Source organism: Emys orbicularis, chromosome 12 (assembly GCF_028017835.1).
Source record: "Emys orbicularis isolate rEmyOrb1 chromosome 12, rEmyOrb1.hap1, whole genome shotgun sequence".
Taxonomy (NCBI): domain Eukaryota; kingdom Metazoa; phylum Chordata; order Testudines; family Emydidae; genus Emys; species Emys orbicularis.
Window position 1 is genome coordinate 29,788,322 of NC_088694.1, and position 71,623 is coordinate 29,859,944.

General features: G+C 47.1%; 1 protein-coding gene across 2 annotated transcripts; it reads left to right on the forward strand.

The window, feature by feature from the left end:
• The first annotated feature begins 21,573 nt into the window (after positions 1–21,573).
• Positions 21,574–32,845, forward strand: EDEM2 (ER degradation enhancing alpha-mannosidase like protein 2). 2 transcript variants are annotated; one of them, XM_065414387.1, is made up of 11 exons: positions 21,574–21,687; positions 22,136–22,246; positions 23,041–23,080; positions 24,487–24,592; positions 25,643–25,768; positions 26,739–26,950; positions 28,199–28,340; positions 28,858–28,982; positions 29,770–29,914; positions 31,214–31,335; positions 32,289–32,845. In XM_065414387.1, exons 1-11 carry the CDS (start codon positions 21,581–21,583, stop codon positions 32,787–32,789), a joined length of 1,737 nt encoding a protein of 578 aa, XP_065270459.1. In that variant the 5' UTR covers positions 21,574–21,580; the 3' UTR covers positions 32,790–32,845. The 2 variants fall into 2 exon arrangements, with proteins under 2 accessions (XP_065270459.1, XP_065270460.1); XM_065414388.1 differs by lacking the exons at positions 26,739–26,950; positions 28,199–28,340.
• The last annotated feature ends 38,778 nt before the right edge of the window (positions 32,846–71,623 follow it).

Genomic DNA, 71,623 nt, shown 5'->3' on the forward strand with positions numbered 1-71,623 from the left:
CCTGCTTTAAAAAACAACCCCCCCCCCTTTGTTCTGACTGTTAGCTAACAGCAGGAAATCCTGTTGGCAGGGGAATCCAAGGGCCACTGAGTTCATTTCACATGCCTACTCTTGTGGTCAAAGACCCCCACGCAGTCATTTTAGTTCAAAGACTCAAGCCTGACGCCAGTTTATTGACATACATACCAGTGCACTGGGGTGCAGTCCGAAGACTGACACCCCGAGCAACAGCTCGCAGGCTTCTTTATTTCGTCAAACCACAAGCAAAGTACAAACAATAGTCATGAGTTAAGAAATTAGGGTTGGGGTTAGTCCCTCCCCCAAACCGCAAGTTAAGAAAGTAGGGTCGGGGTCAGTCCCGTCCCGTCCCCCCCCCCCGTACCTTCCTTATTAATTTCCGAGAAGTGGTTTTCCCCAGGGGTGGTACTTGGCACCAGTTTGGGTACATTTCTCAAGACACGTTATTTTCCGGGGTCTTTTGGTTAAAGATTGGGGGGGGGGTTCCATGGGACGCCTAAAGAGGATCTATGATTGGCTATTTTTGCAGATAGCTGGAATCACGGAGTGGGTCACAGATGACCCAAAGGAGAAGCTGCATGAGTCAGTTTACATTCAGCTAAAGTTACATATTGCTTCACACAAGCGGTTATTATATTTCATCAGCCATGAACATATTTCATTAGTACTGCTGCTGGGGCTTTTTATTCTTTCCCCCCTCCCCCCTCCTCTGGACATGACACTTGACCGAGTTTGGCAGAAAACTGTGTTTTTTAGTCTAGTTCAGGCCCTGCCCTGGGCCCTGCTTTGTGTAAGGGTAGTTAGCATAACAGATCTTTGTTGGAGGGTTTATTTTGGGGCCTTCAGATTCACAGCTCTGGCTATTAAAAAGAAGCCCCCCCCCCTCTATTTCCCCACAATTTCCCTCCTCTGATGCCCTATAGGCATCACTACTATTATTAAACAAAGGGGCCATAGGACAGTATTCGGATTTAGAAATGACACTAAGGTGGTCGATTTCCGGATCTGAGGGACAATATAGTGTGGGGTGGGGAACATCTGTGAAAATAAAAAGGGCTTCCGGTGGTGGTCGGGGCTGAACCGGGAGCCGAGGCAAACGGCAAAATTTACAACATAGACAACAAGCAACAGACAACATTAATCCGCAACAAATTGCTAGAACAATCCAAAATAGAATGTGAAGGGCAGAAGAGGTTAGCCAACTGGGTGCAACTTGGGCAATTTCCTTAGAGGCAAAGCATGCAATGTCATGGGAGGAGCATAAGGTATGTACTCGATAAGCAGTTTGGAAGGCTTTGGCCTCTTTGTTGTATTTTGTTTCTATTACATGCATTTGGGTTTTGCAGGTGAGATAAGTTGGAGAGCAGAGGGAGTAGAGAAGTGAGGTTTAGGAAGCGGTTAGGGATAGGGGAAGTCCAATTAAATGTAAAAGGAACACTTGGATGGAGGGTTACATAAACCTGAGGATTAGCAGGCCATACAATAAAGCGGTTTCCTTGTGCAGTGGTTAAGTTAAGGTGAAAGGGGATAGGGATGGGGTCCTGATGGCAGGGCACATCCATGGCTTTTACTAAATAGTAATTTTCCCTCTGCATCTTTACCTATCGCTTCCCCTTCCCAACATGCCAAATCAAAACGTTAACCACTTCTTCAGGATGCAATTTGCGGAGGCAAAATAGCTGTGGGGGTTCCAAGGGCCATAATGACCACAAGGTTCCGATACCCACCCAGATATGTTGAGCAGCGAAATCATAGGGAGTGGTGATGAAACGGCTAGGTTTATGGGGTGGTTTAACTTCCCATACCCGCCGGTGGATAACCCAGTCCCATAGACAATTCGCCCAGGGTTTTGGCACAAGTAAGTGCACTGGAGCCCAGGTGCCATTTACCGGTTCCGAAGCTTGGAAGGTACATGCGACAGAGTCACAGCTTCATTTTGACAATGTCCACGTATTTCTCCACTTCCACAGCTTGGGTGGCACTCCCACAGTAGTGGTAAGGGTTTTAGGCCACCGCTGATTTAAAACATCGGTTTGCATTTCTGCCAAAAGGTTGTTAAAGAAACCTTGCATTTGGCTGCACGCTAAATCCCACCCAGTGTCTTTTCCTGTTAAAACGAGGGTGTTTATTAACCTTGATAGAAGGGTTTGGGTTGTGGTTCCCAGTCCTGACAGGGCGTGGAGGGCTTTTATATTGGTATAGGTGTTGGTTAGCCCTGCCTCAGTAAGGAGGCCTGATGCCCTTTCTAAATTTTCCAGGCGTTCTTTATGATTTTGGGCCTTGTCTATTGTCCAAATAGCGGCTGCTCCAGTTAGGTCATGCAAGGCCCCTTCTACTACGCCTCCCTTTCCCCAATAAAAACTTTCCCACTGCACAAGCTGGGCCAGTCGAATGGCCACTCTCTGAGAACAATCAGGGTACTGGGTAGTTATTTGGAAAGCAGAGAGGGAAATGAGAAAGTGGTGGTTTTCATAGTAGCATTTAGCACAATCCACCACTGGAAACAACAATTTCATCGGTAGGATGTGCTGTACCACATTTGTTGTTTTTAGACTTGAATTTCCCTGAGGCCACGGCCAGACAGATTTGTATGGGAATTGGAGAAGGTATGAGGGGGAGTAGCTGGGGAGCGGGGACTACAACAATGGGCAACCATGTAGAGCCAGGGTACACTGCAATATGACACAGGCCAAACCGGAGGTCACTGATTGGCCAAGATTTAGAAAAAAAATTACTTTTTCCCTCCCCACCCCAAGTTCGTTAAGGAGGAGAGGCTGAGGAATATTAAAAGTTTCATTTTCAGGTAGTTTTGGCTAGCTTCCGCAAGCTATTCTTCAAGATTTCGTAGTCTTAGTTCACTTAGCTGTCCGGCAATGAGGCTGCAAGGGAGGGGTTACCAGCACAATCACCTTGCTTGGTTGGAGGCTTTATTATGGCCTCAGGTGGAGAAGTTGTTTTCTTAGCAAGGTCCGAAGGCTTAATGGATTTGTCAGCGGACAACAGTCCCTTAGCATGGGGCCAGGGCAGTTCTTTGCTGATGGACCCCTACGCAGACCCAGTCTTTGGTTTCAGTGAGTGGCAGGACTGCTGTATATAAAAAGACCTAACACATTTCGTTAGTGCCTGACTATTGTGTAATTTATTAAATGACTGTTTATTTGAGCTAGGGCCAGCAGGGCACTGTTGGTAGCTGCATTGGATGCCCTGGTAAAAATTTTATGAGGGCTGAATTTGGTCTTTTGATTGGGAGTGGCCTTCAAAGGGTATTTGGCCATACTGGATTTGTGAAGCTGCACACATACTGGATCTGTGAAGCTGCACATAGCTCTTTTATAATTAGTTCAGATATGCCAGATTGTGACACAAAATCCTTAAGCAAAAGCTCTACAACAGCCCATGCATGACATATTTTACCAATGCAAAAACTGCCGCAAAACCTCCACCCAAGACTCTGCACCTGCCCCCCTCCACAAGAAAACACACCACCAAAACTAACACATAGTAATGTATTTTCCTGTAAAAAAAAGCAAATGCCTGCAACATTCAAACACCTGAATAAATCAATCCAAATATTTAGAAAGAGTTTTTAAAGAGGGACTAACACATACTTACAATTATAACATTTAAACATTTGAATAAAATTAATTCAAATATCTAGAAAAAGTTTTTAAAGAGGGAAAAGTGCTGCCTGCCCAATCATTACGTCGCTGGCAGTAGTGCTGGGCCACAGAGGAAAAGTTTTACTTAACTGCAGCAATTAACGGTGCACAGTCATCCGGTGATGCACGCGAGCAAATAGGGCCAGAGCACCTGAGGCACAACCATCCAGGGAGCGCCAAAGGTGATCAGGGTATAAGGTGTACCCAGCAACACTTTAAGATTTCTATTTGTGGCTTTTTAGTTGATATTAGCCTTTACTTGCTATTTGTTACCAAAACAGATTTAAAATTTTCCATTCTCCTGGCTTTGACTATCCTGCTGCAGCCACAACTTTGGTCTTTATTTTAAAACAATTTAAACTTTGTAAAGCATTAAGTTACTTTAAGGATCAAATGCTAAATACCAAAATTAAACAACACTAGAAAACATCTTAAACTTATAAACAAAAAATTATACACACCAGAAGCGTTTCTTAACAAATTTAACTAACTTTTTTATAGTCAAATGATTTTACCTTAATATCCTTTTGCCTGGATTATTTACAGACACTCCCAAAGGAATGGCTGCAAAGAAACCAAGAATTTCTTTTTTTTTACATTTATTTATAGTTTTACTGCTTATGCCATTTGTGACGGGTTGGATCACAGAAACCCCCTTGGGAGCTGCCACCCAATGTACCAAGACTACTTCTGCTCCTGTTTTCCCTGCCAGCTCAGGACTCCAGCACCCTGTCTTGCTGAGCCAGACACTCCAGTCTGCTCTAACACAGACCCAGGGTCTGAATCACTTGTCCCAAAGCTGCAAAGTTTACCTGAAAACAGCTCACAGTAGTGTGCTTGTCTCTAGCACTCAGATGGCCAACTCCCAATGGGGTCTAAACCCAAATAAATCCGTTTTACCCTGCATAAGCTTATGCAGGGCAAACTCATAAATTGTTCGCCCTCTATAACACTGATAGAGAGATACATTTTATATTTCTAGTTTTAGATACAAGAGTGGTACATTTATACAAATCAGATGATTATACTCAGTAGATTATAAACTCTGTAATGATACCTTACAAGAGACCTTTTGCATGAAGCATATCCCAGTTACGTTATATTCACTTATTACCATATTTTCTCTAAAACTATCCCAGTTACATTATATTGACTTATTATCAAGTTTTTATAAAACCATATAGACTGCACAACGTCACACCATTATTCAAGCAATTACTATTATTAAAGAAAGAAAGCAAGAAGCCAACTCTGCAATTACTTAATTTCCACCAGCAACTACAGAGTTAACCCCTCACCCCCCCCCCCCTTAACTTCCTTAAACTGCGGTTGCCTGCCCGTTTGGGCCCAATCCTTTTTTTCATGGGCACAGGCATTGTTTTACTATCAATTCAGCAAGGAGGGTGGGCTGTTTTTACCAACCCTCCTTGTAGAAGAGGATTAATTATTTAACAAAGCAATTACTATTATACTTAAAGAGTGGTTAAACAACACAACAACACTAAAACACTTGCTATCATGCTTGAAGAATAGTTAAACAACACTAAAAGGGGAAGACGCTTAAGGAAATCGAGGCTCAGATCATTTTCAGTGGGATTCTGCCTGTTCCTAGAGAAGGGCAGCAAAGGGCTGACAGGATTGTGATGATAAATAGTTGGCTAAGGGAGTGGTGCTATAAGGAGGGCTTTGGGATGTATGGCCACTGGGAGGCTTTCGGGGACAGGCAACTGTTCTCACGGGATGGACTTCACCTAAGTAGGGAAGGAAATAGACTTCTGGGAGGGAGGCTGGCTCATCTCATCAAGAGAGCTTTAAACTAGGAATTCAGGGGAGACGGTTGGGAGATGTCCAGTTAATCTCCACGCCAAATTACAACATTGAGAAGGAGGGTGACGAGAACAGACATAGCCGGGGGGAAGAGATTGGACATAAGGAAGACGGGGGGGATGGATACTAGACTAATAGGTCATACTGGCTGTACAGTGTCCGTACCAAATCGGATAACAAATGGGAGGGAGGCTAAACGGCATAAATTAAGATGTTTATACACCAATGCGAGAAGCCTAGGTAACAAAATGGAGGAATTGGAGCTCCTGGTCCGAGAAATGAGACCGGATATCGTAGGAATAACTGAAACGTGGTGGAACGGTAGTCATGACTGGAGTACAGGTATGGAAGGGTATGTGCTGTTTAGGAACGACCGGAACAAAGGTAAAGGTGGGGGAGTAGCATTGTATGTCAATAATGAGGTAAACTGTAAAGAAATAATAAGTGATGGAATGGATAAGACGGAGTCTATCTGGGCAATACTCACATTGGGTAAAAAAACTACTAGAGCCTCCCCTGGGATAGTGCTTGGGGTGTGCTATAGACCGCCGGGATCTAGCCTGGATATGGACAGGGAACTCTTTAATGTTTTTAGGGAAGTAAATACTAATAGGAACTGTGTAATCATGGGAGACTTTAACTTCCCGGATATAGATTGGGGAACAAATGCTAGTAACAATAATAGGGCTCAGATTTTCCTAGACGTGCTAGCTGATGAATTCCTTCATCAAGTAGTTGCTGAACCGACGAGGGGGGATGCCATTTTAGATTTGGTTTTGGTGAGTAGTGAGGACCTCGTTGAGGAAATGGTTGTAGGGGACAACCTTGGCTCGAGTGATCATGAGCTAATTCGGTTTAAACTAAATGGAAGGATTAACAAAATTAAATTGGAGACTAAGGTTTACAATTTCAAAAGGGCTAACTTTAATAAATTAAGGCGACTAGTTAGGGAAGTAGATTGGACTAACATATTTATGGATCTAAAGGCGGAAGGCGCCTGGGATTATTTCAAGTTGAAGTTGCAGGAGTTGTCGGAGGCCTGTATCCCGAGAAAGGGAAAACGGATCGTAGGCAGGAGATTTAGACCGAGCTGGATGAACGAGCGTCTCAGAGGGGTGATTAAGAAAAAGCAGAAAGCGGACAAAGAGTGGAAGAGGGGAGGGATCAGCAAAGAAACCTACCTTATTGAGGTCAGAGCATGTAGAGATGGAGTGAGAAAGGCCAAAAGCCGTGTAGAGTTGGACCTTGCGAGGGAAATTAAAACCAATAGTAAGAGGTTCTATAGCCATATAAATAGGAAGAAAACAAAGAAAGAAGAAGTGGGACCGCTGAAGACTGTAGATGGAGTGGAGATTAAGGATAATCTAGGCATGGCACAATGTTTAAACGAATATTTTGCATCGGTGTTTAATAAGGCTAATGAAGGGCTTAGGAATAGAGGGAGCGGGACAGAGGGGAATAAAGGAGGGGCGATTGCAATTACAGTATCAGAGGTGGAAGCCAAACTTGACCAGCTAAATGGGACTAAATCGGGCGGACCGGATGATCTCCATCCTAGAATATTGAAGGAGCTGGCGCGAGAAATTGCAAGCCCCTTGGCGATAATTTTTAATAAATCTGTAAACTCGGGGGTGGTACCGATGGACTGGAAAATAGCTAATGTGGTTCCTATTTTTAAGAAGGGGGAAAAAAGTGACCCGGGTAACTACAGGCCTCTTAGTTTAACTTCTGTAGTATGCAAGGTCTTGGAAAAAAATTTGAAGGAAAAAGTAGTTAAGGACCTTGAGGTGAATGGCAATTGGGACAAATTACAACATGGGTTTACGAAAGGCAGATCGTGCCAAACCAACTTGATCTCCTTCTTTGAGAAAGTAACAGACCTTCTAGATAAAGGAAATGCGGTGGATCTAATTTACCTCGATTTTAGTAAAGCGTTTGATACTGTGCCGCACAAGGAATTATTGGTTAAATTGGAAAAGATGGGGATCGATATGAAATTCCAGAGGTGGATAAAGAACTGGTTAAAGGGGAGACTGCAGCGGGTAGTACTGAAAGGTGAACTGTCGGGTTGGACGGAGGTCACCAGTGGGGTTCCTCAAGGTTCGGTTTTGGGTCCGATTTTATTCAATCTATTCGTTACTGACCTCGGAACCGAATGTAGGAGTGGGCTGATAAAGTTTGCGGATGACACAAAGTTGGGAGGTATTGCCAATTCGGAGAAGGATCGGGATATTCTGCAGGGAGACTTGGATGACCTTGTAAATTGGAGTAACAATAATAGGATGAGATTTAATAGTGAGAAGTGTAAGGTGATGCATTTAGGGATGACTAATAAGAATTTTAGTTATAAGTTAGGGACGCATAGGTTGGAAGTGACGGAGGAGGAGAAGGACCTCGGAGTCCTGGTTGATCGCAGGATGACTATGAGTCGGCAATGTGACGTGGCTGTGAAGAAAGCTAATGCGATTTTGGGATGCGTTAGGCGAGGTATTTCTAGTAGGGACAGGGAGGTGCTGCTTCCGTTATACAAGGCGCTGGTGAGACCCCATTTGGAGTACTGTGTGCAGTTCTGGTCTCCTATGTTTAAAAAGGATGAACTCAAACTGGAACGGGTACAGAGAAGGGCCACTAGGATGATCCGAGGAATGGAAAACCTTTCCTATGAAAGGAGACTCGAGGAGCTCGGTTTGTTTAGCCTAACCAAAAGAAGGCTGAGGGGGGATATGATTGCTCTCTTTAAATATATCAAAGGGATTAATACCAAGGAGGGAGAGGAATTATTTCAGCTCAGTAGTAATGTGGACACGAGAACGAATGGATATAAACTGGCCGTGGGGAAGTTTAGGCTTGAAATTAGAAGAAGGTTTCTAACCGTCAGAGGGGTGAAATTTTGGAACAGCCTTCCGAGGGAAACGGTGGGGGCGAAAGACCTTTCTGGCTTCAAGATTAGGCTTGATAAGTTTATGGAGGGAATGGTTTGAAAGGATAACGTGATTTTAGTCAATTAGGCATTAACGTGCCATCGCGGGTAAAATGAGGATCCGGCTGTAGAATCTTGCCTGTATGCTCGGGGTTCTGCTGATCGCCATATTTGGGGTCGGGAAGGAATTTTCCTCCAGGGTAGATTGGCAGAGGCCCTGGAGGTTTTTCGCCTTCCTCCGCAGCATAGGGCAGGGGTCGCAGGCTGGAAGATTCTGTTGTGGGTGGGTCAGCTTTTGTGGCCTGCATCATGCGGGAGGTCAGACTAGATGACCATATTGGTCCCTTCTGACCTTAAAGTCTATGAGTCTATGAGTCTAACTGGCGAGAGAAATTGCAAGCCCGTTAGCGATAATTTTTAATGAATCTGTAAACTCGGGGGTGGTACCGTTGGACTGGAGAATAGCTAATGTGGTTCCTATTTTCAAGAAGGGGAAAAAAAGTGACCCGGGTAACTACAGGCCTGTTAGTTTAACATCTGTAATAGGCAAGGTCTTGGAAAAAATTTTGAAGGAGAAAGTGGTTAAGGACCTTGAGGTCAATGGCAATTGGGACAAATTACAACATGGTTTTACGAAAGGCAGATCGTGCCAAACCAACCTGATCTCCTTCTTTGAGAAAGTAACAGATTTTTTAGATAAAGGAAATGCGGTGGATCTAATATACCTCGATTTCAGTAAAGCGTTTGATACGGTACCGCATGAGGAATTATTGGTTAAATTGGAAAAGATGGGGATCGACATGAAAATCCAGGGGTGGATAAAGAACTGGTTAAAGGGGAGACTGCAGCGGGTCGTACTGAAATGTGAACTGTCAGGTTGGAGGGAGGTGACCAGTGGAGTTCCTCAAGGTTCGGTTTTGGGTCCGATTTTATTTAATCTATTTATTACTGACCTTGGAACCGAATGTAGAAGTGGGCTGATAAAGTTTGCGGATGACACAAAGTTGGGAGGTATTGCCAATTCGGAGAAGGATCGGGATATCCTGCAGGGAGACTTGGATGACCTGGTAAACTGGAGTAATAGTAAAAGGATGAAATTTAATAGTGAGAAGTGTAAGGTGATGCATTTAGGGATGACTAACAAGAATTTTAGTTATAAGCTAGGGACGCATCGGTTGGAAGTAACGGAGGAGGAGAAGGACCTCGGAGTCCTGGTTGATCGCAGGATGACTATGAGTCGGCAATGCGACGTGGCCGTGAAAAAAGCTAATGCGGTCTTGGGATGCATTAGGCGAGGTATTTCTAGTAGGGATAAGGAGGTGCTGCTTCCGTTATACAAGGCGCTGGTGAGACCTCATTTGGAGTACTGTGTGCAGTTCTGGTCTCCCATGTTTAAGAAGGATGAACTCAAACTGGAACGGGTATAGAGAAGGGCTACTAGGATGATCCGAGGAATGGAAAACCTGTCGTATGAAAGGAGACTCGAGGAGCTCGGTTTGTTTACCCTAACCAAAAGGAGGCTGAGGGGGGATATGATTGCTCTCTTTAAATATATCAGAGGGATAAATACCAGGGAGGGAGAGGAATTATTTCAGCTTAGTACTAATGTGGACACGAGAACAAATGGATATAAACTGGCCGTCGGGAAGGTTAGGCTTGAAATTAGACGGTTTCTAACCGTCAGAGGGGTGAAGTTCTGGAATAGCCTTCCGAGGGAAACGGTGGGGGCGAAAGACCTCTCTGGCTTTAAGATTAAGCTTGATAAGTTTATGGAGGGGATGGTTTGATGGGATAATGTGATTTTAGTCAATAAGTCAATAACATGCCATCCCTGGTAATTAGTATCAATGGTCAATGTGGGTCTGGCTGGAGAATCTTGCCCGCATGCTCGGGGTTCTGCTGATCGCCATATTTGGGGTCGGGAAGGAATTTTCCTCCAGGGTAGATTGGCAGAGGCCCTGGTGGTTTTTCGCCTTCCTCCACAGCATGGGGCAGGGGTCGCTTGCTGGAGGATTCTCTGCGACTTAAAGTCCTTAAATCATGATTTGGGGACTTCAACAGCTGAGTCATGGGAGAGAATTATTCGAGGAGTGGGTGGGTCAGATTTTGTGGCCTGCATCATGCGGGAGGTCAGACTAGATGATCATAATGGTCCCTTCTGACCTTAAAGTCTACGAGTCTATGAGTCTAAAACACAGCAATAAGCCTTAGTCTCCTTTCCAGGCGAGACCAATTTTCCTAGCCTCCGTTTCCCAGGTGAGGCCAATTCCTCAACATTCACACCACTGGGGAGGGTTTATAAGGGAGGTTCTCGCATGCACCCTGTCCGGCAACAAGTTACCAATCCGTCTCTGAGAGGAACGGGGTAGGATGCCCGATTGCCCCAGGTTTTGGCAAGCGATTTCCAGGGGCTCCCCTTCAAACACAGCAAGGGGAGGGAGCTCACTCCATACGCGAGTCCATGCTCCCAAAGGAAGATTTGGGGAAGGGTTTCGGTCGTAGGCCAACCACACAGAGGATTAGGAAAGGCTTGGTCACCGTACACCCCTCCCCCAGTAGAGAGCACCGGCCCGCCTTCAAGAGAACGGGATGGGATACTCTACTACCTAGGAGTACGCGGGCGGATTCCCTGGGGCCTCCCCGCTCTCCGAGCAAGGAGGTGGTCCCCGTACACCCCTCCCCCAGCAGAGAGCACCGGCCCGCCTTCAGGAGAACGGGATAGGTTGCTCTACTGCCTAGGTTTCCCGGGGCCTCCCCGCTCTCCGAGCGAGGAGGGACACAATTGTCACTTAACGGGTAGAAAAGGGTGGGGACCTACTACTCACACAAAGCGGGGGTCTCTGCATTAATTCATGGTCCCTTACCCCGCCCGTAGCAGGTCCCGGAACCACCTTACGACTCACAATTACACCACACCTAAACCGGGATCTTTGCTATAACAGTCCTACTCGGCCACACAGCTTATTGCTGGTGGTGAGGGCTGCCAATCCCCGGGCCGCAGGTCTCATCAGTCCACACAGCCTATTGCTGGTGGGAGCCACCAGCCTATTGCTGGTGGGAGCCACTCCGGCCCCTTCGGCTGCTCCGGGACTTCCTGGATTACGCCCTACCTCCTTGTAGAGTCCAGGGAGTGGATTCCGCCCCCCCTCCACTATGGGGTCCACCTGGATTCCGCCCTACCTCCTGTAGGGTCCAGGGGATTACGCCCCTCCTTACTAAGGGGTCCACCTGCGTCCTGTAGGTTCAGGGGATTACGCCCCTACTCACTATGGGGTCCACTTTCCCGGGGTTCCTCAGCAGCCGGTCCTTCACTCCCCCCTGGGGAAACCACCTCCCAGAGGGCAAGAGCCACAGAGCTGACTAAGACAAAGTAGAAAGCTTAAAAAGGCAAAGCATAGGAGTTTGGCGTACTTCTTGTTCTTATCGAGATTAGAAACCTTAATTTACACTCTCTCATGCTGTTCGTGCACAGCCTCTCCCTTAATAGGATAGTGAGCTATGCCCGGACATAGGGAGAAGGCATTAAATGCCTCCCTCTCAGTTGTTTACCTCTAGTCCTCAGGCCACTCAGTTCTGGAGTCAGTGGTGGTTTCCTTTATGTCCCGGAGAGATCACCCAGCCTATTCAGCCTCTGTTCCTGCCTGAATAATCTCTTGTCATCCGAAACTTGTTTTTATTCTGGGCTGGCACTCTAAAAGTGTTTAACTGCCAGACGGATGTCCCAGTAATTTCACCGAGGCTGTTCCAAGGAAACCGTTGGGTCTAAGACCTCGTGTACACACCACAAAACAGACAGTCCCCTACGCCCCCCCCCTAGCTTATAGCCTAAGGAAACAATGATAGAGATAGCGCAGCATGATGCAATAATTTAAACAGACAAGTTACAGAACGGACACACACAAAACGAACAGGCGTCAGGCAAATGAGTCTAACCTTAAAAGGTTTGGATCACAGCGCGTTCTCACCTGAACCTAGAGCCCATGGGCAGCTCCTCACCGAAGCCCAAATAGAGACAAGGGTCTCTTACCTGGCGCCTGGGATCGGTGTGGGAGCGGTCCATGGTCCTCCGGGACGTCGAGTGATCCCGGACGAGCCCCCAAATTGTTGTGGTCAAAGACCCCCACGCAGTCATTTTAGTTCAAAGACTCAAGCCTGACGCCAGTTTATTGACATACATACCAGTGCACTGGGGTGCAGTCCGAAGACTGACACCCCGAGCAACAGCTCGCAGGCTTCTTTATTTCGTCAAACCACAAGCAAAGTACAAACAATAGTCATGAGTTAAGAAATTAGGGTTGGGGTTAGTCCCTCCCCCAAACCGCAAGTTAAGAAAGTAGGGTCGGGGTCAGTCCCCCCCCCCCCCCGTACCTTCCTTATTAATTTCCGAGAAGTGGTTTTCCCCAGGGGTGGTACTTGGCACCAGTTTGGGTACATTTCTCAAGACACGTTATTTTCCGGGGTCTTTTGGTTAAAGATTGGGGGGGGGTTCCATGGGACGCCTAAAGAGGATCTATGATTGGCTATTTTTGCAGATAGCTGGAATCACGGAGTGGGTCACAGATGACCCAAAGGAGAAGCTGCATGAGTCAGTTTGCATTTAGCTAAAGTTACCTATTGCTTCACACAAGCGGTTATTATATTTCATCAGTCATGAACATATTTCATTAGTACTGCTGCTGGGGCTTTTTATTCTTTCCCCCCTCCCCCCTCCCCCCTCCTCTGGACATGACACTTGACCGAGTTTGGCAGAAAACTGTGTTTTTTAGTCTAGTTCAGGCCCTGCCCTGGGCCCTGCTTTGTGTAAGGGTAGTTAGCATAACAGATCTTTGTTGGAGGGTTTATTTTGGGGGCTTCAGATTCACAGCTCTGGCTATTAAAAAGAAGGCCCCCCCCTCTATTTATCCACACTACCAACTCAAACCTCTCTGTATCCAAAGTGTGAGTTAAGGCAGCCAAGGGAGAAATAACTCAACACTTCTGCTCCACTTCCATGTTAAATTCAGGCCATTGCACCATCTTTCCACGTGGTCAGGAAAGGACATGCTAACAGGTGCAAAGCCTGTAAACATCTAGGATGCAATCGTGGCCCCATTGGAGCCAATGACAAAACTCCCATTGATTTCAATAGGGCCAGGATTTCACCCCTCATGACAGCTCTTCCCTAGCTCTCCTGTGCACAGCATTGATCAAGGTTAGAAAAGCCTGCACAGTCCAAGACTCTTCCATCTACTAAAAGGAGCTCCCCAAAGCATCCCTGGTTCAAAGACACTGGGATGGAGAAACCAGGTCTGCCCTGCAAACCTGCAAACAGCAGCAGCACCCCCTGGCTTGAAGTGGTTTCCATCATATACCGGGTTTACAGTTTGGTTCAATGGCTCTCAGCACCCCCCCCCCCACTATACAAATTGTTCCAGCCCCCCTGCCTACAAGGGGCACAGTTGTTAAATGTAGAAAGGCAAACAAGTAGTGCTGGGCAGGAGATGGTTTTCCTGTCCTGGGAAATATTTTCATGATTCCAAAAATTTTCCCATTCTGTATCGGAATGAAACCAGGACCTTTTGAACATTTTAATGAAAAACACAAGGATGTGGAAGATCTAGGTTCAAGTCCCTCTGTTCCCACATGAATATCCTACACATGGGCCATTGTTTCAGGCTGTCCGCAGACTCAGGAAGAGATCACTAGGCAGGTTTCACTCAGTCACATTTGGGATTAAGTTTGCAACCCTGAGAGGCTAAAAATGTACATAAAAAAAAAGCAAAAAGAAAAAAAGATGAGTTTCTGCAGAATTGGAATAATCCATGCAGGCCAGCTATGTGACCTTGGGACCTAGACTTTCCAAATCCAATACAAGACAACCCCCCCAGACATGATAGTGAAAGGGACTCCTGGCCCTCCAGTGGACTGCGGGAGGAGAGCTGGGAGGACTCTTAACCGATGGAAGCTCCAGTTCTCAACATTGAGTTCACAATTGAAACCTGCCGCCTAGGAGGGGAGGCAACTTGAGCTGCCCTGTTACCAACTCACAACAGGCTCATGGATGACAGTTTAGGATCTGGTCACAAGATGGAGCACACGGATAGGACAGAGAGACTGAACACGTCCTTTCATTCTAAAGCTCATCTACCCCATCTATGCACAAGCCAGCCAAAGATGGAGGGGCCAATCCTGGAACGTGCTGACACACTGCTGGAGCCACTGGGGGCTGAAGGTGCTCAGTGGCCCTCAGAAGGCACTCAGTGCCCCACGGGACTGGGTCTGACACTTGTACATCTGGCACCTCTCCTGGCCAATTGCAGAAATACCCTGCAATGGACATGGAGCCTGGCCTCTTGTCGATCTATCTTGGTACTCATATAGTGCCCATCTCCACAGCATCTAGTTCCTCCAAGTCTGCTTGGGTAAAGAAGACCAAAATCATAATCCCTTTGGGAAAACCCTAGTACTTGGCTAATGAAAACAAAACTCCATTCACAGAAGCGTGGCAGCCCTGGACTTCATTGAAGTCATTCAATGCGAGTACCAGCAATGCCCATCCTAAAAACCTAGACATGTTAACAATTAACTCTGGTTTCAAGTATCAGAGGGGTAGCCGTGTTAGTCTGAATCTGTAAAAAGCAACAGAGGGTCCTGTGGCACCTTTAAGACTAACAGAAGTAACTCTGGTTTATATTTCTAGCTCACCTGCCAAAACCATAGCACTAAACTGGACCTGCATAAAATATTCATATTCTATATAGATCCATAATTCTTTGTGTGATGCTCATAAACAGTCTTGCCATGACCTATTGCACTGTATCCTGCTATTTGTAAAGTACCTGCTCTTTGTAATCCTCACTGCGTTATTATAATGTAGGGAACATCCTTTTTTTTCTCTGGGTATTGTCTGTGGATGGATGATGAACTGCCCATGAAGAAAAGGAAAGAACTGTTTAACTCCACTGTTCTGCCAGCAATGATATACAGAGCAGAAAGCTGGTCAATGATGAAAGCGGAGAAAGACAAATTTGCTGTCACCCAGAGAGCAATGGAAAGGTGAATGTGTAAGATATCGCTCCGTGATCATATGCCGAATGAGGAGATCAGAAGGCGTACAGAGGTGACCGATGTAGTGCACGCAATGTACTACGCAAAGCGAAGATGGGCAGGTCATGTAGTCTGCAGGCAAGACAATAGGTGGACAACCCGCATCAGTGACTGGATCCCCAGAGACCACAAGCGACCACTGGGCAGACCGAAAACACGCTGGGCCGATCCCATAACAAAACTCTTTGGTCAGAAATGGAAAGAACATGCTCACAACAAAATAGAATGGTGTGCCGTTGACGTGCGTTCATGGAGGGATGGATGAGGACAAGCTGGACAAAGGTGAAAGGTGATTGTCTATGGACAATCTCTGAAAATCAATGTTTATTAAAAAGCAAAAGGAGATTTAAGGAGGCACAGTTGAAGCCTATGGAGTTGCATTTGTTTATGCCACCCTGGAATGCTGCTGAGACAGCTGCTGCCTCTCCCCACACATGCTTTCTGTCAGTTTCTGATCCTTTTTGAAGATATACACCCTTCCCCCTTGCTCCCCAAGCCCTACTTGATTTTGTAACGCAGTAATAGGATGTCCTGTCATTCATAAGTGAAGAGCTGTGTGCATGCTTCTTTCTTTTTAAGCTATGGGATGACATAATTTCATGGCACCCAAAAGAAGACAAGAAAACAGGGTACCACTGTATTTTCTGTACAGTCAGCCCTAGTGTTTGACTGTGCTTTGTTTTTTTCTTTCATTATTTTAGTCTCGTGCTAAGCAAATAAAATCTATTCTGAACGTATAAAAAGCAATTGAAAATGTCTAGTCTTTTATAGTGAAATCTCAACTCGGCAGCCCACAATACTTGGAGAAAAATCAATCATCGTTTCCATCCTGCTACGGGTGCTACTAAAATTAAGAATTGATGTGAGCCTGCAAGTGAAAATTATTCCAAGAGAACTACCTTTGCAACAATTTTTAGTGTTCATAAAACTCCTGTTTATGGTTTCTTCTTGTAACAAGCAAGCTCCTGCATTCCGGCATGAATTATAGATATTAATGGGGGATCCTGATTTACATACAGTTTCCATCTTAATGGGCATCAGATCTGCAGGCAGGGCAACAAAACTACTTATGGTAATAGTATGTAGTAAACAAGTCATCAGCTTAAGGATTTCATAAACCAAAGCATTAAACGCCCTCATAATAATTAAGGAGTACCCTCCCCCACAGCCAAACGAAACTTTTTATGACTTCACCAGTGGTCTTTTGATAAAGATTGAATGCCTGAGCAGTATAGTGAGATAGCTGAAGAAGCACTTAAGCCTGATGTGGCCTAAATATTTTAGTAATGTATGATGTCCATTTGAAAGCACTGTTCTCAACATTCCTTTTTGCATCCATTGGAGCCAGACGTATGTAACTAGCATGATCAAGGGGAATATATATGAGATATTCCACCACAGTCAGACCAATAGTTTGCATTTCTCCACAGTATTTCTGTTTGCACAGGGCACATTTGTGCTTATTAACATTAAGGCACTGGTTGTGCTACTATCTGGCATTCACTCTATATCCTAAAGGCAGGGGCTACGCAGGCTCCAGCAATTTCAGTTTCTCTAACCTGCTCTGGAAGCACGAGCTATTCAGAGCCAGACTCCTTCACCGCGACGCTGCCAAACTCCATGCGGCGGAGGGCGTGGCACTCCCCGCAAACTCATTTTGTTTCAATGGGATTTAGAGTAAATTGGCAGTTTGGTTCCCAAGTGTCTAACATGATTAAAAGGCAAAGCAGTCAGGGGATGAGGACTACCAGGAGTTCAGAAATCATGCGAAGTTCCAGCACTACTTCACCTCAGCTCATACAATACAGGATCCATCTGCCTCTCAAATGTTATATAGTGGGCCTGATCCTGCATGGTGATGCGCTGCTATTATAATAGAAGTCCAGGGTCTTAGCACTACACAGGATGGATCCTGTTACAAGCAAGACTCATTTTAGAACCAGCTATTTCTCCCACCTAAACAGTTCTGCTCTCCCATCATCACACCTTGAAGGAATGATTCAACATCATTGACAGCATACTCCTCTATTAGTGAGACAAGGTGGGTGAGGAATATCTTTAGCAGTGAGTAAGAGCTCTCTGGAGCTTGAAAGCTCGTCTCTCTCACCGAGGTTGGTCCAATAAATGATATTACCTCACCCACTTTGTCTCTAATATCCTGGGACCAACACAACTACAACACCACTGCGAACTCCTCTGTTAGTCTCGTTCTTGGTCTTGGACACACTCTGGCCTTAGCAGGTCGAAAGACAGGAAACACTTTTGTTTGGAACATTTTCATGCCACATTATAGGAAGGAGGAATGAGATGTTTTTCCACCATATTTCGCAGGTGCCCACTGGGGTACAATGTGCAATTTTCATGGTCCGATTGGTATTTGTGTAATTTCACCTGTGGAATCTGCCTTTTTCATATCCCGTTATTTGTACTCTCACTGTTGCTGTCCTGTGTCCCAGATTCCAGCATCTAGCTGTGTGAAAGACACTGGAGCATTTTACCGCTCTAGCATCTTGTCCTCCTGTTTTTCTTTCAAGTCACATACTGTATCTGTTTCAAAAATACGTTTGTCAACTTTTAGAATTTAATAACTGACTTTGATAGAGAAATGACTGTTCCGGTATATGGTAAATGAGAGTGGTCTAGAACACTGTTAAATTTAAGTCTGGAAAATGAACTTTAATAAAATGTGCTCCAATAATGTGCTGTGACAGCTTTTAGTGAAATCAACTCCAGTACTTTGATTCTCCCAGGAGCGTAGTGAGACATACTCTAGCAGCCTTCAGCCATGGAATAAGAAAGCAGACGGCTTTATGATAAATGGCCCTAGAAGCCTAAATTACAACTGCAGCAAATGAACAATATGTGGAAATTATTTGGTGGCTTTTTGTTTGTACACAAGCCTGCAATGACACCTAGTGGTCACACACCCAGGCAAGAAACCAACCCACCAGCACTGAAGCTGTCAGTCCATGAAACTTCTGCTTTTTTTAAAAGAACACCAGTTTGCAAAAGACTGCACCAAAATTAGCTGTCCCCCCCGCTCTGCCCACTGCTGTGGGTACTGCACACAGAGACCTTTGAATAAAGATGTGTCCCTTAAAGACTGAGAGTTAAAGCACCTTTCATTCTAACAAGTGACAGCTGGCAACAACATGACGCACCATAACTACACACAGCTGCTTTCAGGCTGACCATAGTCTTCCCTTTCCTGAGAGCAAATTGCTTGATATGTTTGGTTTCTACAGAGCACAGCATTGGCAGGCCAAGACCTAGATTGCCAAATGCCTTCACCTTCCTCCCATCCCTTCCTGCGCATATGCCTCGGTGGTGAAAATGAAAAGCTAGCTACATAGCATCACTTGGTCTGGAGGGAGCTTGCCCTCCAAAAGCTACATTGGTTCATGATCCAGCTAGGCTCATCACTGCCCAGCAGCACTACTAACCATCAGTTGGGGCTGTGTTAATAAGAAAATGTGTATCTGTATGTGATTATGAATTGAAAATGTGTTTCCCACTTTTAAAATCATGAGATTTTAAAATAAACATGTGGCTCTGCTTACTTCCCCTTTGGTGTTGGAGTAGCTCACATTTTCCAAGCTTTTCTCTGCAACCACAAGGATTAGAAACTTACAGTTTGTTTTAAACCAAAGCTAAGAGTCTCATGAAGTCACACGGCTCTGGGAGCTAGGGCTGAAACAAAAACAAACAAGCAAAGCAGCACAGCAGCCTGTGCACGACAAGCTGGGGCGGTTCACTAGGAAGAGGGGCAGCAGAGGGCCCCCAGAGAAAGGCCAGGGGGAAGGAGCAATTGACTGTTGAGGTGGATGTGTCCCCACTGCAGTAGATTCTGGGAGGGTTGTAGTGCCTCAGTGAATGACTTTAATTGACATGGGGAGGCGTGAATTGGTTTTGCACAGGGGCAGTTCAAGGGCAATAGAGGCCTAAGAGAGATTTTGGGTGGAGGGTGTATTACTGAGAGGCATGGAATGAAGAATAGATATTTGAAGATGAAGAGTCTTCATGGGAACTGGAAAGGGAGGTGGGCTGAGTTCCTGGGAGCTGGCTGGAAGGAGGCAAGGCTGAAGGTACCTGGAGAAGGAAACACATTTCCCTCAGGGATTGGACCAAGGGGAGTGGTTTCATAGGGTGGGAAGAAGGCAGAGACAGGTGTGTTTCTGAGGCACAGGGGCACTAAAACAAGGACTCAAAAAAGGAAGCTCACACATCCTGCCCCCTCCCCCCACAAGCCCAGCTGGTGCTCTGAAAAAACAGCTGAGCAGCTCTGAACCCAAAGTTTGGTGCCAGGACATATGTTGGGAGCTGCTGTTAGGCTCCCAATTGTTTCTCAAGAATTTAGGAGAGACGAGTGGGCAATGTAGTTAAGACAACTTACTTTTCTAGAGTTAACCAGGCCTTAGAGACAATAGGAATACAATTTACACAGAAGGCAAAAAGGACCATCAAGTCAACAAGGGGAGGAGATTGCAGGAAATGGATCACTTTGCATTTTAGCAAACAGCATTGGGGAGAGAAACCAGCATGAAACTTTCTTCACTACAAGACTCCATGTCTCCTTCCTCACAGCTCAAATGAACTTTACTTTGAGGGGTAGTCTTCAGAAGAAGCCATTTCAAAGGCTCACTGGACTATAAAGAAAGGGGCAAAGAACCGCAAGTTATCTTTCACCTGAGACAACAAAGGAACCATTTGGACTTTATGGGAGATCCTGACCAAAGGGGCTGGTCAGCTATCTTTCTGGAGCATATGTTGGTAAGGAAACTCCCTTGAACAAAGGCTGTGGCTTGTTTTGTTTGGTCTTAGCCTTTAGAAAGCATTTTTCACTTTAATTTGCTTGTAACCATTTCTAACTCTACCCTTTATACTTGAACTCACTTAAAATCTTATCACCTCTTGTTAATAAACTTGTTTTAATTTTAATCTATACCTTCCCAGTGCTGTGCTTGATGTAAAGTGAATGTTAACTCCAGCTAATGTGACAAGCTGCTGGGAAATAGATCTTTAAAGGAACAAACAAACCTTAGCCTCTCTCTGAATTGTCCAGGAAAGGGCTGGACATTGCAGAGCACATGGTTTGGGAAAATTCAGGACTGGAGGGCATTGCGTTCATCTTGCCAGGGATAAACAAGGCTGGTGAAGGCCAGAGTGGGGATGTGGTACAACAAGCAGGTTCCTAGAATCAGAAGACTGAACCAGGGCTGCTTAATACACAGTCACTCAGTGCATGCTTGTGTGATGGATGGAAGCCTCCAGACAGAAGAGCTCCAGGGGGAGGTATTTTGAGGCACTCAGGGTTACAGGGCAAACAGTGACACCACCACTCACTGGTCTGGAAGGCACCCCCAAAAAGATATTTGCTCTTTTCATCAACTTTGCAAACACATTTGATTCAGTTTGAAGAAGCATTATGGACAGCAGCAAAAGCATCGGGCATTCGAGATAAACCAACTGCAATAATAAAAGCTACGTACAAAGACTCCTGCAGTACCGTAAGAATTGGTGGGAAATTAAGCAACTGGTTCAACTCAAAATGGACAGGCCGGGGTTAAAACCCTTCCTCTCATTCACAGCCCTGGACTGCGCTTTCTCCCGAGGACATGCCCCGGGGCGACGCGAGGACGGTGACTAGTGCGCCAGGGAAGGCGGTGAGAAGAGCGTGGGGTGGGTTTGGTTGCGTGGCTGCACCCAGGCGCGAGGCCCGTCTCTGAGCCGGGCTGTAACGGGCCGGTGGCTGGGACACCTGCTTCCCCGCTAGGGGAACCAAACGTGGCTAAATCCCTGGACTGGCAACAGCTCCAGGTGCTGCCTATGCCCCGGAAGGGGAAACCGCAGCCTCGTCCTGAGACACGATACATTCCGGTGAGCCGCGACTAGGCCCAGTAGGTAGAGAAGCCGGAAGTGAAAGGTTCTTTTTGTGCGCAGGCGCAATAAGGCCTACCGCAAGGGGGGCCGATTAGTGGGACAGACGCGCGCGCAGGAGGGGCGTGGCTACCCCCGCGCGAGGGGCGGTACACGGAAGCGCCGGCGCGGCCGGGTTCCGCTGCCCCTTCCGATGCTCCGCTCCTGGTACCTGCTGTGCTGCCTCTGGGCCCTGCACCTGCCGGGCGCTGGGGAGGGGGCGGCGGCGGCGGAGCGCGAGATAGACACCGCCCACTACCGGTGAGCACAGGGCAGCTCGGTTCCCTCCCCCCACCTCGGCCGGGAGCGGCCCCCTCAGCCTGGCAGCGGCCGGCTCCGGTCCACGCCGGATCGGGTTCAGTCCGGCCCCGCTCTGGGCCGGGCTCGCGGCGGCGGCTGGGGGCAGGAGGCGAGTCCCGCCCAGGCTTGAGGAAGGGGCCGGGCCGCGCAGCTGGGCGCTTAGCGGAGACCTGGCTCCGCCCGCGCGCCTCTCCCAGCCGTTGCTAACCGCAGCCCCGACGTGCTGCTGACAAGCGGTCCGGGCAGTGCGGCCACACCGCTGCCGGTCCGGCCCGCGCGCAGCGACCCGGGCGGGGGGTCCGGTTAGCAGGGGAACCTAAGGGCCAGTTCGGCCAAGCCAGGCACAAACTCCTCGCGTGCCGATAGATCGGTAGGAATGTCAGTGCTCCAATGTCCCCTCTGTCCCCAGGGAGCGAGTCAAGTCCATGTTTTACCACGCCTACAACAATTACTTGGAAAACGCTTTTCCCTATGATGAACTGCGGCCTCTGACGTGTGATGGACAGGACACCTGGGGAAGGTACCTGAGAGGGTTAATGTTCCCTATGAGCTTGTTCGTCTGTTGTGTCCGGGGTGTTGGTGTTTCCTAACCTCTCACTAGACTTAAGAATGTAAAAGACCTTCATCTTTAGCTCTGATGACTCTGTGGGGCACTGTCATGGTCTCCGCTGTATCTGTGCCTAGCCATTTGGTAACGGTGGAGTCTCAAACTGCATTAACTTGAATCATATAAGTTGGAGAAGGAGAAAATCAATTGGATCATGCAAGCCAGGCACCTGCCAGTAAAAGAGAACTGTATAAGAGAGACTGGGTGGGTAAGGTAATTTATTTTGTGTCTCTAATATCCTGGGACCAATGCGGCTAAAACAACTCTGTAAATAAGAAAGAATAAGATGATTATGTCAAGAAATCTAATTGGGAGGTATTTTCCCGCTAAGGCTGCAGGTATTGCTGTTGGAATAAAGTATATTTTTGTTCTTAGCTCCTCCTGTTGCCTGGCCCTGCAGTAGAGTCATAATTTTGTGTTGATGGTATTAATGGCAATGGTTGTGCTCTGACAGATTCAGCAGGATGATTTTATGCCTATCTCAAACAGATAGATGCCATGTGGGTAGAATTCCCAATCTTCTCTATACACAGTTTAGGGGTCTCAGGTTGGCTCACGCTGTTGCCTCTCAGTAGCTGGAGTTGTAGTTAGACTTTTTATTTGTTTTTGCTGTTCAATATCCAAGCGTTATATTTGTTCCTGTCTGTCACCCTGGCTGCTACTTATCTCATTGGCATTTCCTCACACTGCCTTCTGTTCTCTTTCAGTTTTTCTCTCACATTGATTGATGCTTTGGACACTCTACTAGTAAGTACCTCACTCAATTACAGCCTTTTCTTGTTAATTTCCCTCTGTTTTATTCAGGGCTTTGGAGCTGAGCCCGGAGCTGGAGCGCGAAGCAGCTCCAGAGCAGTGGCGCTGCAGGTTTTTGCCTGGAGCTGGAGCGGAGCCGGAGCACAGCTCCAAAGCCCTGGTTTTATTTCGTACAATGTTACTTTCTTCACTTCTTAAACATCCTGCATTAGAGGCCTAGATTTACCTCTGCTCCTCTCAGGTGCTCTTCACCTACTTGTGAGAGTAACTTATTAACTAAGCGAGGGAGAGCCTGCACTGACTTCACTCCACTGAGATACAGGTGCCTGGAGTTCCCAGCCTCTGACACCTTCTAAATATGGCATAAGGACCCAGAATGAGGGCGGAAAGTTTTGAAGTCAAGTAGGAATCATTCTTAGTGTCTTCCTTAACCGCCGTTTCATGAGTCAGCAGCTTGAGCTCCCAGCTAGTCACTGGCAGCGAGTTGTATGGGCCTGTGGTTCCTGGGCTCCAGCAAATTCAGGGCCCGGGAAGCCTGGCTCCACTAATGTTTGGGACCAGGTCTGTCCCCCGGCCCCACTTGCCGCCCCCACGCACCTCCCTTGAGCGGCCCTGCCTGCCCTGGGCAGCGGGCGGCTGCCCCCTGCAGCTCCGCACTGTGCTCCCTCGGCCGCTGCCAGCTACAAGGGAGCGGCACTGAGGGCAAGCTGAGGCAGCTGCTATGCCGGAGGAGGGCAGAGGTGCATGGCCGTCCCCCACCCCCTGCAGGAAACTCCAAGGTGGGTGGGAAGGCTATTCTAGCTGGACCTCCTGAGCAGCAACCTGGGGGGGCTTGGGTGAATGTTGGGCCGGGGAAGGCCCCCCCCTCCCCTGGAGCTCCCTGCTGCTGGCAGGGAGAGGGCTGGGTGGAGTCCTCTCTGGCCCCCAGCCCTGGAGAAGCCTGCCTGATGCACCCCAAACTCCTCATCCCCAGCCCAGCACCCAAACCCCCTCCTGCACCCCACCCCCCTGTCCCAGCTCAGAGCCTGCACCCAGCACCCCAAACACCCTCCCACACCACCTCCTGCACCCAAACTCACTGTCCTCTCAGAGCCTACATCCCAACCCCCTGCCCCAGCCCAGAGCCTGCACCCCTCCTGCACCCAAACTTCCTCCCAGAGCCTTAGGCGGGGGGGGGGGGGGGGGGGGCGGGACTTGAACCTATTTGGCACCACCAAAAATTATACAAACCTGCGTCCCTGCAGCTAGGGTCAAGTGAAAAAGGTTTAAAACAGCATCTAACCCTACAGTGAAGCTGCTGAGAAGTCTGTTACGTCATGTGTTCCTTGTCATTGATCCTTTGTTTTCCTGAGTGTAGTCATTTGCTGCCTCCCTCTCATTTATCCTGATTTCTTTTCCAGATTTTGGGAAATGTTTCAGAGTTCCAGAGGGTTGTCAATGTGCTGCAGGAGGGGGTGGATTTTGATATTGACGTAAATGCGTCTGTCTTTGAAACCAACATCCGAGGTGAGCTGGGTGCTGGAGTAGGGCTTAACTTGGAAGTCGTTTGTGTGTCACAATCAGTCTCTGAATTCATAATTTATATATAGTGCAGAGGGGTAATGCAGAACAACAGTGGGAATTGAATTCTGCTGCATACAAACTAAACAAGGAAAAATACACCTCCCTTCCTTCATTGCGCATTACCTCCCAGCCCCCTTTTGAGTGGTTCCAGATGTAAACTATACATACTACAGTTTATGTTCTTGTTCAAGGTTAGTTTTGAGTTTCAGAATTAGAGGTTTCATGCTGAAGTCATAACGTTACACATCAAATCTGCTGTTGCTTCTAGAATAAGTTTCTTGTGTCCCTTGAGGCAGACGGTGTTCTGGAATGGAGAGTAATTAGTCTATTTAAGAAACTACGATTAAAATCCTCTTTCTCTTGAAAAAATCATGAGGACCTCTGCCTTCAGTGCTACTTGCGTGTTTTACGCCTTCAATTCCCTCCACCTAAATGACACTTTCAGTGAAGAAAACTGTGTACTATGCTTATTCTCATTCTCCTGCCCAGCACTGTTCTACTAGTTTCTGCACCCTGGGACAGTTTCTGCTAAAATATTTTACACATTAATAGTTTTTGACCTACGCTTGCTGTGTTACACAGTTCTAAACTCATTTAAAATACAAAACAACCTCACCTACTCTTTTCCCTTTCAATTGCTCAGACTTTGTTCTCCTGATGTCATAATCCCAGTAGTTATTCAGTTGTCTATAGAGTAGTACAGATAAATGGGCATAGGTAAGATCTGCTGTTTCTAATGCAATGAAGTAGAAGTGCTTCCAGTTCTTTTTGACAGTTTACTAAGAAGCAAGACTACAACTTTTTTTTCTTTGCAAAACATCTTTGATTAGCACCTTTTTAGATACTAGAGATGAGCCATCTGTCTTCCCCTGCCCACCCACAACTTCCTAGTTACGCAATCAAATGCTGCTGATTTGGGTGTTTTGTGGGCAAAACTATCAGTTCATTCCTCCCTGTACTTCCGAATGAGCCCCTCGCTTTGCACTGTTCCAGTGGTCGGTGGTCTCCTGTCTGCTCACTTGCTGTCTAAGAAGGCTGGTGTTGAAGTGGAAGCAGGATGGCCCTGCTCGGGGCCTCTTCTGAGGATGGCAAAAGAAGCTGCTCGTAAACTCCTACCAGGTGAGAACCTTTCCAGAGCTGCAGATCTAACTTCTCTCTGCACTCTTCTGCGTAGTACATGCTGAGTTAACTGGCCAGTAGTAATACAAGTGGCATCACTTCAGCATCTACAATAGTCCCCAGATCACTGGAATCCTAGGGGAAGCCTAATTAGCTGTATTTAACAGTCATATTTTTGTCAGTGTTGCACTGATGTACAGGTATTTTGGTGTTACTGAAGTCTGGGGAATGAGTCTAGGCTCAAATACATCCTTTACAATTCACATGGAAACCTCTGAAGCTTCCAAAGCAGCTGTGGGATGGTTGTTGGAAGCAGAATGCAGGACTCTGGGTCACTTGAGACAAAATATCGTAGGAGATGTGTGTTAGGTATATGTAATGCCTGCAGGAAACACCGAGAACGTGGCGTTATCAGTCACATGAGCGTACACCATCATGTATATTAGTTACTTCAAGCAAAAAAAGTTAAAAGAACATTAAGGTGGTCAAGTGATGGTCTCGAGAGGCAGAAAATGTGCAAACTCAACTCTGCCCCATTTTGGGCTTCCATTAGGATACACAGTCAAAGTATGTGAGTAGTTGTGTTGTTTTTATGTGCCTCATCCAGGGCACAGGTTGGACTGCGCTCAGTTAATGAGGCAGCTGTTCAGTGTTTGCATCCTCACAGAGATCCTCCCACTTGTGCAATGAGGCAGGCGTGCCCTCAAACATTGAATGCTAAGTGCTAGGTCTCCACAATCGATGTCCAGCATTTCTTGTCTAGCCTTCTGGGTTCTCCCTCTCTCCCCCATACTGGGCTATGGTGCCACCTCCCATTTATTTCAGTGCACTTGGGACTATTCCAAACCCTGGTCTCTTGCTGGCGTCCATGCTTGAATGAGAGGCACAGGCAGTAACAGTCAGCCTGTTAAATGTTGTCTGGTGATGGATGCCGAACATTCTCCTGTGAATCACGATTGTGATGTTTCAGCTTTTCAGACCCCAACTGGGATGCCATATGGGACAGTGAACTTGCTGCATGGAGTAAACCCTGGAGAGACCCCGGTTACCTGTACTGCTGGTATTGGTACATTCATAATGGAATTTGCCACGTTAAGTCATCTTACAGGTGACCTAGTGTTTGAGGATGTGGCCAGAAAAGCCCTTAAGGCCCTGTGGAAAAATCGCTCAGATATTGGATTGGTGAGTGGGGGAAAATGCCCTTCATGTTATGCTTACATCCTTTTTGTAAACAGTGTATGGTACTAGGTAAGCCAGGATACATAGAGGACATGTGTTAGCTTTAAATTAGTGATTCCTTATAGTACTACATGAGTATAACTGCAATACCAATAATCATGCAGTAGGTGGCACATAGCCTACTGTTCCAGAACACCGGTAACTTCAGTTAAAGACCATATCCACCTCAGATACATTACACAGTTCTTGTATTCCACCCAGAAGAGGCTGGTGGGCAAATATGTTTTGGTTTTCACAGTTTTATATTTTTTATAACTCAGCTTTCTTTATGATCCCCTGTCATTATTGACTCACAGCCACCTTAAAATGCTGTTTAGTGCCGCAACTCCAAGTTTAGTCTCTGTCGAAGGGTGATAATTTTATTTTTTTTAAACGAGACCAGTCAATTCAGATGTTTATGGTTTAGGCTTTGGAGAGGAGGGTTGGAACACAATTTCCCCATACTTTATAAATATAAATATAAATATTTTCTCTTGACACTAACATTTTGTACACAAAACTTGGACGTTTCTGAAGTTTAAAAATGTCTGTCTCCACGTGTGGCTAGACCTCAATGAGGAACTTGGCAAATTTAATGAAAAAAATTATGAACAACTACAAATCTGGTTCTACACATGCACTGTAACAGAGAAAAATCTTTAAGCATATAGTTATGGTCTTGCCCAGCTCACACAATGCCACGCTGTAGAACTCGAGTGCCATAAATAGGTTTTTTCCTTGTATCTAAAGAGTTTTCTAGCTTAAAACCCTCTGGAATTTCAGAAAAATGCAGTTACTCTATTTTGTAGTCCTAGAGTTCCGGTCAGATAATACCTAACAAAGCTGCACTTTATGGCATTGTAATTAATAAAATCCTAGGTAAAATTTTATACCAATAAGGCATTAATGTTGCAAATTAAAAATGCAAAGTAATGGTTCCCATAGCATTGTTCATGTCTGCCTATTGACAAACCAGGTGTAGATGTGAAATGCAGAAAACAGTTAATTCAACTTGAAGGTTGCAAATTCATAATAAAATCAGGACAGCAATGCTAATGTTGTATTGCTGTATGTGTCTGTATTTTATAAAGTTTGCCAAGTGTTTTGGAATCCGTTTCTTTGAAAACCATTATAGAAAGAGAAGATAGTCCTTGGAATCTAGTATTAACAGGCAAGCTTTGGCTTGTCTTTAAAATCTTCCTTTTCCCACAGGTGGGTAACCACATTGATGTGGTAACTGCCAAATGGGTAGCCCAAGATGCTGGCATCGGGGCAGGGGTAGATTCCTACTTTGAATACCTTGTTAAAGGAGCCATTCTGCTGCATGATGAAGAGCTGATGTCCATGTTCATAGGTGAGAGCTTTTTTTTCCCCTGGATGACTGGGCCTTTTTTCACCAGATTGTCCCAAGAGTGTCTCCTTAAGTGCACCCGCTGATATCTGTATGTGCAGAGAGAGGCCCCTGGAAATGTGATCTTAAGCATCTCCATGGTGCAGACTCACTTCTGAGGCATCTTCAGCTCTGTGGGTGAAATTCTGGCCTCCCATTGATCTCAGTAGAGCCAGGCTATTACCTGTGTCTTTTTGGAGCTAAATTTCTTTTTCCAACATTTGGTGTGTTCGACTCCTTCTTTTAGCAAGAGGATGCTAAAAGTCTGACAAAACTCCTTTCTAGACTGTTTCTTGTTGTGATGGTTTTTGTTACCAATAAGACCTTGTCAGATTTGTGAGTGTTCTGTATGACAGTTAGTGGTCTGGGAGGAATGAATGTTCTTAGTGTTAATTTGACTAAACCACAGTGGAAAAGGGGCTTCTCTTCTGCTATTTAAAAATTCGGTTGTGTTAAATTATTCTTCTCTGCTTCTTTTTAGAATATAACAAAGCCATTGGGAACTACACAAAATTTGATGACTGGTACCTGTGGGTTCAGATGTACAAAGGGACAGTGTCTATGCCTGTCTTTCAGTCCCTGGAGGCCTACTGGCCAGGCTTACAGGTAGGAAGAGAAATAACATACACTAATCTTGTTCCTCCCTGTCTTGAATCCATCTGCACCACAAATACTGTGCCAGGGCATATGATGATAACTTTATCTTCTGTCCTGGTTAAAGCCTGGCTCTGCTCCGTAGTGTAGATGGACTTCATCTCCTGCAGCCTTTGGCAGAGCAGAATTAGACTCCAGTAGTGCTACATACAGAACCATATATTAAGTGTGAATGGGGACAGTCATATTGTAACCTGCTTTCCTAACATAGTTGTTCTTATGTAAGGGGGGGGCTAAGAAAAGAGACCAAATCCCTTCCCCATCTCATCCTAAACACTTTTCACGTTTGAGTTTATTTCTTGCAATGAGAATTGCTTATTGAGTAGTTCCCACTCCCTAGTGTCCTGTAGTTGACTACTCAGTAGCAGCCCCTCTGCTGCTGAAATGAAAGGAACAGTGTCTTGTAGATGAGTCAGGGAAGCTCTAGAATGAATACTCTGAGACCCACATCAGTCAGAAGGGATTAGAAAACTTGGTATGACTTCAGAGATCACGTGGAATAGGATCTAACAGAAAAGTGTCACCTGCTTCCTCTTTAGCTCCAGCTATTCTTAAGGTACCCTGTCTGAATATGACTAGTTATATTATTCAAACTCTGGGAGCAGTCCATTGGCTTCTCATTTAATGACTGTACGAGAAAGGGTTTTTTGTTTGTTGGGGTTTTTTTGTAGTTAAGTCCTGTGTAGTTTGTTCTTTCCCAACTGAATGTTGCTTCACTAGGTGTGTTTTCTTTCCCCAGAGTCTGATAGGGGACATCAGTAATGCCATGCGAACATTCCTCAATTATTACACTGTTTGGAAACAGTTTGGTGGGCTGCCCGAGTTTTACAACATTCCCCAGGGCTATACTGTGGAGAAGCGAGAAGGATACCCACTTAGACCTGGTAAACAGAAGCAACAAATAACAAACATGTTGATACTGAATCCTGCTTTTACTCTGGTGTAGTAATTAATGTTACCTAACCTCTAACCTGCAAGGTCTACGCTAGTGCAATAGTAACTTCATTGCCAGTGCACTCCCATTTTCCATTTCCGGCAAGACACACATTGTAGAGTCTGACTTTCACTCTAGGTAGAATTAAATTTTAAAGGAGCCTAACCATTGTGCCACTTCTTAAAGGGGCCCTGTCAAATGGATTAGGTCCAAAATGTAGGATTTGTGCTGTTGAAAAAGATGCATCAGGTGTAGTATTAAGTGTTCTCAAAGTCTGTCAGTAAAAGGCTTTTTAATGTGAATGTTCACTTGCGCACACGAATTCTGTACTAGTGTAACTAGAAAGTGAAATTGACTATAAACAGACCAGTCTCGTTTTGCTGAATGAAGTGCATAGAGTAAAGCAGACTTTTGCTATTCCTCCAGTTTTATTAACCTTATTGCAGTTGAGTAACACAAATAAATAATCCCGTGATGTAAGATCCTCTCTGAAACTGGAAAATAACATTTCTCCCCTGTTCCTTTGTCCTTTTCTGTTCCACAACCATTGACTTCCCTTTTCCCTGTTTCTTACAACACACGTGGTTCTACTTGGTTTACTTGTGCACCTGCATCATGTAGGTCTGTGAATGGGTTTGTTAATTTGAGTTCCCTGAACAGCTGTTACAGCAGCATAACAACGTTCTCCATGTGGCATGTAAACTGGACTCTTTTACCAAAAATTCTAAGCAATGCTCATTTTCTTAGCATGTATTATAGCATCACAGTAGCAATGTTTCTAGAGTAAGGAAGAGAGAAGGTGCGCCTGATATCTGCTGTGGGTGTTTCCATATTGCCCATCACTGTATCTAAACATCAGGAAACCCTATCTTTCAGTAGCTTATAAAATAATATACAACTTTTTTTTATGGGGCTGAAATTTCTGAGGCAGAATTGCAGTCTAAAAGCAATTTTCTAAATTTAGGTTTTTTTTAGGGAAGGTTTAATTTTAAAATATTTTTTAACTTCACTTCATTCCCATCCCCCAAATGTGAGGCAGGGAATGCATAGTTAACATGTCATCTCAGTTCAAACTATTTAATTTCAGATTTGGCTTGTCCTCTGGGAAGATGGGTGCCTATGGTGTGAGCCAGAGGCAATATATAGAGCTAACTGATCTGATCCTCTTGAATTGTATTGGTGAATCTATGCAAATTGCAGTGGTGTCTTCTGTGCACTGTAACAAGGTCTTTGCTGCTGGATTTTGCAGAGCTGATCGAGAGTGCCATGTATCTGTACCGTGCCACACGAGATCCCACCCTCTTAGAACTGGGGAGAGATGCTGTGGAGTCCATAGAGAAAATCAGTAAGGTGGAGTGTGGATTTGCAACAGTAAGTGTCTGCTGAAAACCAGCTTTCAACCAGCAAGTGTTGGTCTCTTGATCGTTTGCCAAAGAGGGTGATGTTTGTAGGCTGTCTGATCACTTGAGGGGAGGGGAGGTTTTCTTGTTTTTTAAAGACAAAACAAACAGTTCCTTGTAAAACTCAATTTTGTAACCCTGGTCATGCTTCAGGGAGTAACTCCACTGCCAGAGCAGTAAGGGAGTTAGGGCCATGTTGTGCCCTGCTACTGTGTGGGTACCCAGAGCTGGGGATCGCACAAAAAGCCTCAGCACAGGGACTGCTTCCTCCTAGTGCCTCTGTGGGTGCAAGGGGTTGGGGAGAAGGCAGGGCCAGGGCATGTTCCCGCTGCATGCTATGGACCTGTAGGGCACTGCACGTCTCAGCGATCTGCTGGAATGGTGCAGCTCTGCATTGCCCCGACACGGGCCTGTGCTGATCAGATACAACTGAGCCTGTACGAGTGATTTCTTTACACTTCTCGAACACCTGCCATTCAAGGATCTCGCACTGTCGCAATGAATCGTTAATGCACAAACACTGAGAATTCAACCTCACAACTCTGACATAGATAAGTCCCCATTTTATAGTTTGGGAAATGGTGGGTAAGTCGCTTCATGTCACTAAGTGACATAGGAAATCCTTAGCATAGAACTCCTCTCTCCTGATTCCCAGTCACTTGCTCTAACTGCTAGACAGTTCAGCTGGATAAAACAGCCAAAAAGAAACTGTTAGAAGTAATTAATCTTACATGTCGTGCACCATCAAGCCAAGTGGCAACTCCTCTGGGTAAGGATCAGCAGTGGACTGGTGAGTCCATGTATTGCTTAGCTGTAAGGAGGAATTCCAAACTTACTGTTTTCCCAAGTTCATGACATCTAGGAGCACTCCGTGAGGTTCTGGGTTCAGGATAGATGTAATCCACTTGATCTGCTCTCTTACAGATCAAAGACCTGAGGGATCACCGACTGGATAATCGCATGGAATCCTTCTTCTTGGCTGAAACAGTGAAATACTTGTATCTGCTGTTTGACCCAGATAACTTCATTCACAATGATGGGTCAGCCTTTGATGTGGTGCCCATGCCTTATGGGGAATGCATCCTTGGTGCTGGTGGATACGTCTTCAATACCGAAGCTCACCCCATAGACCCTGCTGCCCTGCACTGTTGTAGGAAACAGAAGGAAGAGCAGTGGGAAGTGGAAGACTTAATGAGAGAGTTTTACTTTCTGAAGAGAAGCAAAAAGTCCACGTTCAAGAGAACTGCAGACCATAGTGGGAGGGAAAGCCAGACAGCCTCTGCAGATGCTTCCTCAGAGAGCAGCAGGGGGGAAACGAATCCGGAGAAGAACACCAAAAGGAGACTCCCTCTCCTGAGCTGCCCTAATCAGCCCTTTACCTCCAAACTTTCAGTTCTGGGACAGGTCTTTCTAGATGACACGTGACTCCACTTCACTACGAGTCCAAGTTGTTGAAGTTAATAAATCCGCTTGGAGTTGCACTCTGTGGACCTTTTTATTCTGTGGGAAATATTTTTCAGTGGTGGAAAAAAGTGCACAACAGAATTTCCATTGTTATGTAAAATATCCTTCTATTAGATCCCCTTGCACTCTCGCCTTCTGTATTGTGTGAATCGGGGCTACTGTTACATTTGTTAACACAGCTCAAAGGTTATACCAGAATGAGTCGCCAGTTTGGAAAGCAGAAATCTCTGAGAAGGAAGAGCCTGCAGCCTGTGACTTTTGCTGTTTCATTTGTGGCTGTATTAAATGTTCCGAGGCCATTTAAAGTCTCGACCATAGGCAGAGTTTACAGTGCCTCCTGCTTAAGAAAAGAAGGAAATTGAGTTACCTGGCTGTAGCAACATGAGAACAGAAGCTAACTACTAGCAGTGACTTCTCTTACTCCATAAATTGCAGATTTGCTCTTTGATTAGCCTCAAATTTTACTGCTGGTCCCAGGGAATCATGTGGGCACAGGCTTGAACACCCCGAGCTCCCAGAGGGGGAATAGTTCATGGGCAACCTCTATTCCAAGTAACAGGTTTTCAGTTCCATGCTTGGCTGTTGGACAAATGAACTGTACATCTGGCAGTGGGGAGGAACCCAACATGGAAGGGTCTGTCAAGTGTCAGGAAACGAATTCATTTGTGTCATGGAATGTGTGATGAGAAATTTTCTCTTACATCTAGCACTAGTGCTGGTTGGTACCCTATGAGTGACACTGTCCCTTAGGAGGCTGGCTGGCTGATTGCTGGGTGGATGTCGCCTGGAAGCTGATTACATTTCTGTAGTTTTCTGGGGCCTGTGATGTGGGGAAGGAGGGACTTTGTGCTGGGGATTAGAAACCCTTCTAACCCCAAGGGGTGAGGCTTGACTGACTCCCCAAGCGTTCTGCCTGCCTCTACTCTGAAAAATCCTTCCTCCTTCCCTGCCTTCAATGCCTAAGGTGACCCATCTCCCTCTAACTGCTGCATGGACCTTCTTGTTGGGAGCTAATGGGGCAGTCAGCAGGAATCCACGCAGCATGAGGTAGCCAGCCCAGTGGTAGGGCAGGGGTAGTGTGGGGTGGGGAGATAGGACCAAAGCCAGGGAAAGACACCGATTTTGTTCAGAGTGAGGTATAGAATACTCCAGCCCCTCAATACAGAGGAGAGGCTGAATGGACATGTAACTCCTCTAAAAGTGGGGGAGGATGGGTTCCTAATGGCCCCATTCTTTTAAAGTGAAGTCGAACCATGATGGTTCCTTTTTTAATAGTGAAAAGCCTTGCTCCTGAATGAACAGGCCGTTGGCGGGATCTGATAACACCCGCCACTCTGTGAGAGTTACAGGAGTTATAAAGAACCCTGACCCTTCTGCTTCAGCAGGGGAGATGATCTTCGAAGGCCCCCTGGGGAATCTGTCCCCACTTCTATCAGGGCAGCCAGGAGCATTGCAAAAGTTTCATTTTGTAGCAGGAACCAAACTGCCCAAGGCTGGAGATGGCATAGCCTGATGGTTTGATTCCATATAGCCATTCCTAGCTTCCCTTCTCCCTCTCTTTGCATGTGCAATACATCTGTTCTTGCTTAGGGTAGCAGAAGCTGACCAAGCAGGGGCTTTCTACGCCCATTTTTATGCCAATAGTGCCCCAAGGTGTTAAGTAGAATGGGGGCCTCAGTGTGGCAATTAGTCTATAACTTTTGCCTGTTTTAGAAATTGACCACGGAAAGTAGGCCAAGTTATTTTCAATAAAGAACATTGTACAGCTGCAAGAGAACCAGACAACCTAGATTAGTTTAAACCAAAAAGGCCACAATTGATATAATCCAAAATGATGTGGAGCCAGAAGTTAATTAACTGAAATTGGCATGTTGCATATTAGGCCAAATTGGTGGATTAAAACCATGAGAAGAGGATGGGCTATTCCACCCACCAGTCCCTTTTTTTGGTCCTTGAAGAAAGACATGTTGGCGGAGGGGAGATGCAGGAAGAACTCTCAAAAGCTACTGGAGGAGCTTCACCATCATGGCTGCCATCCCCACCATCTCCTGGGACCCTGGGCCTTCAGCATCCTGATCCTGAGGGATGTTCTGACCAGACTGGACCAGAGAGAGGGACCCCAATGACATTGCCACCTGTACTGGCTCCAGCTGAATCCCAGCCACCAGCTAGGATGAAATGGGATCGGACTTTAACCACATCGACAGCTCCAGCTCATCTCAACTAACTTCTTCTCTTTCCCCAAAAGGACAGTTATTACCATCTGATACCATTTAAGAGACTGTCAGACAAGAGTGTTTTCCTTCTGAAAACTCTCCAGTTTAAGGCAAAGGGATGTTGTTAAAATGAAAGGCTTACTTAATGCTTTACATTCCAAATACTGTAACTGTTTGTCCTCCTTTATCTTTAAGGTTCAAATGATTTTTACTGGCATGTTTACCATGATACTAGGCAGGCTAAGGTCTCTGTACACTAAGCCCCAAGCCTTGTTTAATGTTGGACAGTAACTAGATTATGTTAACATAGGAGTTTCTAAACTTTTTGCCAGCATAACCCCATTTTGAGACTTACTGTCTCCTGTGCCCCCAGATGACATCATAGCAACCAAGGAATTTACACAAGTACATTATTTAATGCTCTCTAATGTGAAACATGGGCTTGTGTGTTACAACACAGCTTCCCGAAGTCTGGCGGCGTGGTAGAAATTGCACATCTAATCTTCAGTTGTGACATCCACAGTAGCTCAACCCTGAGACTTGATGGACACAAGCACTAAACCCAGCTTCACACAAATAGAGGCTTGCGAATGGCACCATCAGTTTGAAAGTGCAGGATATTCATTCTTGTGACAGTGAGCCAAACTCCCGGAGAGAAAGTTGAGCATATGTTCCTTGCAAGAATCTATCATAGGAAATTTCAGTGAGCTGTTCAATTTCAGCTGCTGGCAACTCCCTGGCATCAGACTTGCACTGAAAAGGGTTTGTCATGTCCAGGTCAGGGGGGAAAGGATGTAAACTGTTCCTCTGGCCGGCTGAGATGCTCAGCCGTCACCTGAATAATTTCATTGTCAGCCAGGAACTTGCAAAGCTGAAGGAAGGATTCATAGTTTGTCTTCAATAGATTATACTTCCAGAAAACAATTCATGAATCCTGTGATTTTGATTGACTCAGCTGAAGGATGGGGGGAGGGGAGTTCTTTCCTTGCAGCCCTGTATTCAGTTCATTCAGATTCCCAAATACATCTGTGACCTAAGCAAGAAGGCACCTCTTCCTCTGGGCACACAGAAAATCAACACATTCACTCTGTTAGCAGTCCATTGCACCGGCACGCAGCTCATCTCTCCGTTCAGAAAATCGGCCCAGCACTTTTCATGTTGAGAGTTAACAAGCTTCAGTGTGGAACAGCAACACAGCATGATTGGACCCCAGGTCTTCACAGAGTTTTGCAGAGACCATGCAGGGAGACAGAACAGAATGTCTTCGAGAACTGCACCGTACGTGTGAGGTCGCACTGCATGTGCAAGGTCACACTGCGAGAAGGCTATTTTAGTCTACAGCCTGGTGGCCAGATTACGCTGGGTGGGGGCTACCATTTTGTAGGTCAAACTGGCAGCCTCCTGGTGTGGCATTTGTGGAGCAGATCTGGACATGGGGGGGACGGGGGACAGGTGCCATCATTTTGCAGGCCAAATCTGGCCCATTGGACCCATGACCCCATCTGCTGGTGACACAACCCCATTTGGGGTCACACCCCACAGTTTGGGAACTGCTTGTTAACACCTTTGTCCCATATATTCCATCAAACTCCATGTCACAGCCCCCAGGGTGGGGTACAAATGCATATGAAGATATATTCTCTGTCCTGAGGAGCTTGCTTTGATGCCTTGAGTGTGAGGTTGCACCTGCTGACTCACTCTGCAAACACAAAGGCATTCTTTTCTCTGCTATAAAGTTTCTCCACTCATTGGTGTGTTGTAGCTTAGTCAATTCTCTGCCCTCTTTGGTGACTGTACAAAGTGCTCTTACCAGAACCACTGATAAAGAGTAAAAAAGGAGACTTATGAATAGAGAGCAAAGGAATTGCATGTGATCTGCCGTCACACCAAGCCAGATGGAACAGGTATAAACAAAACTGTAATCAATGGGGGAGGCTCCAAATTGGTTTTTGTCGTGCTAATTTTCATCCCAGCAAGCCTGCCTGGCTGCAGCCCAGGAGGAGTGGGGCTTGTATGGGAACATCTCTGAGCTATATACTGGATTACACGAATCAGACATCGTATGGAGGAAACTCAGATCTTCCCATGCATGTCAAGCCACTGATTGCACCATGGCTACTTCCTGTGCCTCCCATAATGCTCCTTTTCCTGGAGTCATTCCAGAATGCAGCGTGTGCAGCCCAGGTGTGGGAGAAGGGCATGTGGGCTTTGGTTTTTCAGTCTTTGCTTCCACTAACATCCTCTTTTCCAGCTGCTAAAGCACCAGCCATGGCTCTAGCACATGGTGCAGTGAATGCTGTTACCACCTTGGCGGCCTCTGTGGGTAGGCCTTATGATACAGTCTGTGACTGCATGATTATGTACAGTTTTTTCCACAGGACCCCTGCCTCATGTAGTGGGCTGTTCTCAGGGAATGAGGCTATTGTTCAATATTTCTGCGTGTTCTTGACATTCAAGCTCTGGCCCCAGGTCTTATTTACTGCACACTGTTCAAACCCTGCACTGACTAGGGAATATTAATTGCCTCATGATCTTTTCTGTCCCACCCATCACCATGTCTCATCTTCACAAGTATTCATACCTGGCTCTTATGTAGTGTTTTTTGTCAGTAGATTTCAAAGCACGTCACACACTTTAGTTTATTTCTCCTCACAGCCCCACTGTGTTATTATCCCCATTGAACAGATGGGGAACTGAGGCACAGTGAGGCCAAGTAACGTGCCCAAGGTCACAAGGGAAGTCTGTGGCAGAGCAGGGAATAAACGTGGGTCTCCCAAGACCTAATGCTCTAACCACTAGGCCAGGATTGCTTTGCATTTCTCTTCACTTCTCCCCTGTGAGACAGAGTGTTCTCTTCATGTTACAGCTGGAGAACTGTGGCACAAAGAAATTAAGGCCAAAATTTGCAAACGTCTCCACTAATCTTGGATGCTTGAGTGATTGCAGCACACCAAGCTTGATTTTTTCAGAGTACCTTTCTATGTCCCGAGCACTGTGTCAAGGGGATCCAGCTGATCCTCAGCCACCCTGGGAAGTAGGAGAGGAGTATTCCCATTTTACAGATGGGGAAACTGAGAAAAACAGCAAGGTGCACAGTGAAGCAGTAGCAAAACATGCCTTAGAATTCATAACCTCTTAATTCCCACCACTGCTCAGTCCACCAGGCCCCACTGCCAGAAATATTGAGCAGTCCCAGCTTCTCTTCACTTCAGTTGCAGATATGAGCACTTGGCATTTCTGAAATTCAGGCCACAGGTGGCTCAAGTTGGGCATCCAGAAACTGAAGCATACACAATGCCTCCTGCAAGAGCTTTGGCAAAGATAGGGAGATAATTGAGTTTTCCTGGGTAGCAATCATTTGCTGTAACTCCAAGAGCATCCTTTCTTTTCCTGCCACCCTTGCCTCGTTTGCTGTACACCTGCTAACTTTTGGAACACACGAAGCAGGGCTATCTTACAAACAGGAACCTCATTCCCTGTACATCCCTGACTCATTCCCTGAGCGCCGTCCATCCTGTGCACTGAATGAGATAGAGCGGGGGGGGGCCACAGCCGGCCCACAGGACCGTCCTGCATGGCCCCTGAGCTCCTGGCCCAGGAGGCTCGACCCCGGCCCCTCCTTTTCTGTCCCCCCTCCCCCGCAGCCTCAGGTCACTCGCTCCGCCACCGGTGCAATTCTCTGGGTGCGGGTGCAGCTGCAGAGCCCGGCCTGACCCGGTGTTCTGTGCTACGTGGCGGTGGCGTGGCCCAGCTCCAGCCGGGCGGCGCGGCTGGAGCGCCGGCAGCCACCAGTGCTCCAGGCAGTGCGCTAAGGGGGCACAGAATAGGGGGGTGGATAGAGAGCAGGGGAGTTTGGGGTGGTGGTCAGGGGGTGGGGGGGTGGATAGGGGTCAGGGTGGTCGGGGGGAATAGGGGGTTGAATGAGGGCAGGGGTCCTGGGGGGGAAGTCAGGAAGGAGGGGGATTGGATAGGGGGGCAGGGGTTCTGGGGGCAGTCAGGGGACAGGGAGAAGGGGTGGTTGGATGGGGCAAGGTTCCCGGGGGGGCCATCAGGAATGAGAGGAGGGGTTGGATGGGGCGGCGGGGGTCCGGGGGCAGTCAGGGGACAGGGAGCGGGGGGGGTGGATGGGGCAGAGGTCACGGGGGGCATCAGGGAACAGGGGGGGTTGGATGGGGCAGGAGTCCCGGGAGGGCAGATAGGAGGTGGGGGCCGGGCCACGACCCCCTCCCCTAACTGGCCCTCCGTACAATTTCCGAAACCCGATGCGGCCCTCAGGCCAAAAAGTTTGCCCGCCCCTGAGATAGCGGGATTGTGGAAACTATAGTATAAAATCTTGCAATTATAGCCTGTGTAAACCTTCTGTAACCTTTCTGTGAAATGTTCCCAATTAATATTAAGTTGTTAAAATGAGGTTGCATTAAAACCCTACTGAGTGTTCCGATTTGAGCCTCTAGGTTGGTTACAGAAAATTTATTTAGTGGAGGACCACTAGGCGATACTTTGAATTATACAATGAAACTTTATTAAAAAGAAAAATGATTAGTTAAGCTAACAGGGATGCAGTTACTACTTACACAATACAATACTACAATTATATTTACCTGTACACTCGAAGATGAAATAGTGTATCAATGTGTGATCAGTCCACCAACAACAGAGGGTATGTCTACACTACGAAATTAGGTCGATTTTATAGAAGTCGATTTTTAGAAACTGATTTTATACAGTCGATTGCGTATGTCCACACTAAGTGCATTAAGTCGGCGGAGTGCGTCCTCACTACCGTGGCTAGCATCGACTTACAGAGCGGTGCAGTGTGGGTAGCTATCCCACAGTTCCCGCAGTCTCCGCTGCCCTTCGGAATTCTGGGTTAAACTCCCAATGCCTGATGGGGTAAAAACATTGTTGCGGGTGGTTTTGGGTACATATCCCTCCTTCCATGAAAGCAGCGGCAGACAATTGTTTCGCGCCTTTTTTCCTGGGTTACCCATGCAGACGCCATACCATGGCAAGCATGGAGCCCACTCAGCTCACCGTCACCATATGTCTCCTGGGTGCTGCTGGCAGACGCGGTACTGCATTGCTACACAGCAGCAGCTCCTTGCCTTCGCGGCAGACGGTGCAGTAGGACTGATAGCCGTTGTACGTTTTCTGGGAGCTCCTGACAGACCTCGGTGAGGTTGATCAGGGGCACCTGGACAGTCATGGCTATCCTCCTCTTAGAGCACCGAATGGGAGCCAGAGACTCCAGGTCATTCTCTTCTTTAAGTTTCATCTCATGGATATTCAGTCCTGCCTGGAATATCATGCGAGCTGGAGGCTTCTGCCTCAGGCTGCTCTCCCAGCCGGCAGCACCGCGCGGTCGCACCTACCCCAGCCTGCCCCTTGCTCCCATGGCTCATGAAGCCTGGACAGTAGTAAGGAGCAGTTCAACTATAGGCTGAGCAAGTGCAGAATGGTGGTAGAATGTGCCTTTGGAAGTTTAAAAGCTCGCTGGCACTGTTTGCTGACTAGGGCAGACCTCAGCGCAACCAACATTCCCATTGTTATTGCTGCTTGCTGTGTGCTCCATAATATCTGTGAGGATAAGGAGAAGACGTTTATGGCTGGATGGGAGGTTGAGGCAAATCGCCTGGCGTCCGATTTTGAGCAGCCAGACACCAGGGTGATTAGAAGAGCACAGCAAGGCACGCTGCACATCAGAGAGGCTTGGAAAACCAGTTTAATGACTGGCCAGGCTTTGGTGTGACAGTTGTGTGTGTTTCTCCTTGATGCAAACCCGCCCCCTTTGTTGATTTTAATTCCCTGTAAGCCAACCACCCTTCCCCCTTCAAAATAAAGTAACTATTTTTTTGAAACCATGCATTCTTTCTTTATTAATTAAAAAAAAAAAGAGATAATGGACAAGGTAGCCCGGGTGGGGTGGGGGAGGAGGTAAGGACAAGGCCACATTACTTATTGTAGCCACACTGAAAATCAAACTGTTTGAATGACAGCCTGCTGTTGCTTGGGCCATCCTCTGGAGTGGAGTGACTGGGTGCCCGGAGCTTCCCCTCCCTCCCCCTGCGTTCTTGGGCGTCTGGGTGAGGAGGCTATGGAACATGAGGAGGATGGTAGGCGGTTATACAGTGGATGCAGCGGGGGTCTGTGCTCTTGTTGGCTTTCCTGCAGCTCCAACAGATGCTTTATCATGTCCGTTTGCTCCCCCAACAGATGCTTTATCATGTCCGTTTGCTCCCCCATTCGCCTCAGCATCGCATCCTGCCTCCACTCTTCGCGCTCACTTAATTCTTTCCTGGCCTCTGCCACTGAATGCCTCCATGCATTAAGCTGTGCCCTATCAGTGCGGGAGGACTGCATGAGCTCGGAAAACATGTCATCGCGAGTGCATTTTTTTCACCTTCTAATCTGCGATAACCTCAGGACGGAGATGATAGGGGGAGCATAGAAACATTCTATGCTCTACAATTCTGAGGGAACTGCATGGTCACCTGTGCTGCTGAGTTTGCCATGCTGACCAAACAGGAAATGAAATTCAAAAGGTCCCAGGGCTTTTCCTGTATACCTGGCTAGTGCATCGGAGTTCAAAGTGCTGTCCAGAGCGGTCACAATGGAGCACTCTGGGATAGCTCCCGGAGGCCAATACCATCAATTTGCGTCCACACTACCCCAAATTCAACCCAGCAAGGTCGATTTTAGCGCTACTCCCCTCATTGGGGAGGAGTACAGAAGTCGATTTTAAGAGCCCTTTAAGTCGATGGAATGGGCTTGGTTGTGTGGACGCATTCATTTTAAAATTGACCTAACGCAGCTAAATTTGACCTAACCCTGTAGTGTAGACCAGGGCAGAGTGAAGTACTGCTTTATAATCCTGGACCCAAACGGTACCTTTCTGATGTTAATTGGAGCTCTCCTGCAAAAGCGCTCTCATTAAAAACCTTGCTTAACCCAGTTATAACCACAACATAAGAGTAACATAACCCTGGGTTCATGGCCTTGCTAACTCCTACTCTCCCATAACACTCTGACTCCAACATCTCACACTGGCAGCTTCAGTTTCCCAGACTCCTCTACACTTTGGCTAACTTAGGTCCCAAACCTGACTTCTACTTATTTCTTAACCTAAGCCATCCTACAGGCTACAATTGTATTGTGTAATCTAACATGGAAGGGGGCAACTTAATTTTGGCATTTCCTAACTTTTGAGTGTTTGACTTTGCAGCCTTAATAACACTGTTTTAACTGGGGAGGGGGGAGTGAGTAATTTCCTAGGTTCTTTTAAAAAGAAAGAAAACAGAAACAGCAAATTATACTATGTGCAACTCTAACAGTCACCCCTTCAATACATCAGCATCACTGTGTGAACTGTAAACTTTCGGCACTACAGCAGAGACTTGAGTTAAAAGGTAGCTGCACTAGCAGTAGGCTAATATTATCCTCTGTGGACTAGCCACTAGAGGAAGACATGTAACACATTTAAACTGTGGGGTTACCTATGCATGAGTAGCACCATTTTACAGACAGCTTAGGCAAGGACCAGTATTTGGGAGGCTCTTTCAGAGGGACAATTAGATTAAGTGGCTGATGCTTGGTTCTGCCATATTAGCGGTCTGGTTCCATTCCCAGGTCGTATAACCCATGAGGCCTTCTTCATAACAAGGGTTGTGATGGGTACAGAGTTATTAACACAAGTTAGTTGAAAAAGTGAATCTAGATCTCCTGGTTCCCAGTGCAGTACATCTTCCCCTAGGTCAGAGGCTGTGGGAATGGGGGACAGCACCATCAAGAGGAGGATCTGTTTTGTCTGTGTCCCACCTGGAGGTTTGGCTCTGTGCATAGACTGCTGAAGTGAGGCAAGAGGGCGGAGTATGTGCCGCGTTAATAGAATCTTGAGGGGTAGTGGCAGCAAGCCAAACCCAAGCTATGCGGTGTGAAACACAGGTGGGCAATGGTGATTTTCAGTGGTTTGCAACTCAGCCAAACCTGACTTGATTTTCATGAGGTCCTACTTTGCCCCCAGGCTATGCGCAGAGTCCTGGTGCAAATTGTGGAGTTGGCAGAGCGCTTCACAGAAAGTTCGCAGGAACTGTTTTCAGGAACAGTGACAGACAAACTAAATATAGGGGCCAGGGCTACACCCACTGTAATGTCGTTACTTCTCTTCTTCCCCACAAGCAGGAAACCCAAAGCAAAGACATTATTGTAATATTTCAGGAGCAGCTTGCCGGGACATGTTTGCACAGTGCCAGATTTACAACTGGTTGAACTATTTGCTGTGAACAGTTTACTGAGCACATTGTCTATCAGCAGATCATGACTGTTACAAATTCGAAACAGTTTGGTTAATAGATTTCATGAGCATGTTGGAGCCTGTGGATTGTTCACGAACAGCACGTAATGGGAGATATACCGGAGATATGCCACAGTGTCAGTAAGAGAGCAATCTTTTGTTTCCTGGCTAGTCACATGACATGGGCCAGGGATACAAAAGGTTAGACGGCCCTGCCACATCCATCTCCATGGACTCCAGTGGCTGCTCTTTCAACTTCCCTCTTTTCTTTTGCACGTCAACTGAAAATAAAACAAAATATTGTTACCCCAAGTGGCGAGCCAAAAATTCAGGGTCTTGTAGGTGGTTCCAGTTAGGAGGTCAGAGTCAGCAGGTATTTCTTTGATGCAAGTGTGTTTATTTACAAAGAATGTAGAAAACCTTGTTTCCCTGAACACGGGAGGAACTCAATGTGACGGGTTGGATCACAGAAACCCCTTGGGAACTGCCAGCTGATGTGCTGAGACTACCTCTGAGACCACTTTCCCTGCCAGCTTGGGACTTCAGTGCCCTGCCTGGTTTGAGCCAGACATGCTTGCCCGCTACAAACACAGACCCAGGTCTGAACCACATCCCCAAAACACTGCAGTCTTAACTGAAAACAGCTTAAGAAGTGTTCCTGTCTCCAACACTCAGTTACCCAGCTCCCAATGGGGTCCAAACCCCCCAAAAATCCACTCATAAATTGTTCACCGTCTATAACACTGATAGAGAGATATGCACAGCTGTCTGCACCCCCCACCACCACCACCACCTCCAGGTATTAATACATACTCTGGGTTAATTAATAAGTAAAAGATGATTTTATTAAATTCCAAAAGTAAGATTTAAGTGGTTCCAAGTAATAACGGACAGAACAAAGTGAATTACCAAGCAAAATAAAATAAAACATGCAAGTCTAAACCTAAGAAAGTGATTACAGATGAAATACACTCAGAGATGTTCCAATAAGTTTCTTTTATAGACTAGCCTCCTTCTAGTCTGGGTCCAGCAATCACTCACACTCCTGTGGTTACTGTCCTTTGTTCCAGTTTCTTTCAGGTATCCTTTGGGGGGTGGAGAGGCCAACTTTTTGAGCCAGCTGAAGACAAAATGGAGGGGTCTCCCAGGACTTTATATAGTTCCTTTCTTGTGGGTGGACACCCCTCCCTCCCCCTGTTTAGAAACCCAGCTACAAGATGGAGTTTTGAAGTCACACGGGCAAGTCACATGCCCATGCATGAGTCAGAACTTTACAGGTGGCAGCCAGGTGGCAGCCATTGTTCACATGCTACCTTGAACGTCCTCAGGTAGACTTCTTATGTGGATTGGAGTCCTTCAAGGTCCATTGTCCGTTAAGTGTTTCTTGATTGGGCACTTAACTTGCAAATTCCTTTCTAAAGAAGATGACCAAATGCCTTACTAAGGCTAGTTAAAATCAAACAAGTACACAGCCAATATTCATAACTTTGAATACAAAAATGATACATGCATACAAATAGGATGAATATATTCAGTAGATCATAACCTTTGCAGAGATATGTTACATGGCATATGTAGCATAAAACATATTCCAGTTATGTCATATTTACATTCATAAGCATATTTCCATAAAGCATTATGGGGTGCAACATCACACTCAACAACAGAAGACAGTTTCCTTGCTCACAGGTCCAAGCTTCTTTCCACACAGCACTTTGACCCAAAGCCATAGATGACCTGCGCCTACCGACAGTGGGGGGGGCAGAGTGAGGGCAGCGGGCTTCAGCAGTGTTAGTGAGCATGCTCAATCCATGTGAGCAGCATGCTCACTACAAGCCGCAAATCTGGAAGGGGAGGCCTGTGACCCCACAGGCTCCCCCCAACGTGTCGCCTCGGCCAAAAGCCTCTCTCCAGGATTCTCCTAGGGCCATGCACCAGGCAGCCAGGCTGTGTCTGCTTGACGTTCCTTTTGCTTCTGAGGAGTGCAAGCTTGGGCTGTGTGTCTCACACACGGAGACAAAAATCGTTCTACCAACCCAAACACTAGCCCCTGCATTTGAAACCCCTTGGCCACATGGTTCAGCTTCTTCTCAGGCTTTTTCCAGGTGCCCACGTTTTGGGCGCTACTGCTTTGGTTTCAGTCAGGTTCTTATTTTTATCCTGAATGTAAGTCAGGAGTTACCCCTGACCCATAACAACAAGGTTTAACCCAACCCAGAGCAACATAAACCAAAACCCACAGACACAAACAAATAGAGCCCATGAATTTATGTCTGGCATGGAGGTCGGGGAGATAACCTGACCCTTCCGACAAAGGAGAGCCGTGTTCACTCTGTTAATGCATGTATTACTTCAAGGGCCTTCTTATCATGAAGCTGTGACTGGTTGGATCACACAAACCCCCTTGAGAATCACCAACTGATGTGCCAAGACTACTTCTGCTTCTGCTTTCCTGACCTGGCAGCTTAGGACTCCAGCACCCTGTCTTGTTGAGCCAGACACGCCAGTCTGCTCCAACACAGACTCAGGGTCTGAACCACATGCCCCAAAGCTGCAGACTTAACTGAAAGCAACTTACAGAAGTGTTCCTGTCTTTAACACTCAGATGCCCAACTCCCAATGGGGTCTAAACCCCAAATAAATCCATTTTACCTAATAATAAATTGTTCGCCCTCCATAACACTGATAGAGAGATATGCCCAGCTGTTTGCCGCCCTCCCCCAGGTATTAATACATACTCTGGATTAATTAATAAGTAAAAAGTGATTTTATTAAATACAGAAAGTAGGATTTAAGTGGTTCCAAGTAGTAACAGACAGAACAAAGTGAATGACCAAGTAAAATAAAATAGAACCTGCAAGTCTATTTCTAAGAAAACTGAATACAGATAAAACCTCACCAGTTCCAGTAAGCTTCCTTTTACAGACTAGTCTCCTTCTAGTCTGGGTCCAGCAATCACTCACATCCCCTGTAGTTACTGTCCTTTGTTCCAGTTTCTTTCAGGTATCCTTGTGGGTGGAGAGGCTATCTCTTTAGCCAGCTGAAGACAAAATGGAGGGGTCTCCCACAGGCTTAAATAGACTTCCTCTTGTGGGGGGGGAGACCCCCTCCTCTCTTCTATGCAAAGTCCAGCTCCAAGATAGAGTTTTGGAGTCACATGGGCAAGTCACATGTCCATACATGACTGAGTTTCTTACCAGCCAAGCCACATTCCTGGGAAAGCTCTGATGTGGATTGGCATCTTCGAGTTCATTGTTGGCTTAAGTGGTTCTTGATTGGGCATTTAATTTGCACATTCCTTTCTCAATAGAAATCAAGCAAGTACAAAGCCAATATTCCTAACTTCAAGTACAAAAATGATACATGCATATAAATAGAAGGAATGTATTCAGTAGATCATAACCTTTACATAGATATGTTACATGACATATGTAGCATAAAACATATTCCAGTTATATCATATATATATTGTGACATACCCAGACCAGTGGGGTACAGGAGTCTGGTAGAGGGCAAATATAGTGGTCACTGGATGAGTAGTTTTCTGTTCCCTGAGTGACCAGAGCAGGGGCTGCACTAGAGTAATCAGGAACCTGCTAGAACCAGTTAAGGCAGGCAGGCTAATTAGAACACCTGGAGCCAATTAAGAAGAAGCTGCTAGAATCAATTAAGGCAGGCTAATCAGGGCACCTGGGTTTTAAAAGGAGCTCACTTCAGTTTGTGGTGAGAGTGTGAGGAGCTGGGAGCAAGAGGCGCAAAGAGCTGAGAGTGAGAGGGTGTGCTGCCTGAGGACTGAGGAGCACAAGCATTATCAGACACCAGGAGGAAGGTCCTGTGGTGAGAATAAGGAAGGTGTTTGGAGGAGGCCATGGGGAAGTAGCCCAGGGAGTTGTAGCTGTCATACAGCTGTTACAGGAGGCACTATAGACAGCTGCAGTCCACAGGGCCCTGGGCTGGAACCTGGAGTAGAGGGCGGGCCCGGGTTCCCCCCAAACCTCCCAATTGACCTGGACTGTGGGTTCTCCCAGAGGGGAAGGTCTCTGGGCTGTTCCCCAACCCATATGGTGAATCTCTGAGGCAAGAAAATCCGCCAATAAGCGCAGGACCCACCAAGATAGAGGAGGAACTTTGTCACACTGGTGTCAGCAGTGGGATCTTGGGGTGCACAGCGTGGCGGAAGAAGGAGGGTGATTTAAACAAAAAACAAAAAACAAAAAAAAGGGAGAGGGTTTATTTTTTTTCACCACAATGGATGACGTAGTGCGGGCACTGATACAAGCTACGGCGGCCCAGAAGGCTACCCGTGTCCAGGCAGCCGCCCAACAGGAGGCAGTGCGGCTGCAGCAAGAGACTAATCGCCTGCTGATGGACCAGGCTGCTCAAGACCGAGCTATGTTGCGGGAACTGATAAACCAGGTAAATTCCCTTACAGAGCTGAATCGCGGCCATGATGGGACGCGGCTCATACGGGCCAGCCATTGGCTGCAGAAAATGACACGGGAGGACGATGTAGAGGCATACCTTCTGGCCTTTGAGAGGACAGTCCTACGGGAGGCCTGGCCTCAAGATCAGTGGTCTGGCATCCTTGCCCCATTCCTGTGTGGGGAGGCCCAGAAGGCCTACCATGATCTGCCTGAAGAGGTTGCGGCAGACTACCCCCAGCTGAAAGCAGAGATCCTGGCCAGATCTGGGGTAATGACAGCAGTGCCGGCCCAGCAGTATCACGGTTGGAGGTATCAGGAAGACAAAACCCCGCGGTCCCAATTGTATGACCTCATCCATCTCGCACGAAAGTGGTTGCAAACAGAGTCCCGGAGTCCGGAAGAGAGACTAGCGGTTCTGGTCATTGACCGATACATGAGGGGACTACCACCAGACCTTCGTGCCTGGGTAAGCCAGAACGAATCCTCCACCTATGACGAGGTTGTTGCCCTGGTAGAGAGGCGAAGGACAGCGAGGAAGCTGACCCGACCAGTTAAGGAAGAGGCACCCCGGGTTAAACTAGCAGCACCAAGCCCTAAAGTTCGGGTGACTGGGCCACCAGGAGGGCCCAGGTGGAAAAAGAGAGAGGCTGAAGGCCCATTAGAGGCCACAAAGAGTCGGAGCACTGAGGGAGAAGAGGATCGTGATGTTAGACTGCCCAAACCAAAAGACCGGGAAACGCCTAGGGTTCCATACAGATGTTATGCCTGCGGGGAGTGGGGACACATAGCTGCACAGTGTCCCAATGCTGAGGAGCCTATGCAGTGTAACCTGGGGAACTGGGCAGATCCATGCTCCCTAATCCACCTTGTGGGGGTCTCACTAACCCCACATATGTATACCAGACCAGTGAAACTAAATGGGGTAGGGACCACGGCACTGGTTGATTCGGGGAGTGCTATCACGCTTATCTCAGGGAAGCTCGTGAAGCATAGTCAGCTGCTGCAGGCTAAACGTACGGGGATAACATGTGTCCATGGGACAGTTAGTTACTACCCCACCATCCCAGTAAAAATTGAGATCCAAGGGAACACTACTGAGGTAGCAGCAGGTGTAGTCCCTAAACTCCCATACCTGGTGCTCATAGGGAGGGACTTCCCAGGGTTTGGAAACTTACTCCCAGTAGGGGGATTGGAGAAAGATGGGGACCCTAAAATTGATGAGGCATCCACAGCAGACTGTCAACCCCCAATCTTCTCTGAAATATCCCCAGATTTGTTCTCCACTCCCAGACAGGGTAGAAAGACAAAAAGGGAAAGAAGGGCAGCTAAGGCCTTGGGAACCCGAATACTGACCCAAAGCCAGAGGGTCGCTCTTGTAGGTAGGCGGACCCGCACAGCTGAAAAGGAGGCCACGCAAGAGGGAGAAGCACCTGAGTCTGACCCCCACCCTAATGCTTCTGAACCAGTAGAGGCAACAGAGACTGGGCCCCTAGATCTTGGGCAGATTAGCCCCGGGAGAGGAAATTTTGGACGGGACCAGGCAGAAGACCCAAGTGAACAAGTTAGAGGCCATCCAAAATTGGCCCCAACCAAGTTGCAAGAAACAAGTCCGGGCGTTCCTAGGTGTGGTGGGGTATTACCGACGATTTATCCCCCACTTTGCCACAAGGGCAAGCCCCCTGACAGACCTAGTGAAAGCCCGTGGACCTGATCTGGTGAGATGGTCTGACGCAGCAGAGGAAGCATTCACAGACCTACGGACTGCCCTCTGCAGTAACCCCATACTGATAGCCCCTGATTTCACCAAGGAGTTTATCCTGCAGACGGATGCATCGGAAGTAGGGTTGGGGGCCGTTCTATCACAGATGGTCGGGGAGGAGGAACACCCAATTCTATACCTCAGTCGGAAACTCCTTCCAAGGGAACAAAAATATGCAGTGGTGGAGAGAGAATGCCTCGCTGTAAAATGGGCCATGGAAACATTGCGCAACTACCTGCTCGGGCGCAGATTTGTCCTCGTGACCCACCATGCCCCTCTTCAATGGATGCAGCGGAACAAGGAGAAGAACACAAGGGTGACCAGATGGTTCTTATCCCTCCAACCTTTCCAGTTCCGTGTGCAACACAGAGCAGGGAGCCGTCATGGCAACGCCGATGGCTTGTCACGTGTGCACTGTCTGGCGTCCCAAGCTGCCCAACCCCTTGGCGTTGAGCAGGGGGGAGGGATATGTGACAGACCCAGACCAGTGGGGTACAGGAGTCTGGTAGAGGGCAAATATAGTGGTCACTGGATGAGTAGTTTTCTGTTCCCTGAGTGACCAGAGCAGGGGCTGCACTAGAGTAATCAGGAACCTGCTAGAACCAGTTAAGGCAGGCAGGCTAATTAGAACATCTGGAGCCAATTAAGAAGAAGCTGCTAGAATCAATTAAGGCAGGCTAATCAGGGCACCTGGGTTTTAAAAGGAGCTCACTTCAGTTTGTGGTGAGAGTGTGAGGAGCTGGGAGCAAGAGGCGCAAGGAGCTGAGAGTGAGAGGGTGTGCTGCTGGAGGACTGAGAAGCACAAGCGTTATCAGACACCAGGAGGAAGGTCCTGTGGTGAGAATAAGGAAGGTGTTTGGAGGAGGCCATGGGGAAGTAGCCCAGGGAGTTGTAGCTGTCATACAGCTGTTACAGGAGGCACTATAGACAGCTGCAGTCCACAGGGCCCTGGGCTGGAACCTGGAGTAGAGGGCGGGCCCGGGTTCCCCCCAAACCTCCCAATTGACCTGGACTGTGGGTTCTCCCAGAGGGGAAGGTCTCTGGGCTGTTCCCCAACCCATATGGTGAATCTCTGAGGCAAGAAAATCCGCCAATAAGCGCAGGACCCACCAAGATAGAGGAGGAACTTTGTCACAATATTCATAAGCATATTCCCATGAAGACTTATGGGGTACACTGTCACAGAAGCCACTTTTGGTCTCAGAACAGTTTCTTCGGCAGTGGCCTGTTCAGCCAATGACATGGATCCACCTCCTGGTGCCGGTATTTGTTGCTTCTGGTGGTTTTCACTGTTGGTAGTGATGGGTGTGACGCTGGTAAAACAAGTGCCAGCTCTGGCCGGGGCCATAGGCCTCAGCTAAGAACTGACAAACTCATAGCTGGAAACCAAACCAGCTCACCTGTATGTTAGTTTTGTTCAAAATAGGTAGTAGTCTTATAAGACTGTATTTAGTGTTTAGACTGTGAAATGCCTGTAAGTTGCTGCCTGCATTAACCTCACTTGTAATGTCTGTATTCCATGCTATAAGGAAATATGTAAATTTTGCTTTATAACTCTGAAAATGTTTGCTATGAACTTGTGAACCCAGACATGGGAATTGTCCATCCGTCTCCCACCCATCCAGAAGGACTATCAAAAATTAAGTGGGCCATTATAAGAGAAAAGTTTTGTTAATTGCTCCATCCACCCATGGAGGAGTATATGCAGAAGGCTGGAAGAGGGAAATAAAAATAGTGGACATGAAGATTTTTCATTTCTTTGCTGTTTGAACTCTCACAGGGCCAGAGACATTAAACAAAGCCAGAGATCCCCAGGACTTTCCCCTGGGTCTGCCCTGAAAGACATTTTGAATTGACCGATTCCCATATCTCTGTCATCTTTAGAAATCATAGATAGTAGTAACTCATTTGTGTGTACAGGTTTGCTTGCTTTCACCTGTAAATAACTCTTATTCCTTTTTCCTAGTTAATAAACCTTCAAATAGTTTATTACAGGTGTTGTCTTTGATGTACCAATCGATCTGGGGGTAAGTAATTGGTCTCTTGGGACCAGGGCCGGCTCCAGGCACCAGCCCACCAAGCTTGTGCTTGGGGCGGCACCTGGAGGGGGGCGGCGCGGCGCTCCGGCTCCGGCGGCCGGGGGGAGAGCGGGGCCACGGCCGGGGCTCGCCGCCCTCCTCCCAGGGCTCCGGCCGCCCTCCCCCCCGGCGCCCTCCCCCCGGCCGCCGGGGAGAGCGGCGCCCCGGCCGGGGCTCGCCGCCCTCCCCCCGGCGCTCTGGCCGCCGGGGAGAGCGGAGCCCCGGCCGGGCTCTCCGCCCTCCTCCCAGGGCTCCGGCCGCCCTCCCCCCCGGCGCCCTCCCCCCGGCCGCCGGGGAGAGCAGAGCCCCGGCCGGGGCTCGCCGCCCTCCCCCCGGGGCTCCGGCCGCCCCCCCCACACACGGGGGGGGGGGGGGAGGGCGGCCGGAGGCTTTTTTGCCTGGGGCGGCAAAAAAGCCAGAGCCGGCCCTGCTTGGGACTGGAAGCAACCTGAATGCAGTGTGATTTTTGGTGTAAGTGACCATTTATCACTAAGTCTAGTTTGTCTGGGTGGCAAGATAGACTAGAAAAACAACAAGGAGTCCGGTGGCACCTTAAAGACTAACAGATTTATTTATTTGGGCATAAGCCTTTGAGGGCTAAAACCCATTTAATCAGATGCATGGAGTGGAAAAAATAGTAGGCAGAAGTGGGTTTTAGCCCACGAAAGCTTATGCCCAAATAAATTTGTTAGTCTCTAAGGTGCCACAAGTACTCCTCATTGTTTTTGCTGATACAGACTACCATGACTACCACTCTGAAACCTGCCCTGAGGTAGGCACTCACAGTCGTGAGCCACCGCAGACAGCGTGACAATGGGCATGTCACCTTGGTCAGCCCAAGAGAGCTGTCAGAGGCATTCTGCCTGGCCCCAAGAAACAGAGCGCCAGCATCCTCTTTCACGTGGTTTCAGTATCTTCACTAACCCTCGGGGGTTTCTATGATGTGTGGTCTGTAGCTGTTATCTTAGCAGATTGCCATCCACCTTCTGTTTTCATACATTCATAGATTAGAAAGCCAGAGGGGACCATTGTGATAATCTAGTCTGACCTCCTGTACAAACAGGCCAGAGAATTTCCCCCAAATAATCCCTTTGGCAGATCTTTTAGAAAAACAGCCAATCTTGATTTAAAAATTTCCAGTGAAATCTAACCTTAGCTCCTGCTTGCGAGGGTGGTAACCATGTGGCACTCCTACCATATTACTTCTCTAGTTTCCTCTCATACAGCTCTTTCGTTACTACTTCAGAATTAATGTTAATTGGCTCAAGATGCTTTTTAGATGCTGCACTCTGGATCCTAGTCCTTCTTCCATAAGCCTCTGAACTAGTAACCCTGTGATATTCTAACACAGCTAAAGATGCATCTCTTCACCTACCAGGGCTTTCTAAATTCCAGTACTCTGCTATTTGTACTGACTGGACTGCTGACCCTTTGACTGTACGTAGTAAGGGCTTGAACTGATATATTAAAGAGAATGGACAAAATGAGCCACATATGGGTTGTGGGTCATTATCCATTATTAACACAGCTGGAATCCCACAATGAGCAAACTGCCGTTTGCAACGTATTCTGCCACTGCAGTGAAATTGACTTCGGTTTCTCTCTGGCACACTTTATGCTGATTGCTGTATCTGTTATACTTAGCAGTGTTTTGGAAGGAGGCTTGATATGCAGAAAACAAACTGAGTCAGGGAAGCTTCTATTAAAATCAGATCCAGAGCTGTGGCTGACTTCAACATGCAAAAACCGAGATACAGCGACCAAGCAGACGCTGTGCAAATCATTACTGGATCAAGCTCTGTGAAGAGATACAGACAGCCTCAGACACAGGAAACCTCAAAGTCATGTATGATGGCCTGAATAAAGCTCTAGGTCCCCCTGTCAACAAGGTTGCCCCTCTCAAATCACACAACGGTGAAATCATTACAGATAAAAGCAAGCAGTTGTCTTGTTGGGTTGAACACTATTCAGAGCTATATGCACAGGAAAGAAACATCACGAGCGAATCACTGGACCAAATACTAACTCTACAGGTCATGCCAGAGCTAGATGTGGAGCCCACTGTAGAAGAGCTAAGCAAGGCCATTGATTTGCTATCAAGTGGCAAGGCTCCTGGAAAAGATGGCATCCCAGCGGAAATCCTCAAGTGCGGGAAAGACAGCCGACTGCCATATCTTCATCAGCTGCTACTTAAATGCTGGAAAAAGGGTGAGGTAACCACAAGAGTTGTGCAATGCAAACATCATCACTGTATAAAAATAAAGGTGAAAAGGGTAACTGCAACAACTACAGTGGTATCTCGCTACTAAGAGTAGCAGGAAAAGCTTTTGAAAAGTCATCTTAGTGTGACTACTACAGCTGGCGAATTGTGTCTACCCTGAATGACAGTGCGGATTCAGGGCTGGAAGATCAACTATAGACATGATATTTTCTCTGCGTCAACTCCAAGAAAAATGCAGGGAGCAAAACTGACCATTGTACATCGTTTTTGTTGACCTAACCAAAGCATTTGACACAGTCAGCAGAGCAGGTCTATTTGCAATACTAGAAAAGATAGGATGTCCACCAACCTTGTTAAGGGCTTGTCTATACTTACGCGCTGGTTCGGCGGCAGGCAATCGAACTTCTGGGTTCGATTTATCGCGTCTTGTCTGTTTGTAGCGGGCTGCCACACGGCTCCCCGGGCGGGGGGGGAGCTGCCGCGGGGGGAGGTGCCTCAGGGCAGAGGGGGGGTGGGGAGCTGCCACAGGGCTCGGGGATGGGGTGGAGCAGAGGTCAGCTGGGGTGGGGAGCTGTCGCACGGCTCCCCGGGCCGGGGGGGGGGAGCTGCCATGGGGGGGGCGCCTCAGGGCGCGGGGGGGAGCTGCCGCAGGGGGGGCGCCTCAGGGCGGGGAGGGGGAGCTGCCGCAGGGCTCGGGGAGGGGGGAGGGCGCAAGATGGAAGTTTCACCTAGGGCGCGAAACATCCTTGCACCGGCCCTGTCTGTACTCCTGAACTGCGCATTTAAGGACATGAAAGATGGAGTGTATCTCCACACAAGATCAGATGGGAAACTCTTCAATCTGTCCCGATTTAAGTCAAAAACCAAAGTCAAAAAGGTGCTAATCAGGGAACTTCTATTAGCTGATGATGCTGCCCGCATAGCCCACAATGAAGATCTATTACAAGAACTCATGGACCGCCTTTCAAGTTCCTGTCAGGCATTTGCTCTCACCATCAGCATCAAGAAAACGGTTGTATTAGGACAGAGGGTTCCACGAGATCATAAGAATGGCCCTCCTGGGTCAGACCAAAGGTCCATCTAGCCCAGTATCCTGTCTTCCGATAGTGGCCAGTGCCTGGTGCCCCAGAGGGAATGAACAGAACAGGTAATCATCAAATGATCCATACCCTGTTGCTCATTCCCAGCTTCTGGCAAACAGAGGCTAGGGCCACCAACCCTTCAATCACCTTAAATACAAACCAGCTAGACGTAGTCCAAAAGTTCAGCTATTTAGGTTCTACAGTGACCACCAACCTCTCACTGGATGAAGAACTAAATGTTCTTATTGGAAGGCTGCCACCACCTTTAGCGACTAACTAAAAGAGCCTGGAACAACTCCAAGCTTACCATCAAGGCCAAAATGCTAGTGTACCAAGCTTGCATCCTCAGCACTCTCATGTATGGTGGGGAAACATGGACAACTTATGCTCATCAGGAGAAAAGGTTGAACAGTTTCCACCTATGTTGTTTACACCGCATACTCAACACCAAATGGCAAGATAAAGTCACCAACGCAGAGGTTCTTCAAAGGGCAAATTTACTAACTGTGACAGCCCTGCTCAAGCAAAGACGACTGAGCTGGCTGGGCCATCTGAGTAGGTTGAAAGACGGATGCATACCCAAGGACAGGGCCGGCTCCAGCATTTCTGCCGCCCCAAGCAAAAAAAAAAAAAAAAAAAAACGCGATTGGCGGCGGCGGCAGTTCAGCGGCAGGTCCTTCGCTCCTAGAGGAAGTGAGGGACCTGCCGCCCCCGAATTGCCACAGGTGCCGCCCCTCTCCCTTGGCCGCCCCAAGCACCTGCTTGTTAAGCTGGTGCCTGGAGCCGGCCCTGCCCAAGGACATGCTATATGGGGAGCTATCAGAGGGAACAAGAACAACAGGATGTCCCAAGCTTCGCTATGAAGATTCATGCAAGCGAGATATGAAGGAATTTGGAATAGATCCTGACCAATGGGAAGTCTTGGCAAGTGATCGTAACAAGTGGTGCCATCATCTCCATCAGAGTATCAAAGTCCATGACAAGAGCTGGTTCCTACAGCTTGAAGAGAAAAGAGCCCGTAGGAAGCAAGCAGCTCCCAACCAAGATACATACATTTGCAATAACTGCCAAAGTTCATGCAAATCTCGGATTGGCCTATTCAGTTACCTGAGACATTGCAAACCATCTACATCATAGGCTGCAATTCCCACCGTCTCTCGCAGATGAAAGGATGCCAACAACATATACCTAGCAGTGTTTTGGAAGGAGGTTTGATATGCAGAAAACAAACTGAGTCAGGGAAGCTTCTGTTAAAATCAAACCCCCAGAGCTGTGGCTGACTGATTAAGGTTATCTCTGACTAGTGTTCCATGACATTACTCTGCAGTATTTTCTGTCTCCTGTGGCAGCAGCCTGAAGGATGCAGTGAATGTGACGGCCTGGATATGCTGCTCCAGGCAGTCGAACATTTTTTTGCAAGGTTGCTTGGTATAAAGCTCCTGAAAAGAACAGGACCCAAACTGAGTGAAGAGAAACCAGCTCTATTTTTCAAAATGACATTTGTTCTGGATTCAATGTGCCGCATGTGTAATCAGTGTAATAAATCCTATTAGGCACATGCCATTGGACAGGGGCATATTAATTAAGCTAAGAGGACTAGTGGAGAAGTAGCGTAACTAAAATTGTAATGACTTACAGGCCACTGATATCACCTGCACTATCTGCTCTGGTTTATTTAAGATGTTGTGAATATCCCTATAACAGTTTCCAGAAAGTGTCAGTGTAAGGAGTGTGACGGGTTGGATCACAGAAACCCCCTTGGGAGCTGCCACCCAATGTGCCAAGACTACCCCTGCTTCTGTTTTCCCTGCCAGCTCAGGATTTCAGCACCCTGTCTTGCTGAGCCAGACACTCCAGTCTGCTCTAACAAAGACTCAGGGTCTGAAATCACTTGTCCCAAAGCTGCAAGTTTACCTGAAAACCAGCTCACAGGAGTGTGCTTGTCTTTAGCACTCAGATGCCCAACTCCCAATGGGGTCTAAACCCAGATAAATCCGTTTTACCCTGCATAAAGTTTATGCAGGGCAAACTCATAAATTGTTCGCCCTCTATAACACTGATAGAGAGATATGCACAGTTGTTTGCTCCCTCAGGTATTAATACATACTCTGAGTAAATTACTAAATAAAAAGTGATTTTATTAAATACAGACAGTAGGATTTAAGTGGTTCAAAGTAGTAACAGACAGAACAAAGTAAGTCACAAGCAAAATAAAATAAAATGCGCAAATCTATGCCTAATCAAACTAAATACAGATAATCTCACCCTCAGAGATGCTTCAGTAAGTTTTTCTCAGACTGGACACCTTCCGGGCCTGGGCACAATTCTTTCCCCTGGTACAGCTTTTGTTCCAGCTTAGGTGTTAGCTAGGGGATTCTCCATGATGGCTCCTCTCTCCCTCTCAGTTCTCTTCCACCCCTTTATATATCTTTTGCATAAGGCGGGAACCCTTTGTTCCTCTGGGTTCCCACCCCCTCCCCTCACTGGAAAAGCACCAGGTTAAAGATGGATTCCAGTTCAGGTGACATGATCACATGTCACTGCAAGACTTCATTACTCACTTGCCAGCACACACATATACAGGGAGACTCACAGGTAAACAGCCATCTGCAGACAATGGGAGTCATCAAGATTCCAAACCATCATTAATGGCCCACACTTTACATAATTACAATAGGCCCTCAGAGTTACATTTTATATTTCTAGTTTTAGATACAAGAGTGGTACATTTCTACAAATAGGATGATCACACTCAGTAGATTATGAGCTTTGTAATGATACCTTACAAGAGACCTTTTGCACAAAGCATATCCCATTTGCATTATAGTCACTTATTATCAAATTTTTTATAAAACTATCCCAGTTACATTATATTCACTTATTATCATGTTTTTATAAAACCATGTAGACTGCACAACGTCACAAGGAGAACATAGTAAACTTCAGGAATAGTGCCTGCCTAGTTATTCACTAGGAATTAATTAGCTGATGAATTTAACCTTTGTGTATCTGTCAGCAGATCATCTGAAAGCCCAATTTGCTCTTTGAACAGGAGTACTTGTGGCACCTTAGTCTCTAAGGTGCCACAAGTAATCCTGTAAATTTGTTAGTCTCTAAGGTGCCACAAGTACTCCTGTTCTTTTTGCAGATACAGACTAACACGGCTGCTACTCTGAAATTTGCTCTTTGTGAATCTATCAGGTTATTCACAAGTATTCATCAAATAGGTTGGGCTGAACAATTTTCAGCCAGTGGGATAGCTGTAAAATGATCAGTTCTACTAGTATCTGTATGTGTGGTGGATGACTGGTAAACTAAGTCACGTGGTTTTGTTTCTACTCCCCAATTCAAGAGCTGAAACATTTAAAACAGAAAAATAAAGAATAGCAAATACACCTCTACCCCGATATAACGCTGTCCTCGGGATCCAAAAAATCTTACTGCGTTATAGGTGAAACCGCATTATATCGAACTTGCTTTGATCCGCCAGAGCATTCAGCCCCGCCCCCCCGGAGCGCTGCTTTACTGCGTTATATCCGAATTTGTGTTATATCGGGTCGCGTTATATCGGGGTAGAGGTGTAGTGAATCTCTGGGATCATGTAAATGCACAAAGGACAACTGTTTCCCAAATGCTCATGTGAACAAACCCCAGTTGTGCAAATGCGGGCAAATAGCAATTAATGAAAGGCATGATGCAAGATGACACCAAATAGCCGTTCAGAATTGGAACAAATGTTTGTGAACACTGTTTTTGGAACATTTGACCCAGTTCTAGTCAAGAAAGAAACATAATGGATGCTTCATATGAGTAATTACATACAAAAACACTACGTTAAAAGAAAGTTAAGGTTGCAAAGTCAAGCACGCAAGGTTGCCAGAATTAAGGTTCCTTGGGCAACCTTAAGTTGGCCTCTTTGGGCGTATGTATGCATTATGATAGTCGTTAATTACATGATCACAAATTATTTTTTCCATAGGACTCCTGCCTCTCAGAAGGTGCAACTAGAAGGTCCTGGTCAGCTCCTGCAACCCCAGGTTGAAGCCTGCTCAGTGCTGACGGACTCTTCAGAGAATTTAAATGCCAAATTCTATCAAGTCTTTACTGAGCATGTGCAAACTAAGATTTTTTTTTTTTTCAAAGCTTTATAACTTGGTCAAATTTGAGCAATTTTCCTGGGAACGCCCCAGGATGATCTCCCCACCCTGCCAAATTTCAGGTTTCTGCCTCAAAGCATGGAAACTCTCGAGCTTCTCGATGAAATGGCTGTAAGAATTTTTTTATGTGGGCAAAACAATGTATTTTTCCTTAAACCTCGTTCTGAGAAATGGCTGAACTATTTTAGCTGAAACTTTCCAGAAAAGTTCAGAATGAGGCAGACACCCAGTATGGAAAATTTCAGCCTGGATAGTTGAAGTGTGGCAACGTTATAAGCAACTGAAAACAGGTTCTTATAATGGGAAGAGTCAGGCAACTCGAGGCATTGCTGCAAATTCCACCTATAATACTATATTCATGTATTTAAATATAAAGCTGAACAGAAATAGCAGTTTAATTAATTGAGTTAATTTGCTGGCCAGGGTAGCTGAGGTTTGATAGCCATGGTTATAGCATATTGCAGCATAGTATAGAGTAGTTAGGTGCAGGGTAAAGCTTCAGCCACTCCACACTGTATTGTCTGTTACTCCAGTCACGACCCGTCCCACTCCACACCCAGCTCTGATGATGCACCTCAGTCCTGACCTTCAGTACCTTCTGCTAGTCCAATATTGGGCCACCACATAACTCTACTGCTGTATCGTAGACTTGACCTGTAGCATCCCCTGATCTTCTAGTCCTGGGCTCTGGGCTTGTCTACACTGGCAACTTTTGTGGCCCAAAACTGCCTTTTGGCCACAAAACAGCAAGAGCATACACACTACAATGGGACTTTTGTCCCGAAAAACACTGAGTTTTGGCAACAAAAAACTTCCACCCCTATGAGAGACTTTTGTCTTTTCCCCTCCCTTTATTGTGGACAAAGAGCCCGTGTAGACACTGCTGATTGTTTTGTGGACAGAACTGGCTTCTGCCAGTATCCCACAATGCCTGCCCTGATTGCTCTACTCAGTGTTTTGATCTCTGCTGCCCTGCAGGCATGTGCCCCTCCCCTTTCAAAGCTCTGAGAAGTATCTGTGTGCTGCTCCCTTTGGGGAACAAACAAAGAGAAATCATTAGAATGCTCCTGTTCTGCCCTGCACTAGGAACACACCAGCAGGCAGACTGCTGCTGCAGGGGGAGGTTGGACAGACTGCTGTGCTGCTTTGCCATTCCTCAGCACGGAGAGCTCACAGAGCTACTCATGATGCTGCTCTCAGCAGCATAGGGGGCTGTGCGAGAACTCAGAGAGAATCCCAAAATGCGCAGGGATCAGCTCTTCCTTCCCACAACACTGCACTGTGGGATGCATACCCACGGTGCATTGCTTACCCTGTCGATGATGGTGTCCCCAGTGTGGACATGGTCTGTCGACAGAGGGAGCAAGTGTGAACACCCTTTGGCGATTTTTGTTTTGTCGACTTTTGGGTGTTGACATCAGTTTTGTCAACAAAACTTGGTAGTGTAGACAAGCCCTCTGATATAGCTGTGCCGTGCACCTGCAGCTGCTCCTCTTTCACCAACCATAGGCTTCTTTGTAGCTCTGCCAGGGCCTTTCCATCCTCACTTGCTACATCCCGGGCTAAATTCTGTCCCTGGATGTGCATGCTAAGTTCCCCCCGAAGTCAAGAATGGCTGCACGCATATATGCATCTGAGGGCAAAATCTCTCTCTCACACGTCCCCAACACAAGCGCTGGCTTCCAATTGTCCACGGGGGTGCTCAACGCCCCGCTCAGCCCCAGGCCCCACCCCCACTCCACCCCTTCCCCCAAACCACAGCCTTTTCCCACTCCCACTCTGCCCCACCCCCACTCCACCCCTCTCCCCAATGCCCCACCCCCGCCACACCTCTTCCCAACCCCTCCTCCGAGCGCACCTGTCCCTGCTCCTCCCCCTCTCTCCCAGCGCCTCCTGCATGCAACAGAACAGCTGATCTCGGCAGGCAGGAGGCGCTGGGAGAGGGAGGAGTTGATCGACGGAGCCACTGGCAGGCAGGAGGCACTGGGGAGGGGGGGAGCTTGGCTGCTAAGCACAAAAAAAATTTCCCTGGGTGCTCTGGCCCTGGCGCACCGACGGAGTCAGCGCCTATGGTCCCCATGCTCTTCCAGTCCTGGGCTGGGCCCCCACACTTTTCCTCAGTCCTGGCTTGCAGTCCTCCTGCTCCCTCAAAGAGCTGTTCTGACACAAGTTCTGTAAGTCTCTTTGCTCGATCAGGCCAGATGTCATTTGCTGCCATCACACTGTTCACTCTGCTGGTATGTTCTACCCCTTCCCCCACCCAGTGCCTGTCTTGACTGTTTACACTGTAAGGGCTTTGGGGCAGGAACTCTGTGTTTGAACAGTGCCTGGCACAATGATCCCCACTTTTGGTTGACCTTGAGGCACCGCTGTAATAAACAGGATTCATAATAATGGTGGCAGAATGGGCTGAGAGCAGCTGTGTGCATTGTGTTGTGTTGCTATTTTGTAGTACTTTGGTGCTGTGGGGCGGCATGTCATAGAGTCTTAAGGGTTTAAGGCCAGAAGGGACCACTAGGTAATCTAGTCTGGCCTGCTGTATGTCACTGACCATCAGCACCATCCAGCGCCCACACACTAACCCCAATGGCTGAAATGAGACCAAAGTAAATGACACCCACAAGAGACTAGACTGTGATGTGCCCCAAGCTGAGAATAGAAGGGGACGAAGTTCACCAGTGCCTGAGGCCCCTGCAGTGGGACGTAGATGATTAAATGAGATCTACCCAGATAATCCTGGCAAGTGACCCGCACTCACATGCTGCAAAGGAAGGCAAAACCCCCCAAGGTCACTGCCAATCTGCCCTGGGGAAAATTCATTCCTAACCCCACATATGGCGATCAGATAGACCCTGAGTGTGTGAACAAGAACCAGCCAAACACCTAAGAGAGAGAATGCTCAGTGCCACCTCAGAGCCCTGGCCCACCCGCCCAGGATCGTGATGTGGGTTACTGTGTTGTGTGGTGGTTTTGTGGTGTGCAAGAATGTGCTATGACACGTTGTGCCCTGTGTAGCAGTTTTGTGCTGTACTGCAGTTTTATGTGCTTGTTGCAGTGTGGTTATGCTGTGTTGCAATGTATTTTACTGTTTTGCAGTGTTTATGTTTTGCAATTATGCAGTGTTCTGTGCAGCAGTCTGAGTTGTGTGTTTTGTGGCATTCTGTTGTGTTGTGCACTATATTGCAGTACGGTTTGTGGGGTGTTGTGCTACAGTACTCTGTAGTGACTTGCAGTGTTGTGTGCTGTGTTGCAGTGTGGTTTGGGTTGTGTTGCAGTAAGGGTTGTGTTGTGATGTTGGGTGTTGCAGTGAGGGTGGTGTTGTGGTGTTACAGTGGGGGCGGGGTTGCAGAGAGGGTTATGTTGCAGTGTTGGGTGTTGCAGTGAGGGTGGTGTTGTGGTGTCACAGTGAGGGCAGGGTTGCAGTGAGCGTTTTATTGCAGTGTTAGGTGTTGCAGTCAGGGTGGTGTTTTGGTGTCACAGTGAGGGCAGGGTTGCAGTGAGCGTTTTATTGCAGTGTTAGGTGTTGCAGTCAGGGTGGTGTTGTGGTGTTACAGTGAGGGCAGGGTTGCAGTGAGGGTGGTGTTGTGGTGTTACAGTGAGAGCAGGGTTGCAGTGAGGGTTATGTTGCGGTGTTGGGTGTTGCAGTGAGGGTAGTGTTGTGGTGTCACAGTGAGGGCAGGGTTGCAGTGAGCGTTTTATTGCAGTGTTGGGTGTTGCAGTGAGGGTGGTGTTGTGGTGTTACAGTGAGGGCGGGGTTGCAGAGAGGGTTATGTTGCGGTGTTGGGTGTTGCAGTGAGGGTAGTGTTGCAGTGAGGGTGGTGTTGTGGTGTTACAGTGAGAGCAGGGTTGCAGTGAGGGTTATGTTGCGGTGTTGGGTGTTGCAGTGAGGGTAGTGTTGTGGTGTCACAGTGAGGGCAGGGTTGCAGTGAGCGTTTTATTGCAGTGTTGGGTGTTGCAGTGAGGGTGGTGTTGTGGTGTTACAGTGAGGGCGGGGTTGCAGAGAGGGTTATGTTGCAGTGTTGGGTGTTGCAGTGAGGGTGGTGTTGTGGTGTCACAGTGAGGGCAGGGTTGCAGTGAGCGTTTTATTGCAGTGTTGGGTGTTGCAGTGAGGGTGGTGTGGTGTCACAGTGAGGGCAGGGTTGCAGTGAGCGTTTTATTGCAGTGTTGGGTGTTGCAGTGAGGGTGGTGTTGTGGTGTTACACTGAGGGCAGGGTTGCAGTGAGGGAAGTGTTGTGCTGTTGGTTGTTGCACTGAGGGTGGTGTTGTGGTGTTACAGTGAGGGCGGGGTTGAAGTGAGGGATTTGTTGTGCTGTTGGTTGTTGCAGTGAGGGTGGTGTGTGTTGCAGTGAGGGTGGTATTTTAGTGCTGGGTGTTGCAGTGAGGGTGGCATTGTGAGTTGCCCTGTACCGTGCTCTCTACAGCTCTCGGCTGGAGTCTGGAAAGAGACCCCCTGCGCATCCGAGCACACGTCAGCGCTAGACGGTGCTAGTGCGCATGCGCTCCGTGTCCCATCCCATGGTCGGGACTAGGTTTCCCAGCGGCCCCCGGGCGGGCAGGCGCTGCCTCTCGCTCCTCCCGGCCCGGCAGTGCGGCCGGGGCCCGGCGGGTGGCGCTGTGGGGAGGCCGTTGCGCCGCTCCGTACAAAGCGCTGGAGGAGGGGGGCGCTTCTTCCTGTTTGTCTCCGTCCGATCCGAGGCCGAGCGGCAGGAGCGGCCATGGCGGCGGCGGGGCCGGGGCCCGGCGGGGGCGGCCGGCGCGGAGCCCGCAGGGGGGCGGCCAACATCCTGGCCCAGCTCCGGCACGGGCAGCTGAGCGGCCGGGGCCTGACCCGGGGGGCGCAGGTACTGCGGGCCGGGCCGGGCGGGGGGCCGCGCTGGCGGGCTGAGGAGGCCGCGGGTCCCCGCACGGGGCGGGCCCAGTCGGGCTGGGTGGCGGCGGAGAGTCAGCACCAGGGGCAGGCCGGGGGGAACCGCCTCGGGCGGAGGGGCAGGCCCGCCGCTGGAGACCTGTCAGAGGGGCTTTGGGCTCGCCCAGCTCGTGCGGTCCGGGGCGGGAACCAGCCGAGCCCTCCTGCCTCGAGCTTCCCCAGTTGCCTGTCCCTGGCCTGGCGCAAGGGCCAGCCTTGGAGGCCTGTTCCGGAGCAGCTGCTCGGCACGGCACGGCACCGACGTTTCCTTCTCCCGCTCCCAGCCCGGGGTCATGGCTCTGGCCTTGGCTGGGTCCTCTGTTTGGCCTCGAGCCTTCGCACCTTCTGTGAAGGTGGAGATCGCAAAATCTAGCCTGGGCTGGGAGGAGACTTGGTTTTGCTCCCCGGTTTTCTGTGCAGCAGAAGTGAAGGTCTCTGATTCCCCTGCTTGTATGCAGGATTCAAATTCACCATCGCCAGGACTGTAGGTTTTTAAATTCTCTCCTGGGTACTTTACATCTGCCCACTTGGAAGACTCTTGCCTGGCTGGGAGGCCTCTGGTTCCTTCCTTGCTGGACTCTTCAGCGTATAGAGAGATAAGGTGGGTAAAGAAGAGCTCTGTGGAAGCTTGAAAGCTTGTGTCTCACCAACAGAAGTTGATCCAATAAAAGATATTATCTGCCCCACCTTGTCTCTCTAATATGCTGGGACCAGCATGGCTACCACAGCAGTGTATATCTTCAGCATATAGGTTGTCTGGAGGGCCTTACCACAGCTGCTCTAGTGGTTCTAGTGGTGGAAACTAGAGGAAAAGTCAAAAGTGCTGAGCAGCAAAACTGTAACTAGTATCAGAGGGGTAGCTGTGTTAGTCTTTATCAACAAAAACGAGAAGTCAGTGGCACCTTAAAGACTAACAGATTTATTTGGGTATAAGCTTTTGTGGGTAAAAAACCCATTTCTTCAGAGGCATGGAGACATCTGCATCTCCATACATCTGAAGAAGTGGGTTTTTTAACTCACAAAAGCTTATGCCCGAATAAATATGTTAGTCTTTAAGGTGCCACTGGATGCTTCGTTGTTTTTGTGAAAACTGTAGCTGAGTTCTTATTTGGTGGCAGCAACTGAAGAAGCGACCCTCAGTGTCCCCAAACTCTCAACCACTTTTCTAATTAGTTCTTGGGCCTTCCAGGGACTAAGTTTTCTCCCCTGTCTGCTTTCTGGGTCCATCTAGCATTGCAAGCCAGCAGCACTACAAACCTCAGCATCACCTGTAGTGAGGAGAATGAACTTATTTTTTGTGACTTGCTTTCCCTTTCCCTGCCACCAAGGTATTTGTGTAAAAGAACTGGAGGAGAAGGGCAAATTTTCCCACAACATAGAAATGCTGTTCTGCATTTTGATTGGAGGTGGGGATGGGTAGCTCTCTGTTCTGAAGAGAAATGAAGCCCTGCATGGAATTTTGATTTAATATGTTAAGCACATTATTGATTGTTGGCACATGTGACCTGTTGACTAGTTCTGAGTAGAACTCTGGTTCTGCACCTATTGAGTAGGAGGCCCGTTTGTGTGTTCTGTTTAAAATAATACTGATCTTGACACTTTGAAATCTCTGTTTTCACTGTTGGTCTCATGGACTATTGAGAACGAAGTCTGTTTCTTGACTGGTTCTTTGCTTACTCTGTGTGTTCTGTTTTGGAAAGCAGTGCATGGGTGCTGGGCTGCGAGCTGCTATTAATATAAAGAAAGTAGCATTTATTTTGGAGGAAAATATGAAGAATTATATGGACTTTGCAGACTGAGAACTTGTTTATACTATTCTGGCAAGCCCTTCCTCCTCCTCCTCTTCTCCCTGCCCCCCAAAGTAGAAATACCAGCAAAAAAAAGTTCACCGTTTTGACTGAGACTTGGTTAATGAGACATGGCCTCTACACTTAACTTTTTTGCTATTGGGAGGGGATTGGGACAAGAGATAACTTCAGTGGAAACGAGTATTTGTGTTTAAGCACTTTTGGCCTGTCCAGGATATTGTCCAATCTGAGCAAAATGACTTTTCACCAGTTTTTGCTTTTCTTTATATTTTGTTAACATATTAATTTAACTTTGACATGGCTTCTTTAAAGTGAGTTTTTATTTCCACAGATGGCTTCATATCTGTAATACATTCACGGTCTGAGTCCTGCCTTGTGCTGTGTTCACCACAACTAATCTCATGTTATACAGATTTAAGTAAATGATCAGGTGTGCATGTAATAAAAGAATGCACAGCAAGGTGTTCTGTCACTTTAGATATCTGTACACCTTCACTTTAGCCCCTCTTTCTGCACATAGCTGAGAAGTGCAGATGACCGCGTTAGTGCATTTTTTGTTGTCAATGCTTGTATAAAATGTTTGATTAAATGTGTGTGTGTGACTAGACCTGTGCAATTACCCACAATACTTGGTCAGAATCTTTCTGCTAGCTGCATCACTCCTTTTATAAAACTCACTTTCTAAAATGCTTTCAGCATGACTTGGCTGCATTGAGAGGCTTAAAGCTGAAGGCTGAGAGTTCCCAGTGCTTAAGTGCCACAAGAACACTTCATTAAATTACTTGGATTGAGGGAGCAATTTAATTGCCTGACAGGTTATGAACTGTATAACTGGCACAGGATTAGAACTTAACTATGGCATTAAAAATAATTTTAGTGGTGCAGTGTTAAATGCCTGTGTACACTTGCTTGGAACTGGGAGATATTCAAGCAAGTGTCATAATCTCATAACCTGGCATGTATTTCTTTTGTATTGTGGCAAATGTTATTGAGGCTCTTTTAAACTCATGGGTTTTCACTTATTGTGTGAAAGACTTCACCAAACAGTTGAGTTCACCAAACGGGGGGGAGGGAGGGGGGAATCACTGTTTTAATATACCATCTGTGTTTAGCCTGAGTTTCTCCTCTGTCTCTGTGGAAAGTCCATGTGTAAAGCACTTGGGTGTGACTCCTGTTCTGTTTGTTTGGACACTTATTTACTGCTTATAAAAACAATCTTTAGGTGCCTTTTAATCAGTTAAAATTCCACGTTATCAAAGTATTACAAATATTTCCCAATAGACTAATTCATTTAGTTCTTTAAGCCCTCATCTGAGCAGGCTTCTCAACTATCCTTCCCTCCCCTCCCCAGAGCCTCAGCTCCTCCACTCCTAGATGCCTGAGATAAATGGTTGGCTTTGCAGGTATATGGAAGGCTAACTGAGCTGGGCTCTGGCAACCCGAGGGCGGAGATGAATTTTAAAGTCAAGGATAATGGCCCAGGGGACATTCTTTCCTGTTCATAGCAGAGAAGCTCCATGTCAACTGCCTCCACTGACTGTGGGTGAGGCAGTACAGCAAGGGGATAGGCAGTCTCTCAGGACCTGGTTACCTAAACCATGTAGAGCTATATAGGCCAAAACCAACACCTCCAATTCCATCTAGACACTGAGAGGCAGTCAGTAACCTTCCTTGAGCATCTCATATTTGCTCTCAACATGAAGCTCTAATTAGTAAATGGATTCCTGTATTCAGCACTAGCTTCAGTTTCTGGGCAATCTCAAGATCCAGCCCCCATAAGAAACAATATAGAGGCCTAGTCTAAAAGTGACAAAGGCACAGATAAATGTTGCAAGATCTGCATCTGAAGGTACAGTCGTTCTAGTCTTACCAGGAACAGATGGAAAAGCTTGTCTGGCTGCAGCTGGCACCTGAATATCTAGCAGCAGTTTGCGTCTTGCCAGACCCCTGAACTATGGACATCCTATAACAAATGGTTGTCACATTATCTCAGCAAGAGTGCTGATCTAATTCCTTCCAGTTCTTCCTGGCTACTTCTCAAATCTACTGACATTATCTCTATCTTATCTGGATTGAGATTCAGCCAGTTAGCCCTCATGCGGCCAGGCACCAATCACCAGTAAGAGACTAGGTCAATCCACTGTGCTGCATTAGTAAGGTCCTATAATAGAGACATAGAGCAAAGTAGTGCCAGAAACTCAAACAGAATAGACCCTGTGTTTGTCTTCTCAAGTCTTGCCTCAGTTTGAAACAAATTTTCTTCAAGTAAAAAATTCCTCACAGCAAGAAAAAGTGGGTGCTAACAAAGTAAAGGAACCCAGATAAATTATCAACCCATCAGAACAGTTCCACTGTATGCATCTTTTCCTCCACCATAGCATCTGCCAATAGACCTTTATTTGCCTTCTGTACAGTCATGGCATAACACCTGGAACATTTTGTTGCAATTGATCAAACTTAAAACATGACTCCCCTATCAGTGTTCTAACAGGCTCTCCTCTTCCTTCATCTCGTGCAAATCATCTGTAAACAGTGGTGTAATGTGTGGGTGAAACCAGGAGAGAGGTTGCTTAGGGGCCTCTCTCAATAATGATGGAAACAATGTCATTGTAAAGTCCAACCAGGTCATTCACAGTGGTCTGTTGGCAATACATTTATGTTCCATCAGCAATCTCTGAGAGAAGGCTATCAAATTGGTCTCAAACCCTGCAGGACTGCCAAGGTCTAGCTGAAACAGTTGGAATGAGGTTCAAAAGGAGTCTATCCTCTATCCATGCCATATGATCAGCTGCTACTGGGAATACTGTCTCCAAACTGACAGTGCCATTCTTATCCACTTATCAGATCCCTCACTCAAAAGAAAATGTTTAATTCCTTAAAAATATACATATGGATCTCACCACTACATATTATCAACACTCTGTACAAATCTCTTCTCCCCTCTCCCCCAGCATCACCTAAGATTTTTTTCTTCTAAATAGTCTTTTCAATCCCGTTCAAGTATTGGCCCTTTAAAAAAGGGAAGTTTTCTTCACATCCGCATCACCCACTCAAAAAGCACAATTACTGTTGCAAATCAACAGCCTCACACAAGTTCATGCAAAAGGGAGGGATCAGGCTACAGACCGAGGAGCAGCTGCGACTCCCTTGTTGTCTTTCTTGGCTGTAGCCTGAGGCCTCTGACAGCTTCTTCTTCAGGCTGCTCTTCCTGGTGGTTAAAGGACCTGGCTGGGCCCCAGTGCAGTTGCTGTTGGTAGATTGCTGCCTCTTCAGGATTGTGGGCATAGGAAGCCTGGGGATGTGCTTATGTATGGCAGAAGGGAGAGCAGGCCTGATGGCTATACCATGCTCTAGAAGTGCTATGAAATAAGTGCTGGATGTTAGTATTCTTATACTATTACTTTTAGTATGCATAAAAGTGAGTAAAAAGGGAAAACTTTAGTCAGTTTCAAAGTGCCTGTAACAACATCCTCCAAAAGTTGGTCACCTCAAAGTGAGGCGCCAATCCAGATACTTTGTGAACCACTGCTGTTGCCTTGTGCTAATCCATAGCAGAGTATGCATGTCCAGTGTGGGAATGATCCATCCATGCTAAGGAATTAGACCCTGTTCTGAATGACAGTTGTCATGGAATAACAGGATGTCTAAAGCCAACACCAAAGGATAACCGGTACTGGCTGGCATTGCACTACCTGATATCAGGAGGAGGATAGCAAGCCAAAGGAAAAGATCACGGCAAATGGAAGATCCAAGGTATCCATTATATGGTCACACTGGAGCAATCAAATGCCTTAAATCACAAAAGAGTTTTATAGCCAGTGTAGTGCCTTTGGATATGCCAGCTGGCAAGGCATGACTGTGATTATGGAATGAAAGACTACACACAGTTGGATGTGCTGAAATAGATCTGGAACCCTAGGAGGACATTCCCGGAGGGGCCGATACAGTCTTGTCAACGTGGTGATGCCTGAACTGCCTGTGCATGCAAACAGGCAGATCAAAGACTAATATGATCAAATATGGCTACTCTAATGACACGAATATATATGAGTGCAGTGAGGTGCAGACTATGGAGTACCTGCTTGTTTGCTGACTCTTTGGGGAGCTCGTATGAAGGAGGTCCTCGCTGCAGCGATGGAAAGAGCCATCGCTTGTGCACAGTTTTGGTAAAACATCTAGTTTGTGACAAGGGCACAAGAAGTTTCAAGGCAGTAAACTTTCCAATTTCACTGTCTGTGAAAGAACAGTCAGGGACTGAAAGGTAAACTAACCAATGGATGGGGTTGTTTTCTTTAGAGAAAACATACTAGCCTTGTTCTGAGCATTAGAATGTCTAAATATCCGTGGCCTTTTCTGCAAACTATCAGTCGGCTCAACACTGAAGGCTACTGTAATTAAGGGCAATATTCTGTAGCTGCTGTGCACACAAAACCCCCATTGTCGTTAGTGGGATTTCCATGTGAGGAGCAGCTGGAATATTGGATCCATTATTCATCTTGAAAGGCAGACTCTTCAGTGATAGTGGGTTAGTATCAGCTCATGGACATCTGTGATTGGCAATCCAGCAAAAGAGAAATCTCCTAAAATGTTCAGGCTCTGAGCTGCTTGTAATAATGAAAACTGCAGCACAATATGACACTTTTGGTATAGGTAAATGTAAAAAGTACGTTGCTAACATTTTAAAAGAAGCTTTCTTTTGTATAATTAAAAGTAAGAAGCCACTATCTTGAATCTGACATGCAATAGTATAAGGCACACGGGCAATTCTGCATCCAAGAGCATGAGAGGCAGGGGTTTTTCAAAGTCTTTTCTAAAGTAAAGTAACTTTTGAAAGAAAAAATAGCATTGTGTTATGGTAGTGCCTGTACAAACACATAGTAAAAGGCAGTCCCTTCCTTGAAGAGATTAGTCTAAATCGACATGGCAGACAAAGGGTGGAAGGGGAAACAGGCCCAGAGAGGTGAAGTCACTTGCCAACAGTCATTCAGTAGGTCAGTATCAGAGCTGGGAATAGAGCCCTGGTCTCCTGAATCCTAGTCCAGTGCCCTAGCCACTAGATTATGCTGGCTCTCAAGTAATAGTAAAAATTAATAGAGTGCTATAAACATGTAACTCTTTAAAAGACGGAGGAGTCCGGTGGCAGCTTAAAGACTAAGGTGCCACCGGACTCCTCGTTGATTTTGTGGATATAAACTAACACAGCTACCCCTCTGATATTTAAAAGACCGAAAGATATATTACATGTAATCTTAACAGAATTTGGAAAGTCTCTTGCAGGTTTAATGCTATCATATGTTGAGCTGCCCTACTGGAGTCCCAGTTATATCGTTATCAGTAAAATAATCTCTGCTGTAATTGAGACATTTCACCATTATTTATGGACCAGCAGTTCATCCCTGTTCACTTAAAACTCCTCTGAAAATTACTGCCTAATCCTGATTTAGTATTTGTTACCATCTCTGGTGGTAAATTGAAGTGGGTGGTCTTGTTCACCCTTTCAGTCGAATTGTAGTTTTTTCTCAATACAACTTTCTCTGCAGAAAGAACAGCCAAGTTGACATTGTCGTTGTTAGTGATTGGAAAACTACAAGTAAATTAGTCATCTCAGTTGACTGGGCACTCCCTAAAATAATGAATAGCACTCCTCTGGCAGTTTTCCGGTGAGTGCTTGCTAAGGAAGACTAGTCTCGGTATCGGGGGGTAGCGCCGTGTTAGTCTGTATTCGCAAAAACAATAAGGAGTCCGGTGGCACCTTAAAGACTAACAGATTTATTTGGGCATAAGCTTTCGTGGGTAAAAAAACCTCACTTCTTCCCCACGAAAGATTATGCCCAAATAAATCTATTAGTCTCAG

Bases quoted from the DNA above. Each gene is read 5' to 3' on its own strand.
- EDEM2 (XM_065414387.1), top strand. From the start codon at position 21,581: ATGCTCCGCTCCTGGTACCTGCTGTGCTGCCTCTGGGCCCTGCACCTG. The intron at 24,593-25,642 runs GTGAGCTGGGTG...GCACTGTTCCAG, and splicing joins CTTTGAAACCAACATCCGAG to TGGTCGGTGGTCTCCTGTCT. The intron at 25,769-26,738 runs GTGAGAACCTTT...GTGATGTTTCAG, and splicing joins TGCTCGTAAACTCCTACCAG to CTTTTCAGACCCCAACTGGG.